The 72,089-nt window shown below is 41.0% G+C and overlaps 1 protein-coding gene across 3 annotated transcripts; it reads left to right on the forward strand.

The window, feature by feature from the left end:
* Window positions 1-1,559: 1,559 nt before the first annotated feature.
* On the forward strand, window positions 1,560-40,843 carry Katnbl1 (katanin regulatory subunit B1 like 1). 3 transcript variants are annotated; one of them, XM_045156843.1, is made up of 10 exons: window positions 1,560-1,686; window positions 29,670-29,800; window positions 30,473-30,513; window positions 32,289-32,568; window positions 33,720-33,838; window positions 34,096-34,146; window positions 34,245-34,334; window positions 35,138-35,227; window positions 38,222-38,315; window positions 40,086-40,843. In XM_045156843.1, the coding sequence occupies exons 2-10, from the start codon at window positions 29,684-29,686 to the stop codon at window positions 40,116-40,118; spliced, it is 915 nt and encodes a 304-aa protein (XP_045012778.1). In that variant the 5' UTR covers window positions 1,560-1,686; window positions 29,670-29,683; the 3' UTR covers window positions 40,119-40,843. The 3 variants fall into 3 exon arrangements, with proteins under 3 accessions (XP_045012778.1, XP_045012776.1, XP_045012777.1); XM_045156841.1 differs by having other exon boundaries at window positions 40,249-40,843; XM_045156842.1 differs by lacking the exon at window positions 1,560-1,686 and adding an exon at window positions 1,886-2,003 and having other exon boundaries at window positions 40,249-40,843.
* Window positions 40,844-72,089: the final 31,246 nt, after the last annotated feature.

Here is a 72,089-nt window from a genome sequence, read left to right on the forward strand (position 1 = left end):
CTAGCTCAGGCTGACCTGGAATTCACTATGTAGTCTCAGGATGGCCTCGAACTTATGGTGATCCTCCTCCTTGTGCCTCCTGAGTGCTGGGATTAAAGGCATGCGCCACCATGCCCAGCCTTAAAAATATTCTGAACTGAACTTAGGTAAAGCCTTTTCCTTAAATAGACTCTAATGTTTCTTTTTTTAAAAAATAGTATTTATTTATTTGTAAAGAGAGAGAATGGGATAACTATGAATGAATTGGCATGTCCTAGCCTCTTGCTGTTACAAATGAACTCCAAATGTATGTGCCACTTTATGCATCTGGTTTTATGTGGGTACTGTGGAATTGAACTTGAGCCAACGCAGGCCAACAGGCTTTGTAAGCAACCACCTTTAACTGCTAAGCCATCTCCCCAGCCAAAGCCCTAAAATTTCTAAAAGGAACATTTAAAAAGTGAGCCACTGGTTTAAGACTGACAGTGAGGAAATGTTCCATCAAATACCTTACTTGCTTGGCTTCTGCAAATGGGGAGAGGATGTCAAGAAAATTTACTCCACTTGATCTTAGCCAAAAAGCATGGGAAGTGGTGAGGCACACACTGTCACTGTGTTGTTAACCTAGACTCATGGCTTACCTAAAGGCTGGGCTATCTCTGGCTCCAGGAATATGAAGAGAATTGCCTTTAGGTAACTAAAATATAATAGAGATGAAATAAACCCTAAAATCATACTCCAGGGTTACCATCAGGAAAAGACTAAACCTGAAGACAGGGTCTGTATCATATACATAGCAGAGTGTGGTGGTGCACATCCTTAATCCCAGCATTTGGGAGACTGAAATAGGAGGATCAACTTGAATTCTAAACCTTCCTGGTTTTTAGAGTGAATTCCAGGTAATTTTGGGCTAACCTGAGTCCCAGCCTCAAACATAAAACAAATCTAGCATAGTCTGTTACATATCAGGAACTCAAACATGATAGCTAACAATTACATAATGCTTATCATGACCCAGTTGCTCTCCTGAGCATTTGACATGTTTTAATTCACTTGCTATCCACAACACTAAGAGCATATAGTGTTAGCATCCCCATTTTACAGGTGGGAAACCAAAAAACATAGTTTATGTGACTTGCCCAAAGTCACATAGTTCCAGAGTCAATATTTTTAACCACTATGCCTTGGTGCACTTATAGGTGGGAGTAAATGATTGCGTCTTTCACTGCGCTGTATTTTTTTGTCTGTTTGTTTTGCTTTTCGAGGTAGGGTCTAGCTCTAGTCCAGGCTGACCTGGAATTCACTGCGACGTCTCAGGCTGGCCTGGAGCTCAGAGCTCCTGTTACCTCTGCCTCCTAGCCCGCAGGATCATTACCCTCCCTCAGCAGTTTTCTCTGCCCCGCACAGGAGAGCGTATATGCGCAAGTATGGCCACTAGGGGGCACCGTGCTCCCACGCCCTCCTGCCTCCCCCCAGCCCCGGGCAGCCAGGGGGCGGGGCGGGGCGGGGCGGGGCGGGGCGGGGCGGGGCCGGCGTTGGGCGCAGCGGGCCGACGCCCACAGGGCAGCTATCCCGGCGGGCTGCGCGCGGCGGCGTTTGAATGGCTCTGAGTGGGGCCCGGCCGGGGAGCCGAGGGACGCTCTAGGCTGCGGGGCGCGGCTGGCCAGCGCCGTGGTTGGGCTGAGGCGCCGGTACCATGAGGCGCCGGTAAGTGACTGCCGGGCGGGTGCGGGCCGCTGTCCGCGCGAGCTGGGCTTCTCGGCGGCCGGGCCCACGCGCAGGCCCCGCGGCGGCCTCTCGGGCCCGGCGGGCGGCGGGGCGCGCGGGCCCGGGCTCCGGGGCTGCCCCGGGCTCCGGCGCACCGAGGCGTGGGCCCAGCCTGCTGTCATTCGCCGTCTCCGGGTGGAGTCGCCGTCGGCCGCGGGGAGGGAGGACCGGTTCCCGGAGCCGCCCGGGCCCGGCGTTTCCCCGCTTCCCGGACGGATCAGCTTTTGTTCCGCGGGACCAGAACTTGACACAGCTGCGTAAGGCTCGCTGACTGCAACTTAAAAAACCTTTTAGTGCTTTCTGAAAAGTTCTGTAACATTATCTAGGCTTTTACAACGCTCTAAAACGGGCTTACATGTGGAGATTAACAAAGAGTTGATTTGTTTTCTAATGGCTGGAAAGTGCTTCGAAAACCGGGTCGTCTTATGTCAGTTTCTTGCAGATTTGAAAGATGTGGAAGAAAAATTCTGTAATTTCTGTAATCTCCAATTTCATATTACCAAACATTCTGAAAAAGTAGTCCACCTGAAATTATTGTAAATAATCATTCGAGGACCCCCTTCACCCTTTTAAAAACCAGCTGCGGACTTGAATCAGCAGCTTATACATTGAGGCTCTTACTTGTCTCGTAGTTTGCCTTGTAATAATGATGACGAGTAATATTTTTGGTTTCCTGTGATGTTCATTTTGGCCTTGAGGAAACTGAGGCGCAGGGCAGCTGGGTAACTTGTGCAAAGTTGTACAACCCACACACTTGGAACTCAAGCTGTCTAGGCCAGGCATTTAACCATGGCTTTTACTAGTTTACCAAGTGTTGGCACTTGATTTACTTCAGTTTTGAAGATTTGTGATTATGCATAGAAAGTACAGAAGTACACATACAGCATTCCATAGGCCAATCACGTTCTGTCCTCACGTTGACGCCTAAACTTTTTGCCTGGGCAAAAAGTTCCTTTGAATGGTGAGTTTTCTTTTTAAAGAAACTTTTTTTATTGACAGCTTCTATAATTATAGACAATAAGCCATGTTAATTCCTTCCCCTCCTCCACTTTACCCCTTCAAGATCCACTCTCCACATCCCCTCCCTCTCTTCATTAGTCTCTTGTGTTGATTTTATCATTTTTTCCTATTATGAGGGTCTTGTGTAGGTAGTACTAAGCACTGTGAGGTCATGGATATTCAGGCCAAATTGTGCCTGGAAGAGCGCATTGTTAGCAGTCCTACACTTCCTTTGGCCTTTTTTTTTTTTTTTTTTTAAATTTGGGAGACAGAGGGAGAAAGAGGCAGAGGGATAGAGAGAATGCACCAGGGCCTGTAGCCACTGTAAGCAAACTATAGACACATGTGCCTTGTGCATCTGTCCTTACATGGGTACTGGAGAATCCAACCCAGGCACTAGACTTTGCAAGCAAGTGTCTTCAGCCATTAGGGCATCTCTCTAGCCCAAACCGTTTTTTGTTTTTTTAATTAATTAATTAATTTATTTATTTATTTATTTTGAGGTAGAGTATTGCTTTAGCTTAGGCTGACCTGGAATTCACTGTGTAGTCTCAGAGTGGTCTTAAACTCACAGTGATCCTCTTTCAGCCTCCTGAGTGCTGGGATCAAAGGCGTACACTACCACGCCTGGCTTTTATTTTATTTTTAATTAATTAATTTTTTTTTAATGAGAGAGAGAGAGAAAATATTGGCATGCCAGGGCCTCCAGCCACTGCAATGGAACGTCAGATCTTGTGTGCATGTGTGATGTATGTTTGGCTTACGTGGGATCTGGAGAATCAAACATGGGTCCTTAGGCTTTTATAGCAAGCGCCTTAACCACTAAGCCATATTTCCAGTCTTTTTAATTTTTATTTACTTTTTAAACATATTTATCTATTTGAGAGAGCAAGAGAGAAAGAGGCAGAGAGAAAGAATGGACACACCAGGGTCTCTAGCCACTGCAAACGAACTCTAAATGCATGTGTCACATTGTACATCTGGCTTGAGGAATTGAACCTGGGTTCTTAGGCTTTGCAGGCAAGTGCCTTAATTGCTAAGCCATCTCTCCAGCCCTTGGCTTTTTAAAAATATTTTATCTATTTCCAAGGAGGGAGAGAGAATAGGCACACCATGACCTCATGACACTGCAAACAAACTCCAGATGTATGTGCTGTGCATCTAGATGCTTTAAATGGGTACTGAGGAATTGAACCTGGGTCATTAGGCTTTGCAGACAAGCGCCTTAACCACTGAGCCATTTCTTCAACCCCCATTGAATGTTTTTAAGATAAATGGAATTCATGAGGTTAGTTGTGTATAAATTCACTGAGCACAAGTAGAAAATTATATTCCTTTAAAACAAATCATTATACATTGTTTTTATTTTAAAACTTACCAAGAGATTATTCTTTCCACCCAAGCTCTTCCATCCCACAAGGGAGGAATTAATATACTTAACTAATAATTCCAAGGTAGGAAATGAGCTCAAGCTAGGCTTGATGGTGCTCGCCTTTAATTCCAGCGCTCAGGAGGCAGAGGTAGGAGGATTACTGTGAGTTCAAGGCCATCCTGGAACTACAGGGGTCAGCTTGGGCGAGTAATCAAATCCTACCTCAACAAAACTTAAAGAAAAGAATTCAAAAGCAAAAAATCACTTCAGGGCTGGAGAACTGGCTTGGTGGTTAAGGTACCTGACTGTAAAATCAAAGGGCCTAGGTTTGATTCCCCAGGACCCATGTAATGCCAGATGCACAAGGTGGCAAAAGCATCTGAAACTCAATTTGCAGTGGCTAGAGGCCCTGGCATGCCCATCCCCTCTCTCTCTGTCTCTTTCTCAAACATAATTTTTTTAAAATCACTTCATAAGAAGCCAGCCTTTTATACAAATAGGAGAGCATTTTCATTTCATTCATCACTTCCCAAACTTTGGAATGCCCATACAATGTTGGATTCAGTAGGCTATGCAAAAGAAATGTGCCAGGATGGAGAGTGGAGTTGTCTGTGGGGGTCAGGAGGGAGGGAATTATCATGGTTTATTGTCTATAATTATGAAAGTTGTCAATAATAATTTTTAGCAATTTAAAAAGAAAAAGAAATGTGCCAGGCAACAAATCTTAAGGAGGTTAGTTTGGCATGAGATTACTAACAACCAAAAATGTGTATGTTACTCTTTATTACTACAATGAATGTATGATGTTCCAAGTGACTAAAGCTGTCCTAGAGCTAACAACTGAAGGATTTATGTAAGGCATCAAAAAGAAGGTTACTTGGGGAATGATAGTGAGGAAGCTGTTCAAAGACTCGAAATTGATGGTGCATGACTTAAACCCAGCACTCAGGAAGCTGAGGTAGGAGGATTGCCAAGTTTTAGACTAGCCTGGGCCTTACAGAGTGAGTTCTGGGCACCCTGTGCTACAGTGAGATCCTGCTTCAAAACAAAAACAAGCCAGGTGGTAGTGGTACATGCCTTTAATCCCAGCACTCAGGAGGCAGAGGTAGGAGGAGCGCTGAGAGTTCAGGGCCACAATGGGGCTATACATAGTGAATTCCAGGTCAGCCTTGGTTGGGGGGGGGGGGAGACTGGGGAGGGGGAGAAGACTGGGAGGGAGGGAAAAACTAGGAATTAGGAGTGAAAAATTTTTCTTGGAACAGTGAGTGTAGTCTTTTTGAAATGTTCCTGTTGAAGAATACTATGTGAGGTATGTCAGAGAAGTTTGGGTTTGACATCTGTATATAAGTAGAAAACAAGGGTTTTGCAAGTTGCAAACTTTTATGTTCATGATTCTCAACTGGGTGCATTCCCCCCTCCCCCCCGTACAGGGTACTTGGCAGTGTCACACTGGCTTGAGGCCTGGAATACTGTCCCTTCCATAGAATTAATTACCCAAATAGCAGTTGTGATGAGGTTTGAGAAACCCTGTTTTAAGTGATTGTTTAAATGGCTAGCTTCTGCTTGCATGTATTGTAGATAAGTATGAATAATGACTTTCAAGAGATGAGTACAAATGTTAATAAAGTTGGAGAGAAGCTGGCTTAGTGATCTTAAGAAGGCTATGGGAATCCTGGAGGAGAGAGGCTATAGGAGACATGAGAGCACTGAGAGTGCACAAGTTAGGGTAAAATTACTTTTATCTTTTCTAAATTTAAAAATACAGTATGTTCATTTTAGAAAGCTGATGAAAGAAAATACAAAAATCCCCTAAACCATTACTCACAAATGAATAAGTACTAATGTATTTGGTTCATTCTTCAAAAAGTGTTTTTAATAAGATATTTTTAAAGTATTTTATTTTTATTTGTTTATTTGACAGAGAGAGGGAGGGAGAGAGAGAATGGGCACGTCAGGGCCTCCAGCTGCGCAAACGAACTCGATGCACACGCCTCCTTATGCATCTGGTTTATGTGGGTCCTGGAGAATTGAACCAGAATCCTTTGGCTTTGCAGGCAAACGCCTTAACCACTAAGCCATCCCTCCAGCCCTTTAAAAATATTTTTATAGTTGGGCATGATGACGCACGCCTTTAATCTCAGCACTGGGTTGGGGTGGGCAGAGGTAGGATTGCCATGAGTTTGAGGTCAGCCTGACACTACATAATGAATTCCCGGTGAATTCAGAGTGCTAGGATTAAAGTCATGCACCATCCTGGCCCTCAAATGCTTTTATTTAAATGGATGCAGTGGCTCTTACTACAGATCCCAAAAACTGGAAGGATGAGGCAGGAGGACTGTGTGAGTTCTAGACCAGTCTGAAGTACAATGTGAGACCCTGTCTCCAAAAAAGGGGCTTGTAAGCCTAGAGAGATGGCTCAGCAGCTAAGGCACTTGCCCCTGAAGCCTTCCTGGCCTCGATTCTCCAGTACCCACATAAAGCCAGATGCAGCAGCTAGAGGCCCTGGCATACCCATTCTTCTCTTTCTTGGTTTGTCTGTGTATCTGTCTCTCTCTCTCAGCTTGCAAATGAAAAAGGGTGGGGGTGGCTTCTATGTGTAGCTCATTGAGCAGAGCAGTCACATGGCCATGCCTGACTTCAAGATGAATGAAAGCTCAGGCTTGGTGATGCATGCCTGTAATCAGCATTTGGGAGGCAGAGACAGGTCTAACATGAAGAGTTCAAGGTCATCCTTGGCTATGTAGCTATTTTGTGGCCAGCATGAGCTACAGAATACCTCAAAACAAAGATGATAAACATATTATTTATCTGAAAGAAAAACTGAAGAAGCATGGCAAGTTTAATGTTTACCAGTTAGCCATTCTCATTGTTAACATGTCTGACTACATTTAAAATTTTCCTACCATTCTTTCTTGTCTCATTACTGTTATTTTCTAGGTGTATTGTCCTTATGAGCAGTCCGTCTCCCAACAGTTCTTGACCACATGTACCTAAGAAAGGAAAATCACATTTAGGGAATAACATATGTATTTTTTAATCTGGCTTGGCATTAAACTATGGAGTTTTTGGATTTTGTTTTTAACAAATTTTCCCTACTCAGCACTGAGTTTCATGGTCTGCTTAGCCCATCATATGTTTCCAAAACTCCTGTAAATAAGTTTTATCTATTGATTAAAATGTAGTAAAACACTGAGAGGCACTGGACAAATCCTGATGAACAAGAAGCTGTTAACTATGAGATGAGTTAGACAGCAGTTTACTCTTCCAGCTCTTAGATAAGTCCTCTGGGATATCACTGTGATTAGCATAATGTATTATACATGTTTGTCTGTCCAACTATAAGCGTTGGGGTAATAGTAGAGAGACAACCAGAAAGTGAAAGCTATGAACAATAAGTAATGAGAGCAGGAAATCATTAGTTATTATAATGTAACTGTGTATAACACCAATATATTTTTCTACCTTAGAATGTTTCATTCACAGAATTTTATTTTTATAATCATGTATTCCTTTACATAGGTTGAGAATTAATTATTATAATGGAATTATAACAAATGTAGAAATTTGCTGGCACCATGAATCGTGTTTCTTACAGCCAGGACACCTTGCTTTGTCATGATGTTTATGTGTTATTGAACAACAGGTAACATAGCATAATGAGCTACATACTGGACATTGTGGCAAATGGGATTATTTCCTTTAATCACCACACTACTCGTGATAGTTAATCTCTGTTGTCAACTTGATTGGATCCAGAATCATCTAGGAGACAATCTCAGCTTGTCTTTGAGGTTAATTGAAGTAGGAAGACCCACCCTAACTGTGGGCAGCACCATTCCTTGTGCTGGGGCCCTGGACCTAATAAAAAAGGAGAAAAGGGGCTGGAGAGATGGCTCAGCGGTTTAAGATACTTGCTTGTCACTGTGTAGTCTCAGGGTGACCTTGAACTCACAGCGATCCTTCTATCTCTGCCTAGTACTAGGATTAAAGGCGTGCACCACCATGCCTGGCTGAAATCCCCTATTTTTTGAACCACCACCACTCAGTCATATCGTATGAGATTTTTTAAAAAATATTTATTTACTGGAGAGAATGGGCACACCAGGGCCTCTTGCCAGTGCAAACAAACTCCAAATGCATGCAACACCTTGTGCATCTGGCTTATGTGGACCTGGAGAATTGAACCTGGGTCCTTTTTCTTTTAACTATATATTTCAGAAGTTTAATAATACATTTTTTTCCTTTGTTTTTTTCAAGGTAGAATCTTACTCTTGCCCAGGGTGACCTAGAACTCACTCTGTAGCCCCTGGTTGGCTTCAGCTCACAGTGATCTTCCTCTATCAGTGTTGGGATTAAAGGTGTGCTCTGCCATACCTGGCAATACTGCTTTGTTTATTTTTGAGACAGGTGATTGATAGTAGAGCCAAGGCTGGCCTAAAGATTTCTGTCCCCCTACCTCCACATCCCAAATACTGGGATTACATGCATGCATGCTTGCGCTGGCATTGTTTGTAAATACTTTTTTTTTAAGTATTTTTATTTATTTGCAAGTAGAGAGAGAATGGGTGTACCAGGGCCTCTAGCTGCTGCAAATGAACTCTAGATGCACATGCCACTTTGTGTATCTGGCCTCTCATGGGTACTAGGGAATCAAACTTGGGTAGTTAGATTTTGCAAGCATATGCCTTAGTCACTGAGCCATCTCGCCAGCCCCATTGTTTTGTTTTGGTTTTGGTTTTGGCTTTGGCTTTGGCTTTTCAAAGTAGGGTCTCACTCTAGCCCAGGCTGACCTGGAATTTACTCTGTATTCTCAGGGTGGCCTCGAACTCACAGTGATCCTCCTACCTCTGCCTCCCAAGTGCTGGGATTAAAGGCATGCGCCACCACGCCCAGCAGCCCCTTTGTTTATTTATTTATTTATTTATTTATTTATTTTGGTTTTTTGAGGTAGGGTCTCACTTTGGCCCAGGCTGACCTGGAATTCACTATGTAGTCTCAGGGTGGCCTCCTCCTACCTCTGCCTCCCAAATGCTGGGATTAAAGGCGTGCACCTCCATGCCAGGCTTTTTTTTTTTTTGGCAGGGGGTTTTTGAGTTAGGGTCTCACTCTGGTCCAGGCTGACCTGGAATTAACTGTGTAGTCTCAGGGTGGCCTCGAACTCACAGAGATCCTCCTACCTCTGCCTTCTGAGTTCTGGGATTAAAGTAGGTCTTTTAAAGTTGGATGAGTCATGGTGATCCTCCTACCTCTGCCTCCCAGGTGCTGGGATTAAAGGCGTGTGCCACCACGCCTGGCTATTTTTTTAATGTTTTATCTATTTATTTGCAAGCAGAGAGATGTGGGGGGAGCATGAGCACCCTAGGGCTTCTAGCCACTGCAAATGAACTTCAGATGCATGTGTCACTTTGTGCATCTTGCTTTATGTAGGTATTAGGGAATCTAACCCAGGTAGTCTCAGGGTGGCCTTGAACTCAATGATCCTCCTACCTCTCTGCCTCCCAAGTACTGGGATTAAAAGCATGTGCCACCATGCCTGGTTTTATTTATTTATTTATTTAATTTTTTTGAATTTTTATTAGCATTTTTCATGATTATAAAAAAATCCCATGTTAATTCCCTCCCCCCCCACACTTTCCCCTTTGAAATTCCATTCTCCATCATATTACCTCCCCATCACAATCATTGTACTTACATATATACAATATCAACCTATTAAGTACCCTCCTTATTTTTAATTTATTGGTTTTTCGAGATAGGATTTCACTCTAGCCCAGGCTGACCTGGAACTCTGTGAACTCATTATGAATCCTCCTGAGTGCTGGGATTTAAAGGAGTACACCACACCCACCTACTGTTTTTATTTTTTATTTTTATTTTTTTAAGTACTTATTTGTGTGTGAGAGAAATTGAGCATGGACACGCCAGGAATTCCTACTGCTGCAAACTCCAGACACTTGCTCTACTTTGCATCTGCCTCTATGTGGGTATGGTGAATCAAACCTAGGCATTCAGTCTTTGCAAGCAAGCACCTTTAGCTACTGTGCCATCTCTCCAGCACTGGCATCAGTTTTAAATTAAGTAATATATCTATGAGATTTGTTTTTTGGGTTTTTTTTGTTTGTTTTTTGGTTTTTCGGGGTAGGGTCTCACTCCAGCCTAGGCTGACCTGGAATTCACTATGTAGTCTCAGGGTGGCCTTGAACTCTTGGCGATCCTTCTACCTCTGCCTCCCAAGTGCTAGGATTAAAGGCATGCCCAGCTATGAGATGCAAATTTTGATGTAAAGAGGGCATGAAATAAAAGGTTTCTCTGTATCCTTTGGCCCCAGTTTTATGGCTTACTTCTATGAAAGCAATCAGTGATTGATGGGAGTATTCTAAGATGGGAGCTATTTTTTTTATATGATCCATTTATTCTTCAAATAAGCACAATAGAACACTGCCTAGCAATAAAAAGAAGACCTTTGATTCATTCAGCAGCATGTTGCTTACAGTAGTTTAGAAACTCTCCCCTTCCATTTGTTTCTGTTTTGGTTTTTTGAGGTGTAGAGTTTCACTCTAGCCCAGGCTGACGTGGAGTTCACTATGTAGTTTCAGGGTGGCCTTGAACTCACAGAGATCCTCCTGCCTCTACTTCCCGAGTGCTGGTGTTAAAGGTGTGCACCATGCCTGGCTCCATTTCCTTTGATAAAGGCTTTATTATGGTCAGGATTTTTGTTTTGTTTTTTGCTATCTTCTCAGAAACTACATCCCTTGATAACTTTGTGTCATGTTCCATTATTAGTGTTCTGCCACATTTTGTCTGCTTACTACTCTGAAAACCAACTTTGACCCTCAAAATATTATCTGCATAAGCCATACATGATGACATATAACTTTAGTCACAATTACTGGAAGTGGGAGGCAACCTGTGCTACATGGTGCTAGTAATTATTTACTCCTTATTCTAGTTTCTCTCTTATTAAAAAAATGCTGTTGTGTTTTTTGCATGTTTTCTCATTCTTTCAAGTAATGTTAAATACATAAACATCTTTGTTTTTATTAATGAAGAGAACAAAGCACAACTGTTTTCAAGGTTGCATTCCTAATTAAGAGGGAAAGCTGAGAATTTTTTTTTTCTTTTTAGTCTCCCTTTAGCCCAGGCTGACCTGGAATTCACTATGTAGTCTCAGGGTGGCCTCAAACTCATGGTGATCCTCCTACCTTGGCCTCCAGAGAGTGGTGGGATTAAAGGTGTGGGCCACCATGTCTGGCCAGCAATGGAGTTAATCTCCCCCCCACCCCCAAGGTGTAGGGTCTCACTCTAGCCCAGGCTGACCTGGAATTCACTATGTATCCTTGAATTCACACTGATCCTCCTACCTCTGCCTCCCAAATGCTGGGATTAAAGGCGTGCACCTCCATACCAGGCTTTTTTTTTTTTTTTTTTTTAATTTTTATTAACATTTTCCATGATTATAATGGTAATTCCCTCCCTCCCCACCCCCACACTTTCCCGTTTGAAATTCATACCAGGCTTTTTTTTTTGGCAGGGGGTTTTTGAGTTAGGGTCTCACTCTGGTCCAGGCTGACCTGGAATTAACTGTGTAGTCTCAGGGTGGCCTCGAACTCACAGAGATCCTCCTACCTCTGCCTTCTGAGTTCTGGGATTAAAGTAGGTCTTTTAAAGTTGGATGAGTCTTAATTTGTTAGTAATTTGTGGCATATATAGCACAGTGAGCACAAAGCCCCCGGAGACCTGAGAGCAGTGAGCTACCCAGAGGCCTTGCTGATGCAGCAGCGTTTGGCCTCCTGCAGGACCCTGCATCCTGAGGGCATCGGGAGCACCTTCAGCTGGGTCTGAAAAGCTGTATGTAACCCAACCCAACCCATGCTGCTTAGTGCAGCATTCACAACCGCTAGGGCTGAATTTGGGAATGGCCAGTAAAAACAAGTGTACATTTCTAGATGTTTTGAGGATTTTTTTTGTTTTTTGAGCTAGGTTCTCATTCTAGCCCAGGCTGACCTGGAATTCACTGTGTAGTCTCAGGGTGGCCTCAAACTCATGGTGACTCTCCTTCCTCCCAAGTGCTGGCATTAAAGATGTATGCCACCATGCCTGGGAAGAAATGTTTTGAAACCTGTAGGACTGAAGGTTGAACCAGTTTCCTACTTGGAGACAATTGGATTTAAGTATAGGGGTGCCGTAATCTGTCAGTTCTACCAAGCAGGTGTTGAGTGTGCATAACTGTACCCCCAGTTTGCCTGGAATTGAACCCAAGGCTTTGCATACTGACCTATATCCTCAGGCCCTCCCCAGTTTCTCTTTTCCTCTTTCTTTCTTTCTGTCTTTTTTTTTTTTTTTTCCCGAGGTAGGGTCTCAGTGTGTCCCAGGCTGACCTGGAATTAACTGTAGTCAAGGGTGGCCTTGAACTCATAGCAATCCTTCTACCCCTGCCTCCTGAGTGCTGGTAATAATTAAAGGCACACACCACCATGCCCAGCTTCCTTCCCAGTTTCTTTAAAGTCAGATTATGGAAGCACTTCTATGAGTTTTGATATGCTTGCAGTTGCATAATCACTGCCATGATCAAGACAGAGAACATTTCTCTACTCTAGTTACTCCTTATCTCTTGTTAGCTTTTCTCTGCCCCCAGGTCTTGGAAATTATGGTTTACTATTATTTTGGTTTGTCAAGGTAGGGTCTCACTCTAACCTAGGCTGACCTGGAACTCACTATGTAGTCCCAAGCTGGCCTCAAGCTCATGGCGATCCTCCTACCTCTGCCTCCTGAGTGCTGGGATTAAAGGTGTGTGCCATTGTGCTGGGCTCTGGGCATATTGATACTTTCCTTTCCTTATATTTTTCCTATTTCTTGTCATAAAATGAAGTTATATAACAAATACTGACTTTTACATTGCCTTCTTTCATTTAGCATAATGTGTGTATTCATGCTATGTATGTATAGACTCTGTTCATTTCTTTCTTTTTTTTCTTTATTTTTTTTTGAGGGGGAGATGGTTTGAGGTAGGGTCTCTCTCTAGCCCAGGCTGACTTAGAATTCATTATGTAGTTTCAGGGTGGCCTTGAATTCACACAACAATCCACCTACCTCTACCTCCCAAGTGCTAAGATTAAAGGCATGTGCCACCACACCTGGCACTCTGTTCGTTTTTTTGTTTTTTTTTTTTTTTCTCTCTTTCTTTCCATGTTCATTAAAAAATTTATTTATTTTTATTTATTTATTTGAGAGTGAAAGACATAGAGAGAAAGAGGCGGATAGAGAGAGAATGGGCACGCCAGGTCCTCCAGCCACTGCAAACAAATTCCAGATGCGTATGCCCCCTTGTGCATCTGGCTAATGTGGGTCCTGGGTAATTGAGCCTCAAACTGGGCTCCTTAGGCTTCACAGGCAAGTGCTTAACTGCTAAGCCATCTCTCCAGCCCATCCCTGTTCATTTTTATAATTGGTTTTTCTTTTCTTTCTTTTTTTTGGGGGGGGTTTTCAAGGTAAGGTCTTGCTCTAGCCCAGGCTGATCTGGTAATCACTGGTAGTCTCAGGGTGGCCTTGAATTCATGGCAATCCTCCTACATCTGCCTACCAAGTGCTGGGATTAAAGGTGTTTGCCACCACACCCAGCTCATTTTTATAATTGAATAATTAATTTATTTTGTTTCTTTTTGTTTTTTAAATATTTATTTGTTTATTTGCAAGGGGGGGGGAGAGAGAGAGAGAGAGTGTGTGTGTGTGCGCGCGCGCACGCACGCATGCACACATTCACAGGGTCTCTAGTCACTGTCAACAAACTTCAGATGCATGTACCACTTTGTGCATCTGGCTTTACAATGTACTGGGAACTCATACTCTGCTTGTTAGGTATTGAAGGCAAGAACCTTAACTGTTGAGTCATCTCTCCAGCCCTTTTTTTTTCGAGGTAGGGTCTCACTCTAGCCCAGGCTGACCTGGAATTAACTCTAGTCTCAGGGTGGCCTTGAACTCACAGTGATCCTCCTACCTCTGCCTCCCAAGTGCTGAGATTAAAGGCATGCGCCACCACGCCCGGCCCTTTTTGTTTTTTTGAGGTAGGGTCTTGCTCTAGTGATAGAGCGAGAACCTACATTGAAATATGAAAAAAAGAAAAGATATGCTTTAGGCATGTTGACTGGGACCTCACAGTGGCAGATCAGGAAGACAGATACAAACAAGGAGAGATTGTGTCTAAAGGAGTAGCTGAAGCCGTGAGAACATGTGTCCTAAATGTGTAGAGAAAGGGAAGTTACCAGAGAATGGGAAGGGACGAGGAAAGGCAGCATAGCTGTGTCAGAAAGCTGTGGAATAAGGAAATAGCTGGTGACCAAGAGTGAGCAAGCAGCTTTTACAGTTGGCTTGGTTGGATGATAGCACCATCAGTGCTGTAAAGGCTCCCAGAAAGGTTTTTTTTTTTAAATTATTTTAATTTATTTATTAGAAAGAGAGAGCCACTGCAAGCAAACTACAGATGATGCATGTGCCCCCTTGTGCATCTGCCTTATGTGGACTTGGGGAATTGAGCCTAGATCCTTAGACTTCACAGACAAATGCATTAACCACTGAGCCATCTCTGCAGCCCAAGAAACCTTTTTAATGTCGCCATTTTTTTTTTTTTTTTCTCAAGGTAGGGTTTTACTCTAGCTCAGGCTGATCTCAAACCCATGGTGATCCTCCTACCTCTGCCTCCCAAGTGCTGGGATTAAAGGCGTGTGCCACTGCCCGGCCCTCATCTTTTTTTTTTTTTTAATTTATTTATTAGAGATACAGAGAGAGAGAGAGAGAGAGAGAGAGAGAATGAATGAATATGGGCATGCCGGGGCCTCCAGCCACTGCAAACAAACTCCAGACACATGCACCACAATGTGGATCTAGTTTATGTAGGACCTGGAAAATCGAACCTGAGACCATAGGTTTCTCAGGCAAGTGCCTTAACCACTAAGCCATCTCTCCAGTCCTAATGCCATCTTTTTTTTTTTTTTTTCCCCCAAGGTAAGGTCTCACTCTAGCCCAGGCTGACCTGGAATTCACTACGGAGCCTCAGGGTGGCCTCGAATTCATGGCAGTTCTCCTACCTCTGCCTCCTGAGTGCTGGGATTAAAGGCGTGTGCCACCACGCCCGACATAATGCCCTCTTTTTTGTTGTATATTTTTTTCAAGGCAGGATCTCACTCAACCATACCAGCCTAAAATTTATGCAATCCTGCTACCTCAGCCTCTTGAGTTCTGGGATTAAAGGTGTGCACCACCATGCCCAACTTTAAAAAATATTATTTGTTGGTCAGGCATGGTGGCACAAGCCTTTAATCTCAGGAGGCAGAGGTAGGAGGATTGCCGTGAGTTCAAGGCCAGCCTGAGACTACATAATGAATTCCAGGTCAGCCTGGGCTAGAAAGAGACCGTATCCCAGAGAGGTTTTTTGTTGTTTGTTGGTTCCCCCCCCACACCCCACCACAGAGAACTTTCCTTTCCTTTCACTTTTTTAAAATGCCATTTTCTTTTGTTTATGCAAGAGAGAGGGTTGGTGTGTTAGGGCCTCCAGCCACTGCAATTGAATTCTAGACACATGCGCTCTCTGTTCATGTGTGACCTTGCACTCCTGCACCACTGTGCGTCTGGTTTACGTGGGACCTGGAGAATCAAATACGAGTTTTTAGGCTTTGCATGCCAGCACCTTAACTGCTAAGCCATCTCTCCAACCCTGTTTGTTGATTTTGAGACAGAGTCTCACTTTGTATTCCAGACTACTTTGAAGTTGGAGTACTTCTGCCTCAACCTCCAAGTGCTAGAGCTAACCTAGCTCCCAAATAGTTTTAAGTGGCAAGTGAGATTTCAGATGAGCCAGCAGCATCAAAATAGACTAATGGGTTAAAGTAAAATTGGAAGCCAGAAAGCACTCATTGTAGAAATTTGGCAAGAAGGGAAAAGAGAAAGAGTGTAAGAGTTGATAGGGAAACCTGAGCGGCTTTGAAAGCAGATGGGGAGGAATCAGTTCAAAGAAGAAAGGGAAGACAGAGAAGTGGGAGCAAAGTTTACATTGAGGTGAGAAGGCAAGAATTGATAAAATTGCACTAATTTGTACTAGTTCTGGAAAAATTAAAATGAATTCTTTTTATGAGACATTACCTATATGTATTGAAAGTTCTACCTTTTTGCTTGTTTACTATAAGAGAGTTATACAATTAGACCACTTCACTTTTATTATTTAAATGTTATTTATTATTTGTGAGGGGGTGGGGGAGAGAGGGAGGGAGGGAATGAGAACACCAGGGCTGCTTATCACTGCAGACGAACTCCAGATACATGCACACTTTGTGTATCTGGCTTTACGTGGATACTGGAGATTTGAACCCTGGCTGCCAGCCTTTGCAATCAGATACCTTTAAATTGCTGAGCCATCTCTGTAGCCCCTAGACCACTTTTTATGAAGTAGTGACCTCACTAAGATGAAATTTACTTATTCAGATTTAATTGTACAAAATGAAAACACCATAGAGGGCATGGTAGCTCACACCTATAACCCCAGCACCAGTAGGTTGATATAGGTGATCTCTGGGCCAGAGTGAGTTCCAGGTCAGTCGGGGCTAGCTAGAGTAAGATCCTGCTTCAAAAATGAGCAGATACTGGAAATGACTGGAAAAAAAAAAATGACCACCAGCAGTAAACCATTCCAATTGCAAATTTTTATGGGGGCTAGAGAGATGGCTCAGCAGTTAAGGCACTTGCCTACAAAGCCTAAGGACCCAGCATCTGTTCTCCAGTACCATCATAAAACTAGATGCACAAAGTAGTATATGCATCTGGAGTTCATTTGCAGGTGCTAGAGGCCCTGGCATACCTATTCTTTCTCTCTGCCTTCCTTTCTCCCAAATAAATAAAATACTAAACTTAGCTCAACTGCTAAGCCATCTCTCCAGACCCAATTAAAGTTTTGATAGCGTTTTTTTCCTACTTTTTTTAATGAGAGAAAATTAGCATGCTAGGGCTTCCAGCCACTGCAGTTGAATTCAAGACACTTGGGCCACCTTGTGCACTGACGACCTTTGCACTTGTGTCACCTTGTGCATCTGCTTACATGGGTTCTTAGGCTTCACAGGCAAGTATCTTAACTGCTAAGCCATCTCTCTCTAGCCCTCTTTATTTTTCTAATTTAGTTTTTTGGCATGTGTGTGTGTGTGGGGGGGGTGTAGGTATGGACACACCAGGGCCTCTTGCTATTGCAAGTGAATGCCAGATGTTTGTGCCACTTTTGTGTCTGCCTTTATATGGGTGGCTTGGGATTTGAACCTAGTCCATCAGGCTTTGCAAGCACATACCTTTATCTGCTGGGCCATCTTCCCAGCCCCTAAATTTGCTTTTTTTTTTTTTTGTTCTTTGAGATAGGGTCTTGCTCTAGCCCAGGCTGACCTGAAATTCATTTTGTAGTCTCAGAGTAGCCTTGAACTCATAGTGTTACTCCCAACTTTGCTTCTGGAGGGATGGAATTAAAGGCATGCACTACCATGCCCAGCCTAAATTTACTCTTTAACTGATACATAACAATTGATGGGGTGCCATGTGATACACTTATCATTTCTTTAACTTTTTGTTGACAACATACATACATATAGACAATAGACTATGATCATAATCCCCTCCCACCACCCTTCCTTTTCTCTTTCTCAAATCCCCACTCCATGGCATTCCTTCTTTCCAGCTAGTCTCTTTGTATTTTTATGTTATCATTTTCCCCCTCTTATTATGCAGGTCTTGTGTAGGTAGCATTTGCCACTGTGAGTCAAGAATATCAAGGCCACTTTGTGTCTGGAAGACAGTATTGTAAGCAATCCTCCTCTTCCTTTGGCTCTTACATTCTTTCTACCACCTCTTCCACAATGGTCCCTGAGCTTTAGAGCATGTGATAGAGATGTCTCACTTAGTACTGAAGACTCTACTGTCACTTTTCAATACTTCGGTGAGTTTTGAGTCTCCCCAGTAGTCACTGACATCTGAAAAAAGAATCTTCTCTAACCAAAAGTGAGGCTAGCATTAATATATAGATATAAACAAGTATTTAGAGGGCAGTTTGGTAGGCATAATATATTTAACCAGACAGTAGTAGTAGTTTCACTCCTAGGGCTGATGACCTCCCCAACTGTAGGCTTTTGATTGGGTTTCTAGTACCAGGCAGGACTTGAATTTAGTATTCATTGATCAACCTATGCCATTCCTCCTTACCACCTACACTCCCTAGACTCTTGGTAACCACCACTCTATTTTCAACTTCTATAAGAGGAGCTGTTTTAGATGCCATATGTGCGATCACCACTTACTTGTCATTCTGTAACCTGGCCTACTTCATTTAACTTACTAATTTCTATTTCTATTTATGTTGTCACAAATCACAGGATTTCACTCTTTAATATCATATGGTTTTTCATATACTTAAGAAATTTTATTCATTTAAAATAGCTGAAGCTTTAAATGTCTTATTTATGTATTTTAATATTAAGAGTTTGTAGTTATAAAAACATCTCCACACTAAAATTCAAAGGGAAAGAGAGGGAAGGAGGAAATTACAAAGTTGAGTACAGGGTAAATAATCAGTATACTGTAGTATATTGATGTAAAAAAGAAAGCTAAGTTAATTTGAGCTAGAACTTTAAGTATTCGAGACAAAATCCCAGACTTGTTTCAATCCTGTGTGATGAGTTTCTCATTATTGTGTGAAAGTAGGGAGTATCTAAACACTTACAGCTGCTTAATTTCTTGATTTGGCAGACAATATAGTAGATTATGTGAATAGATCCCCTTTATCTTTCTGGTAGGAGATAGCTATGATGTAAAGGGATTTCACCCCTCCAGTTCCTTTTATATGTATTTCTCAACCAAAATATCCATTGCAATCACCATTACTTTAAGAAAATATTCACTATATCTAATGTTCAGAATTGTTATAAGTGAAGTTAGAGTATTGGTGCCTTCTCAATCTCCAAGTCCTTTTTTAACAAATATTTTACTTACTTATTAGAGGGAGAGAAAGAGGATGATAAAGAGAATGAGAATGGGTATGCATTCTCTCTGTCCTTTAGCCACTGCAGATGAACTCCAGATACATGCACCACCTTGTACATCTGGTTTATGTGAGTACTGGGGAATCAAATGTGAGTCCTTAGGCTTAGCAGGCAATTGTCTTAACTGCTAAGCCATCTCTCCAGGCCAATCTCCAAGTCTTATTGTTTTAAATCCTTATTTTGAGTCTCCTAAGTGTCTCTGGCTAGCTGTGACTGCAGCACTCATTTAATCTGTCACATCCTCTGCAATGTTTTGTGGGCTCTGACGATGTGATAGACACGATTCCTCCAGTGCTAGACACTTGGCTTTATTTCTAGTTATTTTGATGGGTCCTGGGTTACCCCCATATTCATTGCCATCTGTAAAAATAGGTTCTCTACCAAGAGTTAGAGTGTTATTGATAAAGGAGATAAGCATAGACATTTGGAAGCAGTTTGATGGGCGTAACTTCCTTCTCTCTTAGCAAAAGGACAGAGGAATCTTCCCTGTAAGGTCTGGGTCTTTCCAAACCATAGACTTCTGACTTGCCTTTCACTACCAGGCATGAATGATTTCTTTTACTTAGTATAGTGAGTGTGTGCACATATGTAGATGCTTTATTCCTTCTTGTTGCTAAGTAGTATTTTGTACTGTTACTCCACAGTATTTTTTTTTTTTTTTCTGGTCACTGCTTGATGAGCAATTACAATGCTTACGGATTTTCTTTTTTCTTTTTTTTTGAGCTTTAACAGTACAGCTTTATTAATGTATATTTCAGATTTCTTACAATCCACATTCTTAAAGGACACATATCATGATCTCTAGTATATGTACAATGTTCTTATGTGATCATTGATGAGACCAGAATATTTTCATCACCCTACAAAGAAACCCTGCAGTAATTCTCAGACAGGCTCCTCATTTTTCTACTTTCCAGCCATTGGCAAGTACTAATTTATTTATGCACTTACACATTTGCTTCTGGGAATTTGACATAATTGGCCTCATATAATATGTGAACTTCTGACTGACTAGTTTAATATATTTTCCTTTCTTATATTTTTTCGAGTTAGGATCTCACCCTAGCCCAGGCTTACCTGGAATTCACTATGTAATCTCAGGGTGGCCTTGAACTCACAGTGATCCTCCTATCTCTTCCTCCTGAGTGCTGGGATTAAAGGCATGAGCCACCACACCTGTCTAGTTTAGTATATTTCCATGGTTTATGCTACAGTATGTATTTGTCCTCTCAGTGTCCCAATAATATTCCATTCTATGTATGTACCACATTTTCATTTGTCTACTTAATCAATATATATTTGGGTTGTTGATATTTCATGGATCTTAGAAATAATGTGATTATTAATATTACTACAAGATTTTATATGGGCTTGTTTTTATTTCTTTATTAATTAAAAATTTTTATTGACAACTTGCATAACTATAGACAATAAATCATGGTAATTCTCTTCCCTCTTCACTTTCCTCTTCACAACTCCATTCTCCATTATACCTCTTCTCCCTCTCAATAAGTCTTTTATTTTGTTGTCATCATCTTGTCCTTCTGTTATGATGGTCTTGTGTAGGTAATCTCAGGCACTGTGAGGTCATGGATATTCAGGTCATTTTGTGTCTGGATGAGACCTACCCTTCCTTTGACTCTTACATTCTTTCCTCCACTCTTCCGCAATGGACTCTGAGCCTTGAAAGATGTGATAGAGATGTTTCAGGGATGAGCACTCCTCTGTCACTTCTTCTCAGCACCATGGTGCCTTCTGAGTCATCCCAGGGTCACTGCCATCTGAAAAGAGAAGACTCTCTAATCAAAAGTGAGAGTAGGGCTGGAGAGATGGCTTAGAGGTTAAGTGCTTGCCTGTGAAGCCTGAGGAACCTGGTTCAAGGCTCGATTCCCCAGGACCCACATTAGCCAGATGCACAAGGGGGTGCACGTGTCTGGAGTTCGTTTGCAGCGGCTGGAAGCCCTGGCCCGCACATTCTCTCTCTTTCTCTATCTGCCTCTTTCTCTGTTACTCTCAAATAAATAAATAAATAAAATAAAAGACCTCTTGATCTACCAATATTTAAAAAAAAGTGAGAGTAGCATTAATCTGTGGTTATGAACATTAAGAGAAGTGCTTAATGGGCAGTTTGGTGATTATAGTATATACATTTAGCCAGACAGCAGCGCACGTTACACCCCTAGGGTTCATGACTACCCCTTTTGTAGGTTTTCAGTGTCGGGGGATGTACTCCCTCCCATGGATCAGGCCTCCAGTTAAATTAGAGGGTGGTTGGTTTATCCCATAACAGACATGCCACTATTGCACCCATTGGCTCATTTGGCCTGGCTGGCCAAATATAAGGCTTGCAGTGTCCACTGTTGGGTTTTTTCACTGGTGATTTCTCTCTCTCCCATTGAACTGCACACTGGGTGGCTTTTTCTTGCTTTCTGACATCTGCAATACATGGAGGAGGATTTCAGCTCAGCTCCAGCAGGGCTTCTCAGTGACCTTGCAGCCCAAATATGTGGAGTCTTCAGCAATAGAGTCTTACCATATATTCCTGGTGGGAAACCAAGGGCCTCAGCAGTGGCCTCTGATGTTTTGGGGGTATCAGGGACCTCCCTGGCTAACAACTCACTAGAAGGTATCCCATCCCTGGCACTGAAAATTTTCTAGTAACAATCTATGGTTTCTGAGTGTTCATTGTCCAAAAAAGTAGGTTTCCATAGGACTTACTTATATTCTCTTTGATTTTGATTAGCCTTTCCTTTACTCAATCTCTTCCCCTGACCTCACTTAGGGCTGGCTTTTCACCCCTATTAATCTGTTCTTCTACTTACATATGTACAATACCATCCTATAAAGTCCCTTTCCACCCTCCCTCCACCCCGCCATCCCTTTCTATTCCCTATATATACTCTTTCTAGCTTACTGGCCTCTGCTACTGAGTGAGTTCCAGGTCAGCTTGGGCTAGAGTGAGAACCTGCCTCAAAACAAAGAAACAAAAAAGATGGTGTGGCCATGCCCACCTATAACACTAGTCTGTTGGAATTGGGGCTGGGTGGGGGTGGTCACAGGAGGCTGGGGGATAACCAGGCCATTTTGTGTCTGGAGGAGCATGTTGTAAGGAGTCCTATCCTTCCTTTGGCTCTTACATTCTTTCTGCCATCTCTTCCACATTAGACCCTGAGCCTTGGAAGGTGTGTGATTTATCTCATTTTTTTACACAACTTTATTTTTATTTATTTATTTGAGAGAGAGAAAGAGGCAGAGAGAGAGAATGGGTGCGCCAGGGCCTCCAGCCACTGCAAATGAACTCCAGACACATACACCCCTTGTGTATCTGGCTTACATGGGTCCTGGGGAATCAACCTTTGGCTTTGTAGGCAGACACCTTAACCACTAAGCCATCTCTCCAGCCCCGAGTTGTATCTCATTTTGATTGTATTTCCATGTTGGCTAATGATTGTATTAAACATCTTTAAAAAATTTTTTTTTACTTTTCAAATATTTTATTTGAGAGAGATATAAAGGGCAGGAGAGAGAATCAGGGTACCAGGGCTTCCTGCACCTGGAAATGAACTCCAGACATTGTACCACTTTGTTTGTTTATTTTTTATTTTTATTTATTAGAAACAGAGAGAAGGAGAGAGAATGAGAATGGGCGTGCCTGGCCATCAGGCTTTACCAGAAAGCTACTTTAACCACTGAGCCATCTCTCCTGACCTCTTTCTGTTTTTTGTTTTGTTCTGTTTTGTTTCAAAGTGGGGTCTCACTCTACTCCAGGCTGACCTGGAATTCACGATGTAGTCTCAGGCTGACCTTCATCTCACAGCAGTCCTCCTATTTCTTGAGTGTTGGGAATAAAGATGTTCGCCACCATACCCAGCTGTTTTTTTTTTTAATAAAATATTTAATTGTGTTTATGTGTAGGGGTTGAGTATGGGTGCATTAGAATTTCTTGCCATTGCAAATGAACTCCAGGTGGATCTGCTACTTGTTGCGTCTGGCTTTACATGAGTACTGAGGTATTGAACCTCAGGCTGGCCTGGCAGGGTTTGCAAAAGTAAGTGCCTTCATTCACTGAGCCCCCAGCCTCTCTCCCTTTTCTTCTTCTGCTGTAGTTTCATTTTGGGGGTAAGGGAAGCTGTACCCCAGGCTGACCGGGAATTCACAATGTAGTCTCAGGCTGGCCTCCAACTCATGGTGAGCCTCCTACCTCTGCCTCCCAAGTGCCGAGATTAATGGCATGCACCACCATGCCATGCCTTCCCAGTGCTGGAATTTAAGGCATTCACCACAGCACCCAGCTATCTCCTTTTTTTAAAAAATTATTTATTTATTTATTTGAGAGCGACAGAGACAGAGAGAAAGACAGATAGAGGGAGAGAGAGAAAATGGGCACGCCAGGGCCTCCAGCCTCTGCAAACGAACTCCAGACGCGTGCGCCCCCTTGTGCATCTGGCTAACATGGGACCCAGGGAACCGAGCCTCAAACCGGGGTACTTAGGCTTCACAGGCAAGTGCTTAACCGCTAAGCCATCTCTCCAGCCCCAGCTATCTCCTTTTATTTTTTTTTTATTTTTCATGGCTTTTTTAGGTAGTCTCAGGGTGGCCTTGAACTCATGACAGTCCTCCTACCTCTGCCTCTCTAGTGCTGGGATTAAAGGTATGTGCCACCACGTCTGGCTTTCCTTTTATTCTTTTTTTTAAATTAAAAAATTTTTTTATTGACAACTTCTTACAGACAATAAACCATGATAATTCTTTTCCCTCTCCCACACAACTTCACTCTCCATCATATCCCCTCCCTCTCTCCATTAGTCTCTCTTTTATTTTGATGTCATCATCATTTTCTCCTATTATGAGGGTCTTGTGAAGGTATTTATTGTTGATGCATATTTTCTCGACATGTAGGAATTTTTTTTCCCTCTTTTTGTTTAGCTCTTAAAAATATGACTCAGTTCCCCTATCACACATGCATATATCAGGGAATCTCTAAGTATGTTAAGGATATTTCCATATAAGCTTAAAATTCTTCCCTACATTTTTTCCAAAACCTGCAAGTTACTCCCAAAAATCTTCATATCCTGTTATTCACACGTATTGACCAGGATTGTTGTATGGATGCTTAAGTATTAATGACATGGTTTTGTGTGGGCTTAGGGTAAATGTGGACACATTGAGACCTCACCTCTGCTCAGTACAGGAAATTCAAATGTTCTAACATGACAATTAATTAGCAACTTCATGGCAGAGAAGTGGATTGAGGATTCCATATGGTAATTGCCTGACTCTATTTTCCCAAACCAGCACTAACTTCCCAAGCACAGGAATGAGCTGCCTTGAACTGCATCTTTGAAGTGATAGCAACACCTGCTGACTAAAACCATATGAATGATTCTCAGCCAAGACCTCAACCTAACAACTTCTTGGATTCTGGACTCAGGAAGTGCTGAGGCAATGACATGTGTGTGTTACTGCTATAATATATTATGTTACATCATATAATTCAGTATCTAAAATTTATAGTGTAGCATACATAAACATGGCTTCTGTATCTTGGAGTAGGTTATCATGTAATAAAAAGCAACTAATAAAATTTCCATAATGTAAATATAAAAAAAATGACTCAGTCTTCTCCATCTTCTCTTGTTAATGAACTTTTTTTTTTCTTTTTTTGAGGTAGGGTCTCTCTCTAGCCTAGGCTGACCTGGAATTCACTATGCAGTCTCAGAGTGGCCTTGAACTCATGGCAATCCTTCCACCTCTGCCTCCCGAGTGCTGAGATTAAAGGCATGTGCCACCACGCCCACTGAACATTATTTTTATCTATTTCATTTGTGTAGGTACTTTTCTCCTAAGCCTTCTAACCTAGCCCAGTATAGGCTAGGTTGACTCTTCCCATCTCTCCATTTGTCATTATCTTCACATTTATATATGACCAGGTTTGGAATTTAATGGGTTGTTTGTTTGTATATTTTAACCTTTAAAAATTGTTTTAAATTTATTTAGAGAAATAAAAAGAGGCAGAAAGAAGAGAGAGAGAGAATGGGCACGCCAGGGCCTCCAGCCACTGCAAACAAATTCCAGAGACATGTGCCACTTTATGTATTTGGCTTACGTATGTTCTGGGGAATTGAACCTGGGTCATTTGGATTTGCAGGCAAGTGTCTTAGCTGCTAAGGCATATATCTCCAGCCCCTTTATAACCTTTTTTTTGTTGTTGTTTTTGTTTTTTGAGGTAGGGTCTCACTCTAGCCTAGGCTGACCTGGAATTCAGCCTTGAACTCACGGTGATCCTCCTACCTCTGCCTCTGGAGTGCTGGGATTAAAGGTGTGCACCACCATGCCTGGCTCCTTTAGCTCCCCCTCCCCCCGAGGTAGGGTTTCACTCTAGTCCAGGCTGACCTGGAATTTACCATGGAGTCTCAGGGTGGCCTCAAACTCACAACAATCCTCTTACCTCTGCCTCCCGAGTGCTAGGATTAAAGGCATGCACCACCATGCCTGGCTTTCAAGTTTATTTTATTTGGTTATTGGTACCTTTAAGCTAACTTTCTGAATTTTTTTTAATCATTTGGCCTTAGCTTCTGAGAAATATCTTTAACTTTCTGTTTCAAGTTCTGTTGAGATTTTTTGCTGTCTCATATCCTGTTTTTATTTTATTGGCTTTTCAAGGTAGGGTCCTACTCTAGCCTAGGCTAATCTGGAATTTACTATGTAGTCTCAGTGTGGCCTCAAACTCTTGGTGATCCTCCTACCTGTGCTTCCCAAATGCTGGGATTAAAGGCATGTGCCACCTTGCCCTGATTATTTTTATTTTTAAGGAGGCAGATAGGGAGAGAATGGGCATGCCAGGGCCTCTAGCCACTGCAAACAAACTCCAGACGCATGTACCACCTTGTGCATGATACACTATATAAGCCAGGCTGACTTTAAAATGTATATATATAGTTATGTGAGTTCACAGGTAACCACCAGGATAAATAAACTACAGAAAATTTCTTGGTGGGGGGTGGCAGCTTGAGAGATGGATTAGCGGTTAAAGCTTAATAGTCTGCGTTCGATTCCTCAATACCTATATAAAGCCAACTATGCAAAGTGTAGCATGCGTCTAGAGTTCATTTGCAGTGGCATAAGGCCCTAGTGTGCCCATACTGTCTCTTTCTCTCTTACTCAAACAAATAAAATTTAAAATTTTGGGCTGGAGAGATGGCTTAGCAGTCAAGGCGCTCGCCTGCAAAGCCTAAGGACCCAGGTTCGATTCTCCAGGTCCCATGTAAGCCAGATGTTCATGGTGGCACATGTGACTGGAGTTTGTTTGCAATGGCTAGAGGCCCTGGCGCTCCCATTGTCCCTCTCTCTCTCCCTCTCTGTCTCTAATAAATAAAAAATAAAATAAAATAAACTTTAAATTGTTCTTTGTAGGCTGGAAAGATGGCTCAGCAGTTATGGTACCGGTGGTGGTTTGATTCAGGTGTTCCCTATAAACTTAGGTGGTCCGAATGCTAGGTTTCCCAGCTGATGGCAATTGGAAATTAAAGCCTCGTAGAGGCACTGTATTGTTGGGGGCAGGCTTGTGGATGTTATAGCCAGTTTCCCATGCCAGTGTTTGGTACACTCTCCTGTTGCTATTGTTCACTTTATATTGGCCAGGGGCTGATGTCCACCCTCTGCTCATGCCATCGTTTTCCCCTGCCATCGTGGCGCTTCCCCTTGAGTCTGTAAGCCAAAATAAACCTCTTTTTCCCAGAAACTTCTGTTGGTTGGGTGATTTCTACCAGCAATGCGAACCTGACTGCAACAGTACCTACTTGCAAAACCTGATGGTCCAGGTCCAGTTCCTCAGTACCCATGTAAAGCCAGAGGCACAAAGTGGCACATGTGTGGAGTTTGCAGTAGCCAGGAGGCCCTGTGTGCCCATATTCATTCTCTCACTCTGCCTCTTTCTCTCTGGCTCCCTCATAAACTAACTAATAAATAAATAAAATGAATAAAAATTTCTTTGGTTTGATCACCAAAATGTCAGTATTTTTAGAGTGTGTTGAGAGAGAGGGGAGGAAGGAATGGAGGGGAGAGAGAGACTAGGATTGAGAGATTGCATTCTTTCTGGAGTTTATGAGACTGGTTGCAAGCCTTTGTAAGCCAAGTGATAGAAGATAAAAGAGTTCAACATTTGGCATGTAAACTTTTTCTTAAAAAATAAAAACACCCTCCTGTGTTTTAGAATATGTTTCCTTCCAATCTCATTTGTGGTGTTATTTCCCATCTCAAGACCTTTGATTTACTTTTTTATTGTTTTGTTTTGTTTTGTTTTGTTTTTGTTTTCTGAGGTACGGTCTCACTCTGGCCCAGGCTGACCTGAAATTAACTATGTAGTTTCAGGATGGCCTTGAACCCACTTGATCCACCTACCTGTGCCTTCTGATGGTTTACATTTAAAAAAAATAATAATAATTTCAGTTGGGTGTGGTGGCACACACCTAAGTCCAGCACTTGGGAGGTAGTAGGATCTTCATGGGTTCAAGACCAGTTTGAGACTACCTAGTGAATTCCAAGTCAGCCTGGACTAGAGGGAGACCTACCTTGTAAAACAAAAATAAATAAATAAATGTTTGATAGAGAAGGAGGGAGAGGACATAGTTGCATCAGGGCCTCCTGCCACTGCAAATGACCTCCAGGCATATGTGTCACTTTGTGCACCTGGTTTTACATGGATGCTAGGGAATGGAACCCAGGATGTCGGCTTCTCAAGCATGTACTTTTAACTTCTGAGTTGTCTTCCCAGTCCTTGGTTTTACATTTTCCATAGAATAAAACTCTAGTTTTGGTACACACCTATAATCCTAGCAACCAGAAGCCCATGTAGGATGATCTCAAGTTCAAAGCCAGTTTAGAGCTTTTCACAAAAACAAGCAAACTGGCATGGAGAAATTGTTTAGTGGTTAAGGCACTTGCCTGCAAAGCCTAAGGACCCAGGTTTGACTCCCCAGTTCCCATGTAAGCCAGACACAGGAGGTCACCCATGTGCACAAGGTGACGCATGCGCTTAAGGTGGTGGTGTATGCGTCTGGAGTTCAGTTACAGTGGCTAAGGCCCTCTCTCTCCTACCTCACTCTCTCATTAAAATTAAAAAATAAGGCCAGGTGTGGTGACACACGCCTTTAATCCCAGCACTTGGGAGGCAGAGGTAGGAAGATCGATGTGAGTTCAGGGCCACCCTGAGACTACATAATAAATTCCAGGTCAGCCTGGGCTAAAGTGAGACTCTACCTCAAAAAACCAAAAATAAAAGAAAAAAGAAAAACAAGCAAACAGAAAATACTTCAGTCTTCCACTGGAATAGAGAAGGGGATTCTGTAGAACTAGCTGCATCTTAACTGGATATTCATCCTGTTTAATGGCTTTTCATGTTGGTTGTGTCCTAACTTTTTTTGTAAATGAAAAGACAGGCCGGGCATGGTGGTATACACCTTTAATTCCAACATTTGGGAGGCTAAGTTAGGAGGATCACCATGAGTTTGAGGTCAGCCAGGAGCTACAGAGGGAATTCCAGGTCAGCCTGGGCTGGGGTGAGACCTTGCCTTGAAAAAAACCAACCAAATTAAAAAAGAGAAGACAAACAGACTTAATCTCCTAGAATGCCCTGCCTTGTCCTTTCTCAGTGTTTAGGGTTTTATAAATATATAAAATAAGGATGGGTGGTGTGATGGCTATAACCCCAGAGTTTATAAGGCAATGGCAGGAGCAGAAGCATTGAGTTTCAGGTCTGTCTGAAAGTGAGAGTTCCCTGGCCAGCCTGGACTACATGTGTGACCCCATCTCAGAGAAACAAAACAACACAAATATATGAAAAATAAACCTATGGGCTAGAGAGATGGCTTAATGGTTAAGGCGCTTGCCTGTGAAGCCTAAGAACTCATGTTTGGATTTCCAGGTCCCATGTAAGCTAGACACACAGTAATGTAAGCACGCAGTGTTGTACGTGTCTGGAGTTTGCAGCAGCTGAAGGCTCTGCCACACCCATTCTCTCTTGCTCTGTCTCTGCCTCTCTCTCTCTCTCAAATAAAAATTAAAAATACATAATAATAAAAACTATGTTCTCTCTTTCACTCAAGCCTCTGCACACATCACAGAAATGTTGATATGTGTTTATATACATATGTTAAGTGACTGGGTTCTTTTGCTTTTTGTAGCTTGTTTAATTGAAATTTTACCAACTTGAGTCTTTTATTGGTCTAAATAAGATGATTTTAATTTAATTTAATTTTAGACAATTTCATGTGTGTATATGTGTGTTTTGATCCACACTCACCCTATCACCCTTTTATTCCACCATAGTCTTGCTGACTCCCTTCTTTCCAACTCATCCCCCACCTACTTTCATGCCCTTTTTTTTGAAGGCATATCACTAGGTTTAATTAGAATTGCTTGCATGAGCCTGGGTGGGGGTTATTTACTAGGTCTTTTTGTATTTCCATTGCTTTTATTTTGTTTTATTTGTTTAGGTATTTAAGAGATTATGGCATCTAAAACCAACAATGTTAAAAAACGGAACTCCTGTAATAACATTGAGGATCATTCCATTGATCTTCCTAGAAAGAGGATCTCTAATTTCACTAATAAGAACATGAAGGAGGTAAGGCCATGGTTTCTAGGTCATATATATGATAGTTTAAACTTTCAGGTCTGTAGAGCTGGTTAAATTACTTAAACAATGGGAAGATAATTTTCTTAGTCTCCTATGTGAAGTAGAATTAATGAAACATAGCCATGTTTCTAAAGTTCTAAGAGCTTTTTGCAGGTGTACAGTTTTAATATGCTGTGTTGGAATATTTTTGTTTACATGCAAGCTCACCATTGAATGGTTCATTAGCACTGAGATAATTTTCTTTAAACCATGTTAAACTTCCTTGGAAGTTTAAAATACAAAACATGTGAAAAAAAAAAATGGAGCTAGCAGGTGTGATGGTGCACGCCTTTAATCCCAGCACTCAGGAGGCAGAGGTAGGAGGATTGCTGTGAATTTGAGGCCAGGTTGAGATTACACAGTGAATTCCAGGTCAGCCTAGACTAAAGGGGGACTCTACCTAGTAGGTGTGGGGTGGGGAACCAGGAGATAGACATGCTCCTTTGCCAGACATCCCTATATGTAAAGTTGTACCTGATGGTTGAAATCTTAGTAGTAAGACAAGAAAATTTGACACTTAAAGAACCTACCTATTGAGTTTTATGTTTGTATCAGTCATAAGGTTTGCATAACCATATTAAAGAACTTAATATGTTACCTTTATTTACTTTCATATTCCAGGTTAAGAAATCTCCAAAACAGTTGGCTGCTTACATAAGTAGGTAAGGGCTTCTTTAAAGTGTGTGGGAAACAGCAAATATTGAAATATTTAAAGATGAATATATGAAATAAAAAGTATTTTGTAATAAAAATAGTTATTGTCAAACAACTCTTCTGTACTAAGCTTTGCAATAATAAACATCATACCAATATTATCTGTCCCTTATAATGTCTCGGTAGCTGTCATTACCCCTAAAAGTTGATGAGAATCTAATGATGAAAGGAAATAAGAGAGTTGTTCTTGGTCATACAACCTGAAAGTGATAAAAATAGCATTCATTCTAAACCCTGCATCTCTCTAAAAGCCATGACAAACTCACTCATATTCAAGTTAGAATCTGGGGCCTAGTGTTCCAGACCATTTCAGAGAGCATGTGAGGTCAAAACTAGTTTCAAGGCCAGGCATGGTGGCATATCCCTTTAATCCCAGCACTAGGGAGGCAGAGGTAGGAGGATCACCATGAATTTGAGACCACCATGAGACTACATAGTGAATCCAGGTCAGCCTGGGCTAAAGCTCCCCTTCCTCCCAAAATGAAACTATTTTCATAGCAGTACTAAGGCATTGCTGACTGTTTTGTTGTTGTTGTTTTGTTTTGCTCTTTGTTTTTGTTTTTCGAGGTATGGTCTCACTCCAGGCTGACCTGGAATTCACCATGTAGGCTTAGTTTGGCCTCGAGCTCACCGCGGTCCACTTACATCTGTGATTTCTTTCTTTTTTTTTTTTTCCCTTTGGTACTCAGTGCATTAATTTTACTCTTTTGCAATTATACAATAGAGTTTCCCAGAGGTGACATGACATTTAATAACATAAGAGGCTGGAAGGATGAGCTAGAGAGAGAGCTTAGTGGTTAAAGGCACTTGCTTACAAAACCTGACAGTCCAGATGTGATTCCCCAGTACCCACATAAAGCCAGATGCCAAAGTAGCATGTCTGTCTGGAATTTGCAGAGGAAGGAGGCCTTGGCATACCCGTATTCATTCTTTCACTCACTCATTTTCTCTCTCTGTCTCTCTTTCTTTATATTTCTCTCTCTTCTAATTTTGTTGTTCTTGTTCTTGTTTTTTGAGGTAGAGTTTTACTCTAGTCCAGGCTGACCTGGATTTCACTGTGTAGTCTCATGGTGGCCTCAAACTCATGGTGATCCTCCTACCTTTGCCTCCCTCCCGAGTGCTAGGATTAAAGGTGTGCGCCACCACGTCACCTTATAATAATTAAAAAAAAAAAAAAAAAAAAAAAAAGACTGAAGGGCTGGAGAGACAAGGCACTTGCCAGCAGTGCCTAACAACCCAGGTTCAATTCCCCAGAACCCACATACATAAAGCCAGATGCACAAGGTGGCACATGTGTCTGAAGTTCATTTGCAGTGGCTAGAGGCTCTGGTGCTCCCATTCTCACTCTTCTTTATTTGCTTCTTTCTCTCTGTCTCTCAAATAAATAAATAAAATATTAAAAAAATTAAAAATTCTCTTATTTATTAGAAAAGGCATAGATGTCTCAATGATTCCCATTTCCTTATGCCCAGAACGGCCTTTACGAGTAAAAACAATGGTTACATCTATCTTCATTTTCTTTTAGTTTCAAGTGACACATCCTTTTCATTACCTTCCATTCCTTCAATTTTAATTTTTTCAATGAGCTTAGTATAACTTTTTAAAAATTATTTTCTTCTGGTTTTAGTGGATTTCAGTCACAAAATATGGCCTATTAAATATCATTTTCTAGGCTTTTTATAGATTGTTATGTTTCATTTAAGAGAATAAATTTCATTTACAGAACAGTTGGACAAGTCGTGAAAAGCCCAGATAAAGTACGCAAGGTGATCTGTCGCAGAAAGAAAGGTCATCACCCATTTCTAAATCCCTGTTACCGAAACAAACAGTCCCCTAAAAGTGGGGACTGTGACATGGCAAATAAAGAAAATGAACTGGCTTGTGCAGGCCACCTGCCTGAAAAATTACGCCATGATAGTCGAACATTTTTGGTCAACTCTAGTGATTCCGGTTCTTCACAAACAGAAAGCCCATCATCAAAATACAGTGGCTTTTTTTCTGAGGTAAGTCATTTTTACTTAACTGTGTGATGATACTGGTTATTCTGTTAATTGAATACCACCTATAGAGTACAGATTTACATGAATGATAGTAACTTCTGTGTTTGAATCAGTAATTTATTCCTCTAAGTTCACAATATCTAAGATGGGATGAAATGTTTGACAGGCTGCCGTAAGTATCCAGAATGATACTTGGTCAGTAGAAATTTAAATGGAGGGAAAATGAGAACTTAGGCTGTGGTTACCCAGTGACAGTCCCTTTTCAGGGCCCTCAGTTGCTTAGGAGAAGCTTCATTCAGTCATACTTGCTAGCTGTTCTATTGTAAAATTAATCCTAAAAGTATTTGTAGAATTGCATATTTACATATATCCAGGTGTTCACAGAGTTTTAGTACATTAAAAGCTGGAGACAGGACCAGGAGTGGTGGCACACGCCTTTAATCCCAGTACTTGGAAGGTGGAGGTAGGGGGATTGCTATGAGTTCGAGGCCACCTGAGACTACGTAGTGAATTCCAGGTCAGCCTGGGCTAGAGCAGGATCCTACCTTGAAAAACAGAAGAGAAAAAGAAAAAAGAAGAAAAAAATGTAGAGCCTACTGGCTCCAGGTTCAATTCCCCAGTACCATATAAAGCCAGATGTAAAAAGTAGTATATTTGTCTGGTGTTCATGTTCATTTGCAGTGGCAAGAGGCCCTGGTGCTGCAATACATTCTAATAAATAAATAGTAAAAGTGCCACATATGGTGGCACATATGTTTAATCTCAGCACTCAGAAGGTTGAGGTAGGGGGTTCACCGTCAGTGCAGGTCTCAATCTGAGGCTAGAGAGTGAGTTCCAGGTCAGTGTGAGCTAAAGTAAGACCCTGTCTCAAAAAAAATACATGCATGCATACATATAAATAAATGGTACTGTAATATTTGTCCCAGAACAGAACTCAGTTTTGTACTTTTAAATTATTGGGGTTTAAACAAATGGTAGCAAGGAGGGAGAGTCCCATATTTGTTCAAATCTCTTGTTTTATTATGTTCAACTACAATATTTTGGGGGTTGCCAGTCACCTTTGAGTTATTTACAACTATGCCTACCAGACAAGAAAAATAGTCTCATATAATATTTCACTGCGCTTTCTAACAAATTAGGTTATTGCCTTTCAGGTTTCTCAGGACCATGAAACAATGGCCCAAGTTTTATTCAGCAGGAATTTGAGATTAAATGTAGCTTTAACTTTCTGGAGAAAGAGAAGTATAACTGAACTTGTTGCCTATTTGGTGAGGTAAGTAATTTTCTTTTTGCTCTTTGTCTAACATGTATAATCTTCATTGTGGTATAAGAAGTGATTATTTAAATTTTATTTATTTATTTGGTTTTTCAAGGTAAGGTTTTGCTTTAGCCCAGGCTGACCTGGAATTCACTATGTAGTAAGGAAAAAAAATCAATTCTATAAGCAATATATATGTGTGTGTGTGTATATATGTGTGTGTGTATATATATGTATATATATATATATCTTTTTTCTTTTTGCATTCACAGGATAGAAGATCTTGGAGTTGTGGTAGATTGCCTTCCTGTTCTAACTAATAGGTAAAAACAATATTTTTCAGAAAAATATGTAAGTTTAAAGAAGGACAAATTATAGCCATTAGCCTATTCATCATTTTATAACTTAGAATGTCTTTTAGTTTACAGGAAGAAAAGCAATATATCTCACTTGGCTGCTGTGTAGACTTGTTGCCTTTAGTAAAGTCATTACTTAAAAGCAAATTTGAAGAGTAAGTGCTAATGTAAATCTCATTTCTTTTTTGGGGGTGGTGGGCGGGAATTGAGATAGGGCCTCACTCTGGCTCAGGCTGACCTGGAATTCACTCTGTAGTCTCAGGGTGGCCTCAAACTCATAGTGATCCTCCTACCTCTGCCTCCCAAGTGCTGGGATTAAAGGCGTGCGCCACCATGCTTTCATTGTATTTTTTTTCTTTCAACATCCTTAACATGCTTTTTGAACACAAGGGTACACTGGGGGCTGGAGAGATGGCACAGTGGCTAAAAGGGCTTACTTGCAAAGTCTATCAGCCTGGGTTCAATTCCCCAAGTCCCCACATAAAACAAAATGCCAAAAGTGGCACATGTATCTGCAGTTCATTTGCAGCAGCAAGAGGCCCTAGTGTCTCCATACTCATTGTCTCTCTACCCCTCTCTTCCTCCATCTCTCCCTCCCCTCTTTCTTCTACTTGCAAATAAACTTTTTTGTTTAAGTTATACCTCTGTTTTTAAAAAAGTAGTAGATTGGACTCTGAGCTGTATATTGTTTGTTTACAAGGACTTTACAGTACTATTAGTAAAGGAACATGAAATGATAAAAGGACAATCACAAAACATCTATAAACAGTCACATAGGTGATAAAAAATATAGTTTTTGTGAAATAGATCATGAAAGTCGTGAGATAGTTTTTGTTTGTTTGTTCATTTGTTTTTGGAGTGGTCCAGGTATATATATGAGATTTGGAGGGGGATATCATCTTTTACAAAGGCTTCTTAGATTAAAACACTTGAATTTTGTCATAAAATTTCATTTCAGATATGTTATAGTTGGTTTAAATTGGCTTCAAGCAGTAATAAAAAGGTGGTGGTCAGAACTATCATCCAAAACGGAAATTATAAATGATGGGTAAGTATAACTTTAAAGATAATTCATGCTGATTTTTTTCTCAAAAGTAGTTTAATTAAATGAAGTAGTAATTGTATCTTATGGTTATCATTGTATAATGTTTATTCTCTTCATTTTCAGAGAAATATTAAACTGAGATACTATTTATTAGTGAAAGAGCACAAAGAGCCCAAGAACTCCCTGTATCTCTTCTTTTGGTTGATTTCTGCTTGTATTTGTGTGTGCATGCACATGTGAGTGTGTTTTGTGATGGGTTTTACTGTGTAACCAAGGCTGACTTTAAACTTGGAATCTTTCAGCCTGAACTTCCTGAGGTGTGAGACTTGTTTCTTTAGAAGGATAATAGTGGCTTATCCTTCATGTATATTGTTTGAGTAAGGGAGGAGACTAGAGTTAACCTCAATTAAAGGATTGGAGGCATCTTGTGTAATCCTTTGGCTATCTAGGCATGAACCTGAAAAGTATGCCCCTGATTACAATTCTGAAACTCACAATCATCATAATTTGGATATTGCTTTGCATGAAAATGTTTGACTATCCTACCAAATGAGCCAGTCTGTGGCCAGGTGTGGTATGGTAGCACATACCTTAATCATAACAACTGAGAAGGCTGAGGCAGGAGACCCTGTATCCGCACTCCCCCCCCCTCAAAAAAAAAGTCAGATTGTCAGCTCAGATGGTAGTACATGCATTTAGTCTCAGCACTCAGGAGGCTGAGGTAAGGAGGCGTGCCATACCTTCATGACCAGCTTTGGGCTTCAGACTGTCAGCCTGGGCTAGAGACACTGCTTCACATACATTTAAAAAAATGTCTTTAACTGTGTACTTAAAGTCTATCATTTTTTTCTAGGCTGTCAAAATTTTCTGCTTTATAGCCAAGAGCAGGTTTTCTTCCTTTCTTCCTTCCTCCCCCCACCCCCCCAGGTAGGGTTTCACTCTAGCTCAGGCTGACCTGGAATTTACTATGTAGTCTCAGGGTGGCCTGGCTTTTCCTTCCTTCCTTCCTTTATTTTTTTTTTTTTTTTATTTTTGTTTTTTATTTATTTATTTGAGAGCGACAGACACAGAGAGAAAGACAGATAGAGGGAGAGAGAGAGAGAATGGGCACACCAGGGCCTCCAGCCTCTGCAAACGAACTCCAGACACATGCGCCCCCTTGTGCATCTGGCTAACGTGGGACCTGGGGAACTGAGCCTCAAACCGGGGTCCTTAGGCTTCACAGGCAAGCACTTAACCGCTAAGCCATCTCTCCAGCCCCCTTCCTTTATTTTTATTAACAACTTCCATGATTGTAAACAATATCCCATGGTAATGTCCCCCACTTTCCCTTTTGAAACTCCATTGTCCAACATATCGCCTCCCCCTCTCAGTCAATCTCTTTTATTTTGATGTCGTGATCTTTTCCTCCTATTAAGGTGGTCTTATGTAGGTAGTGTCAGGCACTGTGAGGCCATTTTGCGTCTGGGGTGAGCATGTTGTAAGGAGTTTTACCCTTCCTTTGGCTCTTCCATTCTTTTTTTTTTTTTTTTTTTTGGTTTTTCAAGGTAGGGTCTCACTCTGATCCAGGCTGACCTGGAATTAACTCTGTAGTCTCAGGGTGGCCTTGAGCTCATGGCGATCCTCCTACCTCTGCCTCCAGAGTGCTGGGATTAAAGGCATGCGCCACCACGCCCGGCATGGCTCTTCCATTCTTTCTGCCACCTCTTCCACAATGGAACCCAGGAACAGGTTTTTCACATGCTACAAATGCCTACTTCTTTTCTCATCTGCCTTGACAATGAAATACCTTGAGAATCTGTGATTGTCATAATTTTCAGTAGTTGATTGATTTTAGTGTGCAGTTTTCCTCCTGATTAAAAAATGAAAAATTGGGCTGTAGAGATGGTTTAGCACTTAAGGTGTTTGCCTGCAAAGCCAAAGGATCCCGGTTCAATTCTCCAGGACCCACGTAAGTCAGATGAACATAGTGGTGCATGCATTTGGAGTTCATTTGCAGTGGCTAGAGGCCCTGCTGGGCCCTTTCACTCTCTTGCTGTCTCTATCTCCCTCTCTGTCTCTAGTAAATAAATAAAAAATAAAATCTTTAAAAAAAATGAAAATTTAAAACTGGATGTGGTAGTGCCCGCCTTTAATCACAGTACATGGGAGGCTGAGGTAGGAGGATTGTCATGAGTTTGAAGCCAGCCTGGGCTACATAGTGAGTTTAGATCAGCTTGGGCTAGAGTGAAACCATGCCTCAAGAAATCAAAACCAAAGAGAAAGGAAGGGAGGAGGGTACTTAATAGGTTGATATTGTATATATGTAAGTACAATGATTGTTATGGGGAGGTAATATGATGGAGAATGGAATTTCAAAGGAGAAAGTGGGGGGGGGAATTAACACGGGATTTTTTTTATAATCATGGAAAATGCTAATAAAAATTAAAAAAAGAAAAAAAAAAGAAAGCCTAAAACCTTACTGAAAGTAAAGGTCTAAGATGAAGTACTGATGTTTAAATTTAGCACTGTTTACATAGTCATGAATTGGCCTGAACAAAATTGATTTAAGGTGCTAAAACTTCTAATTTACAAGTCTAATCAAGACTGTCTCATTTGTTTTATGTGCTGTGTGCATGGTGACATATCAACACAGTTTAAATAATTGTACTTGATAGGATTGCCAAGTAAATAAATTCAAGTGAACCATTCAGGTTGATTTGGGGAATGGCTGATTTTTTAAATTGTCTGTTGGGGAGACAGTAGTTTACAGTCAGTCAGGTTATAGAAATATACAGGGACTGAAAATAATGTAGACATTCAGAAATTAAATGTTCTAGCAGCACCTAAACAACCTAATGCACTGCCAAAATAAAATGACTTTTTACTGAAAAAAAAAAAAGAAATCAAAACCAAATGAAAAAAGGAAAGAAAGAAAAATTTTAAAGCATTGCTATTATGTTTATAAGATCATATCATACTATTTCCTTTCTCTTTTTTTTATTTTTTTCTTCTTAGAAATATTAAGATTTTGAAGCAACAATTAAGTGGATTATGGGAACAAGAAAACCATCTTACTTTGGTTCCAGGATATACTGGTAATATAGCTAAGGTAATCCAGATTTAAATTTAAAAGTTAGACATGAATTTAACATTGATCTGAATTGACATGCTTACTAGTTAGGATTTTAATCTTTTCACTACTAGAAGACATTGGTATGTTAAAATTATGGAAAAATCATCATTAAATATTTCCACCCTTTTATTGGGTATATTGCTGTCATGAATGAGAATTGTCCAGGGATATAAAAGCATTCTTTGGATTACAAAAATATGTATGTTGTTGAATATTTTTTCTTGAATACCTTAAAAAAAGAAGAAACCAAATGAAGTCTGGCGTGGTGGCACACACCTTTAATCATAGGGCTCAGGATGCCAAGGTAGGAGGATCTGTGAATTTGAGGCCAGTCTGAAATTACATAGTGAATTCCAGTTCAGCCTGGGCTAGAGCAAGACTGTACCTTGAAAGCCCCCACGCCTCTCCCCCCAAAAAAGACATCAAGTGTAAAATCATTGTCACTATACGTGATTGTAATTTACATAATTCTTTGATTAATTATTTTTGCTGTAATTATTATTATTTTTTTTTTTGTGATAGGGTCTCACTCTAGCCCAGGCTGACCTGGAATTCACTATGTATTCTCTAGCTGGCCTTGAACTCATAGTGATCCTCCTTAACTCTGCCTCCCGAGTGCTGGGATTAAGATGTGTGCCACCACGCCTGGCTTGTAATTCTTACTATTACTAATTGGACAAAGTGGTGAGATTTTTTTTTAATATCTGTGTATATAATCATACTTGTTATAACTCTCATTCTAATGTTCTTTAGAATCCTTAATGATGAAAATCTTACCAACAAAAATCAAGTTCCTTTGAAGTTTTGTTGTTTCAGGTTTTAGAGTGATTATCTTCCTATATAAAAAAAAAGCCTTTTATTCTAGGTTGAATTGAAAATTTATTATTTCCATAACAATTTGGTGTTCTTGTATTTTGTATATGCTTACCAAGACACAAGTACCATCTCTTGCCTCAGCCTTCTGAGTGCTAGGATTAGAACAGTAGGCCCCCATGATAGCCAGGTTTTTTACTTTTCACATGTGTAGCATGGATAAATATTTGTATGTATGTGAATACATGTGGGAGTGTAAGGCCAAAGGTTGTGTGGAATGTTCTTCCTTATCACACCATTTTATTTCCTAAGACAGAGTCTCAATGGAACCCAAAGCTCCAGAGCTTGCCAGTTCAGCCAGTCTAGCTGGCCAGCTTGTCCCTAGGATCTCATCTTGACCTCACGAGCACTGGGGTTACAGGCAGACCATCAATTAGATCCAAACTCCAGGCCTTATGCTTGGGCCGCAGGGGCTTTATCCATGGATCCATCTTCCTAGCTTTGCTGGAGAACCTTTGTTACAAATGTGGGCTTCACATGGCACTGAGCTCATGCTTGTTATTGAAGACTAGAGGGTAATTATCTCTATTATAAAATTAAGCATCCATTTGCCAATTTTTTTCTGATGTGTAATCAAAGAGGCTATCATCAAACCAGGTTTGAGTTTTCATAGCTGGGATGAAATTTATGCATATGTTAACTACAAAAGGAGAGTGTTAGGACATGAAACAAACATTCACTTATCACTTAACCAACACTTATTGAAGATGTGCCAGACCCTATGCTGAACAAAATGGTGAAAAAAAATAACGTTTTCTTCTTTATGAAGATTATAAAGGGAATCTATAAGCAAGTCTAGCAACAAAAATACAAACTGTATATTTGTATTTTTACTATATTGGCTAATAAAATGTTTTTGTTTTATCTTTTAAGGATGTAGATGCTTATTTATTACAGTTGCATTGAGAAATTTCATCTACTACAGAGCTTTTGGTTATTGAAAACATCACCAGATTAAATGATTTCCAAAAGTAAGTCTCTTCTAAGAACTGTGGACTATGGAAGAAATCAAATCATTTTTTTTTTCTTTTAAAAGCCACATGATGAAACTACTAATGAAACCCTAACAATCTACTTCACATTGAAGTGGAAAGATAGCCAAAAGGAGCAGCTTCGGCGTCCCTGAGCTGACTGCACACCAGGAGGCTGTTCGCTGTTGCTGCATCAGTTTCTATGGCTGTCTGCAGCATGGCGTGAGAACTGATGGGTCTTCATGCGGTCCTGCGTGAGACTACAATTTATACTATGCGAGAAAATAAGACAGGACTTACTACTAGGAACTACAAAAACCAATCATTAATTTTACTGTGTTTTATAACATAAAAAAAGACACTTCAATGTCTGCAGCTACTTCTGTTGAAAAGACTGAAAGTTTAAAGCATCAAAGTAAATAATCAGTATAAAATTGTTTTAGCCCACACTGATACTGTGTATACAAAATGCCTTAATTATTAATAAGCCAATGTATTATTATACCAGTATCTCTTTTAAAAAAATTAGAAGACCCAATGCTTCTGGCATAATAAAATCATGGAATTAAATCAAGGGTTTAACATTCATAAAGGATGTTGTATTGAAATATATCCCACACCAGTTTTTAAACTTGAGAATATTTTTAGTGGCTCTTTTTTTTTGCCAGAATCTTCATATTATATTTGTATGTTTATTTTATCCTTATATAAAGGTAAAAGGTTATTATGTATTTGTATGAATGTTTAACTGGAAATGTCCATGGATTTGGCTAATTTATATTCACTTTTTATTATATATAGATTTCTAATATTTTTCATTTCTGTAACATTCAAACTTCTTTCATTTGAGTAAATTTACTAATTAGTTCTATTTTTTGCTTTTTTAATTGATTTTATATAAATTCCAATGCTTTTTCACTACATGGGTTTTTAAAGGTTACCTACAATGTTTTAGAGTTGTTTACAGTATGCTGATGTATTTGAAGTTCTGACACATTAAATTACTACCTCCTCTAATGGTTAGTATCAAATTCCAGCAAACTGTATGTATTTTTTGTTTTGTTTTTAATTCCACTTGTAGTGTCAGTGAAACCAGTTTGAGAATGCTTTAACAGTTCTGGATTGTACCTGTCTTGAACATGATTGGGATTTAATACCACTGTTGGTTCATCCATCCTCTTTCTTGAATAGCCTTAATAGATATCTGAGCAGAGATAATCAAATTACTCTTCATACCACAGTGAACTTTAACACTTACCTAGTTAGTGACTACTGAGAAAAATCCTCAGCATCTTTCCTGTTTTAAAACATTGTAAAATGTTTACAATGTTCTCCTTTACTGAGCTCTATTTTTGTATAGCTGTGTACTCCTCATGGTGAACATCATTGGTTGTAACTGCTTATAAATCTTGAGAATAATTCCAGATTACTACACTTTTGTGATTTGAGAAGTATTTAAGAAGTCATCAAGATGTGATGATTTGAGCCCTAAACCTATGATATCTCTGTGAATCTTAAGGTGATGAAATACAAACTTTTTTTTTCTCCTTTAGTTATTGCTGTCTTATTTGATGGTTGAACGGGTTTACTTGGTTGGAATATGGTGCTAATGAGCTAAGCGCCAGAGTCTGATCTTTTTATAAGCTCATTAACTTTACACATGCACAAAATTAGGTCTTCCCTCAGATATTCATCTCATAAACTCAGCTCTTGGTCACAAGGAAGGTGGTATGTAGTTTTTCGTGAACAGAAAAGATACATAAAATATTGGTGTGTGAAACTTCTAATATTGAAGATCTATGTACTTAAATATCTAAGATGCCTCGTAATTTTTAGTTGCACAGTATCAAATAATAAGGGTTATTACATTGACTAAGCAGTATCCTTAAAATTAAGTTTCACAGATCAAGTATCAATAAGAATTAAATACAAATAAAAACAAAATGTAAACTGGGCATGGTGGCACACGCCTTTAATCCCAGTACTCAGGATGCAGAGGTAGGAGGAGCACCATGAATTTGAGGCCACCCTGAGACTACACAGTGAAGTCCAGGTCAGCCTGAGCTAGAGTGAGACTCTACCTCAAAAAAAAAAAAAAAAAAAAAAAAAGCACTAAGAAAAATTATTGTTTTAACAGAGTTCATGTGCCTAAATGTAGGTTTGTTGAAATAGAGTAAGATGATATTCCATTTTACCCACTCTAGCAAGTTTCCTTTTTTGTTGTTGTTGTTTGTTTTTTTAGTTTTTTGAGGTAGGATCTCACTCTAACCCATTTTGACCTGGAATTCACTAGTCTCAGGCTGACCTCAAATTTACAGCAATCCTCCTACCTCTGCCTCCTGGGTGCTGGGATTAAAGGCTTGTGCCACCAAGCTGGGCTGTACTCTGTTTTGTTTTGTTTTTTTTCTTTAAACTTCCTTGGATTGCTTAATTACCTTTTTATCTAGAGTCAATTTCATACTTGATTCTGTTTTTTATCATTGTTTTTCTAATTGTTTTTAATTATTTGCAAGCAAAGTGAGAAAGGAGAGAGAAAATGGGTTTGCCAGTATCTCCAGCCACTGCAAACCAACTCCAGATGCATGTACCACTTTGTGCATCTGGCTTTATGTGGGTACTGGGGAATCGAACCAGGGTTGTTAGGCATTGCTAGAAGTGCTTTAGCTACTGAGCAATCTCAGTTTTTACTGAACGATTCTGTAATGAAGTTCCACTAGGTAATCAGAAGTTGAATTAACTGTATTTGTAAAGAATAAAAGTTCTCGAAATGACAAAAGAATAAAAGAGGTGATGATACTCCATTTTTATATACTTGGGGTGGCTAAGGCAGAAATTATTCAATAGCACACACTTCTAAATGCTTTTCTTGACTTGTGTAGTTTATCTTTGTACCTACTTCTTTGTTGCTGGGTTATGATTACTATTAGGTAAGTTTAATATGCCTAGATAGTAGCTGTGTTGAATAAGTGTTGTTAAAAACCTCTGTTACCATTAAGCTCTTCTCATGTTACAGTATATGTATTATGTATGTATGTGTGTGTGTGTGTGTGTATGTATATATATATATATTTTTTTTTTTTTTGAGTTAAGGTTTCACTGTAGCCCCAATGACCTGAAATTCACTATGTAGTCTCAGACTTACCTCAAATTCACAATCATTCTCCCACCTCTGCCTTCCAAGTGCTTGGATTAAAGGCGTGCACCACCATGCCTGGCTTAATGGTATAACATTTTAATTAGTAGTGTTTTCTATGAAAGAGCCAAAGATGGTATTGGGGCAGTTGTATTATCGTAGTTTAATTAGGACAATTGAAGTGTGTAGCTGTTCTGTGCTGCTAGATAGAATACAGAACTGAGGAGTTACCCAAGGTCTGTCTTTTTTAGCTTTTCTGTAGTTGCTTTGTGTGTTTCACAAGTATAGCAACAGACAGATGATCAAGGATTATTAATCTGGTAATTTGTGTCTACTAGGAATAAAGAAGTGGATGAATTTTACAATGATCAAGATCAGAATAAGGGTCAAAAATTAATTTTTAAAATTTTGATGTTAGTTTCAAAAACCACTGGCATCTGCTGTTTACACATAAATGCTGAAATTTTAGAATTTGATTATAAGAATCAAACCCTTCAGGGAGTCCTAGTATTAGCACTAAACTCTAAGGACTACAAAGGAATTAAATGCTAATGACTAAACTGGTTACATGTCATGTCCTAATCTTAAACTCGCTTATGTGAGTTCAGTGCTATATTTCTATCCTTTAAAACAGTTTTGGCAGGGCATGGTGACACACACCTTTAATCTCAGCACTCAGGAGACAGAGGTAGGATTGCTGTGAGTTTGAGGACAGCCCAAGACTACATAGTGAATTACAGACCAACCTGGGCTAGAGTGAGACCCTCAAAAAACCAAATAAAAATTAAGAATTAAACCCACTGTATACATACACAACACACACATTTCTGAAGTCCAGATGTGGTGGCTCATAGCTGAAATCACAGCACTCAAGAGACTGAGGCAGGAGGATCACAAGTTTGAAGTGAACTTTGGCTACATGGGGAATTTGAGATTAGCCTAGACTACATGAAACTCTGTCTGAATAAACTAAATGAAATTCACTTGTTAAAAGTAAATGACTAACGCCGGGCATGATGGTGCACGCCTTTAATCCCAGCCCTTGGGAGGCAGAGTTACTGAGGATCGCTGTGAGTTAAAGGCCACCCACTACATAGTGAGTTCCAGGTCAGCCTGGGCTCATGTGAAACCATACCTTGAAAAGCTAAAAAAATAAAAATAAATGACTAGGGCTAGAGGGATGGCTTAGCATTTAAGACACTTGCCTGCAAAGCCTAAGGACCCAGGTTCAATTCCCCAGTCCCCACATAAGCCAGATGTTGCAGTCAGGTTCACATTGCTGGTAGAAGTCACCCAACCAAGAGAAGCTGCAGAGAGAAAAAGTTTATTTTGGTTTACAGGCTCGACGGGAAGCTCCATGATGGCAGGGAAAACGATAGCATGTGCAGAGGGTGGACACCACTCCCTGGCCAACATAAGGTGGACAATAGCAATAGGAGAGTGTGCCAAACAATGGCATGTGGAAACTGGCTATAACACCCCACTCAGAAGCCCACCCCCAGTGATAAACTGCCTCCAGGAGGCTTTAATTTCCAATTGCCATCAGCTGGAGAACCTAGCATCCAGAAAACCTAAGTTTATAGGGAACACCTGAATCAAACCACCACACCAGATGTACATGGTGGCTCATGCATCTGTAGTTTGCCGTGACTAGAAGCCCTGGCATGCCCATTCTCTGTCTGTCCTTTCTCTCATAAATAAAAATAAGTGACTAGCTGAACATGGTGGCTCACACTTTTAATCCCAGCACTGGGAAGGCTGAAGTAGGATTACCCTAAATTCAAGGCCAGTGTGGGCTCTAAAGTGAGTTCCAGGTTAGCCTGAATTTGAGTGAGACCTTGCTTCAAAAAAAAACTTTTAAGTGGTTAACTGCATATAAGTACAATAATTAAAATGAACCTGTTAAACTTTAAGAATATATGATTGTGATGAAGCAAACTTTTACTGGCTTAGTCCAATGCTTATTTCTGCATTAAACTCTATATAGTTAATCAGTGCAACTATTTTTTACTTTATATTTTATTGACAGTTTCCATAATTATAGACAATTACCCATGATAATTCCCTCCCCCTTCAATTTCCCCTTCACAACTCCACTCTTCATTATATCCCTTCCCTCTCTGTCTCTTTTATTTTGATGCCATCATCTTTTCCTCCTATTATGAGGGTCTTGAATAGGTAGTGCCAGGCACTGCAAGGTCATGGATATCCATCCAGACCATTTATGCCTGGAATATTGCATTGTAAGCAGTCCTACATGTCCTTTGGCTCTTACATTATTTCTGCCACCTCTTCCACAATGGGCCCTGAGTCTTGGAAGGTGTGATGAAGAAGTTTCAGTGCTGTGCCCTCCCCTGTCATTTCTCAGATTTTGATTTTGAGTCATCCCAGAGGTTACCACCATCTGAAAAGAGAAGCTTCTCTAACCAAAAGTGAAAGTATCAAAGGAGATGGGGGGGGGGGGAATTAACACGGGATTTTTTTATAATCATGGAAAATACTAATAAAAAATTTTTTTAAAAAGTGAAAATAGCATTAATATATGGGTATGAACATTAAGAGAAGTGCTTTCTGGGTAGTTTGGTGAGCATAATGTATGCAGATACCAGCAGCCGTTACACCCCTAGGGCTCATGACTACCCCTGATGAAGGTTTTCAGTCATTTGTTCCCTCCCATGATCTGGGTCTCCAGTCCAATTAGAAAGTGGTTGGTGGGCTGGAGAGATGGCTTAGCAGCTAAGTGCTTGCCTGTGAAGCCTAAGGACCCTGGATCAAGGCTCAATTCCCCAGGACCCACGTTAGCCAGATGTGCAAGGGGGCGCACGTGTTTGGAGCTTGTTTGCAGTGGCTGGAGGCCCTGGAGCGCCTATTCTCTCTATATTTGCCTCTTTGTCTCTCTGTTGCTCTCACATAAATAAATAAGTAAACAAACAAAAATATATATTTATATTTAGAAAGTGGTTGTTTTTCCCCATAACAGACATGCCACGATTGCATCCCTTGACTCATTTGGCCTAGCTAAGGCTTGCAGAATCCACTGTTGTTTATAAAGCTTTGAAATATGGAACAGTGGACTAGGGGAATGGCTCAACAGTTAAAGTACTTGCTGGCAAAGCTTGCCAGTCTGGGTTTAATTTCTGGTACCTACTTAGAGCCAGATGCACAACATGGTGCATATGTCTGAAGTTTGTTTGCAGTTGGTAAGAGGCCTTGGCATGCCCTTACACTGTCAAAAATAAATATGAAATATCAAGTTTGCCTTCAAAGTTTCTGATAGGGCTGGGAAGATTGCTCAGTGGCTTGAGTGACTGCTTGCAAAGCCTACCAGCCCAAAATAGTTTTTCAAGGTAGAGTCTCGCTCTAGCCCAGGCTGACCTGGAATTCACTATGTAGTCCCAGGTGGTCTTGAACTCACAGCGATCCTCCTACCTCTGCCTCCCAATTGCTGGGATTAAAGGCGTGTGCCACCATGCCTGGTCTTTCTGATAACTTTTAAAAGATAATTAGAAATTATATTTTGGTAAAATCACAGTTATTTTTTAAGTTAAAATGTTTTTATTATATATTTGAACAAATACCTAAAAAGATAACTCTCAAATTTAAACTTTCTAAATATATATTTTCCATCAATAAATCCATGGTATGTTAAAATAAGAGAATTAGTTTGGGAACTTTTTACAGATTTATTTATTTGAGAGAGACAGTGGACATGTCAGGACCTCCAGCCACTGCAAATGAACTCCAGATGCATGTGTCACCGTATATCTGGCTTACATAGGTCCTGGGAAGTCAAACCTGGGTCCTTTGGCTTTGCAGGCAAGTGCCTTAACTGCTAAGCCATCTCCGCAGCCCTAGTTTTGGAACTTCTTTATTAAACTATCTGAATCTCCACCCACTTTAATCTGCCTGTACATCCACATTCAAATGCTAGCTTTTAATGAGTAGAAAAATCTTTGTCATCCCATTGTATCTTCATTTGGTCTATCTTTATTTCAGCCAATCTCCTCCCACCTGCTTTAACCACAAGTGGCTAACAGGACAGAAGGCTTACCTCCCTATCATAACTGTGCCTCACTCGCCTCTTTCTCTCAAAGCTAATCTCTACAGCCTGTTAGCCCAGCTGTTGATCCTGTGATGATTTTTTCTAACTCAAAATTAGATGAAGCAACTTTAAAAACTCATGAGGCAGTGCCTCATTAACCTAGGATTCTGAGGGCCTCACTTGATGGACAGTTTGAAAACCTATGCAGATATTAAGGAAAAGTTCTATACCAATAGAATTGACTGATTCACAGGAACAAAGCTGGCCTCTCATTCTGGAGCTGAATGGAGCTTGGTTGCAGTATTTGACAGTAAGTAGCTCTGAAACACACACTTCTCTTTCTTTGAAGATGGTACTGCATAAATGCCACTCTGCCTCCTTACTGATAATCCTGTGTGGTAAAATGCTCCTAAAGCTGATCTAATATTTTTTTATTATTATTTATTTGAGAGCAACAGACAGAGAGAAAGACAGATAGAGGGAGAGAGAGAGAATGGGCGCGCCAGGGCTTCCAGACGCGTGCGCCCCCTTGTGCATCTGGCTAACGTGGGACCTGGGGAACCGAGCCTCAAACCGGGGTCCTTAGGCTTCACAGGCAAGCACTTAACCGCTAAGCCCTCTCTCCAGCCCATGATCTAATATTTTTTGAACCGATTATGCCTTTGAATTTGGGTATGCTATCTTTACAGATTAGAAATGGGGTATATTTTTGCCAGAACATAAAGGGAAGAAGTAGGGATAGAGGACCAGCACTGATTGGTTTCTGTGTTCTTTAAAAAGCAAAATTTCGGGCTGGAGAGATGGCTTAGCGGTTAAGCGCTTGCCTGTGAAGCCTAAGGACCCCGGTTCGAGGCTCGGTTCCCCAGGTCCCACGTCAGCCAGATGCACAAGGGGGCGCATGCGTCTGGAGTTTGTTTGCAGAGGCTGGAAGCCCTGGCGTGCCCATTCTCTCTCTCCCCCTCTATCTGTCTTTCTCTCTGTGTCTGTCTCTCTCAAATAAATAAATAAATAAAAATTTAAAAAAAAAAAAGCAAAATTTCAATTTCAAATTTTTAAAATTTCACAATGCTCAGTACTGCAATATCTTTATCACACCTTCCAAGGCTCAGGGTCTAATGCAGAAGAGGTGGCGGAAAGACTGTAAGAGCCAAAGGAAGGGCAGGACTCCATACAACATGCTCCCTCCAGACACAAAATGGCCTGGATATCCATGGCCTCACAGTGCCTGACACGACCTGCATAAGACCATCATAAGAAGAAGAAAAGATCATGACATCAACAGTAAAAGAGAGACTGATTGAGATGGGGAGGGGGTATGATGGAAAATGGAGTTTCAAAGGGGAAAGTGGGGGGAGGGAGGGTATTACTTTGGGATATTATTTATAATCTTGGAAGTTGTTTTAAAAAATGAAATAAAAATAAAGATAAAAAAAAGTTTTAGGGCTGGAGAGATGGCTTAGCGGTTAAGCACTTGCCTGTGAAGCCTAAGGACCCCGGTTCGAGGCTCGGTTCCCCAGGTCCCACGTTAGCCAGATGCACAAGGGGGCGCACGCATCTGGAGTTCGTTTGCAGAGGCTGGAAGCCCTGGCGCACCCATTCTCTCTCTCTCCCTCTATCTACCTTTCTCTCTGTGTCTGTCGCTCTCAAATAAATAAAAAAATAAAATAAATAAAAAAAATAAAGGCGTGTGCCACCACGCCCAGGAAAAAAAAAAAAAGTTTTAAAGCAAAATTTCAGTTCTGGGGAGATGGCTCACTAGTTAAAGGTGTGTGTTTGGCCAGACTTTATTCTCCAGCACATATGTAAAGCAGGACACAAAGTAGTGCATATATATATGATCCCAGCACACTTACTGCAGTGGGAGGTGGAGCCAGGAAAATCTGGAAGCTCACAGGCCAGCTAGACTGACACATGAAACAGGAGACCTTGCCTCAAGCAAAAGTAGCAAGAGAGTCGGACCCTAAGGTTGTCCTCAGGCCACCACATGTGCAGTGAATCATGTGCATGCCCAGCATGCATGCGTGCACACACACATATGCACACTAATTTCCCCTGACTTTACATGTGAACATCAGTGTCATAAAAGTAATTGGTTTAAGAAATCAGAATGGAGGCAGGCATGGTGGTGCACACCTTTAATCCCAGCACTTGGGAGCAGAGGTAGGAGGATCACTAAGTTCAAGACCACCCTGAGACTCCATAGTGAATTTCAGGCCAGTCTGGGCTAGAGTGAGACCCTACCTCAAAAAAACAACAAAAAAAAAGAAATACTCAGCACCAAAACACAATAATGAGATTCAACATCACAGTTATATATGACTCAAGTAAAATTTTATGGATTCCCCTCTTTGAGAACCTGGATCATAAGCCGAAATATGTCATGTCCATACTAGAAGCATCATTACAGTTTGTTCATAGCCAAATAAAGCAGAGAATTGTCAGATAAATAAATATTTAAAAATGTGCTGGCAATGAAACTGCAATAGAGCAATATATGTGAACTTTACAATATGTTTGCCACGAAACCCAGTTATAAGCATCCACATTTACTGTTGCTCCCCAAAGCCTAACCAACTGCAGAAAAATAAAAGTCATCTTTTGTGACTATAAAATCATGAATAATTTGTATCCCATGCCTCTGTCTCATTGATTTGCAGGGCTAAGTCACCTGAACAAGCCAAGCCTCATGAGTTAAGAAGCAAGCAGTGTTAGGCAGCTTCCCTGACTTACAGTTCTGGAATTTCATTCATCCTCAGAACATCTTCATAGAGCAGATAGTTTTGCAGGCTTCTGGGAACGGGCAGCTGGCAGACACAACTGTGAGACTATAGGTGCTCTACTTTTAGACTTGCCTGAATTTTCAAATGACAAAGATGAGGTGAACATGGAACAGAGGCAAGATGATATAGATAGCAAGAAGAGTTTCAGGCATGAGCAGAGAGCATCTTTTCAGCAGGTGATGTAAGTCTCTTCCAATTAGTAAACTCCAAAGTGAAGATAGGGCATCGTCACTGACTGAGTTAATCGTGATGAGATAAGTACTAAGCAGCCACAAACAGAGGCATGATCCAGCAGTCATCCTGGCACTCTTTCTGGATGCCTTTTTTTTTTTTTTTAAGTTCTTAGAAATACTTAAGAAAGATCTTTATTTATTTTTTTTAATTTAGTTTATTAGTTTTCTTTTCAGTAAATACAGGCAGTGGTACCATTATTTAGGCTCATCTGTAATCTACCCCCTCCCATTAGACCCTCCTTGTTAATGAAAATGGGTCGTGCATTGTGGAGTTAGCCCCCAGTTATTAGTATGATAAATGTCTCTGCAAATCATGACCCAACATGTAACTCTGACATTCTTTCCGCCCCCTCTTCCGCAAGATTTCCCTGAGCCATTTTTTAAGAAGCAATTTTATCTCAGAATTTTCTGGAAAGAAGCCTGATGCAAGGGATTCCATCCACACATAGAATGAGACTCATTAATTAACACTTGTTCAATGTCAAAGCAAAAGCCTTAACACATTTATCTGTCCCTTTTTAACAGCTAGAAACAATGGTGTGGTTTCCTCTAAAGTCCTTTTATTCGGATCTGCCCCAGCTTTGAAAAAAATGTATGTTATCTTCCAGTGTCCTTGTCTTGAAACAAAATGCAGTGCACAGAAACACTCAAATGTCTTTGTCGTAATGTAGTTTTCAGATGGATCTCTTCCCAAGGCCTGCTCCAAGGCTGAATCCTCAGAGTGGGTCCCAGAGGCCCAGATCTCCTTAACAGTTAGCTTCTATACATTTCATGAGTTTAATATTGCCAAATTTGAAAATAAAAGAGATACTGATTATAATTGTACACACTGGAGTCTTTTAAGCGTATATTTGTGTCACCCATTCAGATTTGGCTAGACAAAATATGCTTTTGTATACTTTAGTATACTTTCATAATTGGAATTAAATAAAAATAATGTGATTTTTTTCTGTATTTTTATTAGATAATGTTTTGAAAATATAAGTTGATATGGGAGTTACAAGTTTTGTGTTTGACAAATGTTCTGTATTCAGAATGTCAATGCAGCTGTTGATTAGTGTGATATTTGAGAAACTACAACATATCTTTGAAATCAAATACCTTAATTAAAAGATATTTATAAAGTATACAGTTTCCATGCGCTCCTTGCAGCAGCTGGCACCCTCCATTTGTCATATCACAAGTGACATGAATGTCCAGTCTGCTACTTTTATATCTTAATTTTCTAATCCATCTTTTAAGAGAAAACAGCTGACACATAGTAAGAAAAGCTTCCCAAGTACATTTCAGTAGTGTTCATCAGCAGGGATCTAGGAAGCTTATTACTGATAGTTTAGAAATAAGTCAATACAACCATTACAGGGAATATGCTTAAGATACAACAGAAACATGTGCTCTTTTTTTTTTTTTTTAAAGAATGACTGCCATTCTTTTTTTTTTTAATTACTTTTATTTATTTGAGAGCGACAGAGAGAGAAAGAGGCAGACAGAAAGATAGAATGGGCATGCCAGGGCCTCCAGCCACTACAAATGAACTCCAGACATGTGTGCCCCCTTGTGCATCTGGCTAACGTGGGTTCTGGGGAGTCGAGCCTCAAACCGGGGTCCTCAGGCTTCACAGGCAAGTGCTTAACTGCTAAGCCATCTCTCTAGCCTGTCATGTGCCCTTTTTTCTTCAAGTTAAACTGATAAAAATTTTTGGTCATTCTGATTAAGGCATATTTCAGCTTTCCACAAAGTTAATATTAAGATGGTGCAAGCTGGGCGTGGTGGTGCACACCTTTAGTCCCAGCACTTGGGAAGCAGAGGTAGGAGGATCGCTGAGTTCAAGGCCACCCTAAGACTACATAGTGAACTTCAGGTCAGCCTGGGCTAGAGTGAGACCCTACCTCTAACCCCCCCCCCAATAAAAGGTGGTGCAAATGGGCTGGAGAGATGGCTCAGTGCTTAAGGTGTTTGCCTATAAAGGTTAATGACCCAAATTTGATTGTCCAGTTCCCATGTAAAGCCAGATGCACAAAGTGGCACATAGGTCTAGAGTTTGCAGCAGCTGGAGACCTTGCACACCCATTCTCTCTGCTTGAAAACATTTTTTTAAAGATGGTGCAAATTGGAAGGGTATGTTGATGTTCTCTTTTGCATGTTGTTGCTACCAATGCTGAGCACAGGCACTGAACTGTCAGATCCCCAGTGGGTAACCAGATATTCCCTGAAGAAGGTAGTGAGGCTGTCCACAGGCTGCATTCCTGGATGTTTGTTGGTGTTAGATAGACACAAATGATAGGTGGTGTCTGCCGTCAGACACTTGTTCCTAAATACTAAATATCCTGTAGTTCTAGATCCATACTATTGAAGAATATGGTAGTGTATTATGTTAAAGCTAGGAGGGAGGGCTGGAGAGATGGCTTAGTGGTTAAAGGTGTGTTGTTTGCAAAACCTGACAGTCTGGGTTCATCCCCAATACCCACTGGGGATGCACAAAGTGGTGCATGCATCTGAAGTTTGTTTGCAATGGCAAGAGACCCTAATGTACCCATATTCTCTCTCTCCAGCCCCCTCTGTCTGCTTGCAAATAAAAAAAAAAAAAACTAAGAGGGCCTTGGGGGTTGTTTGGGGGGTATGTAGACAGAATCTTGCATTGTAGTTCAGGTTAGCTTGAACTTGTGATCCTCCTGCCTCTTAGTTGCTAGGATTGCAGTTATACACCTCACCTTCAGCTCAGTTTTTTCTTCACGTGGTGCATTTTGATTTTTAGTAGGTAAGGAACTGAAGAAGAGGGGTACTATTTGCCCTAGTGTCGATAGGTGTCTTGTAGTCAGCTTCAAGTTGCTGGCACAAAACACCTGACCAAGAGCAGCTTACAGACTCAAGGGCAAGCTCCATGATGGCAGGGAAAATAATGGCATGCATAGTGACTGGACATCACCACTTGGCCAACATCAGGTAAACAACAGCAACAGGAGAGTGTGCCACACACTGGCAAGGGAAAACTGGCTATAATACCCATAAGCCTGCCCCAAACAACACACCTCCTCTGGAGACTCTGGTTCCCAAATTGTCAATAGCTGGGGACCTAGCATTCAGAACACACAAGTTTATGGGGGACACCTAATTAAACTGCCCATGATCATGATCATGGTATATTGTCTGTATTTATGGAAGTTGTCAAAAAGTTTTAAAAGGGCTGGAGAGATGGCTTAGCGATTAAGCGCTTGCCTGTGAAGCCTAAGGACCCTGGTTTGAAGCTCGATTCTCCAGGACCCACGTTAGCCAGATGCACAACGGGGTGCACATGTCTAGAGTTTGTTTGCAGTGGCTGGAGGTTCCTGGTGCACCTATTCTCTCCCTCCCTCCCTCTTTCTCTGTCAAATAAATATTTTTTTAAAGTTAAAAAGAGAGAGAGAACTTAGCCAGGTATAGTAGCACACACGTTTGATCCCAGCACTGTACAGGCTGAGGTAGGAGGATCACTGTGAGTTCAAGGCCAGCATCAAACAGTTGGTTTCACCCATAATAGACATGCCACATTGTACCAGTTGGCACATTTGGCTGGCCAGTTGTAAAGCATGCAGCATCCACTGCTGGTTAAGACCATTGATGACTTTTCTCCTTCAGTAGGTTGCATAGGTCTTTCTAGCATCCTGACAGCTAGGGAGGCTTCCAGCTCAACTTCTGCTTGACTTCTCAGTGTTCTTCAGCCCAAGCATGTAGTGCCTTACTATTTGGTTATGGTGGGCAACCAAGAACTGTTTCAGGGCATCCAGGACCTCCCTGGCCAATACCTCACTGGAAGGTATTGAACATTTCTTATAACAGTCTATGGATCCAAGCATAGCATTACCCACCTCCACAGAGTTTGCCAAAACTCACTCTTATTAATAGATAAAATGTTTTAACTAGGAAAGAAGTAGGTTTCAATATGGCTTATTCATAAATCTTAAATTGTGATTAACCTTCCTCTCCCTTGATCCCATTCCCCCTCCCCATAAAATCTAGCTACCTCTAGCTAGTATCAGCAGGCTGAACTGGAATTCACTGTGTAGTCTTAGGCTGGCCTCAAACTCACACTCACCCTCCTACTTCTGCCTCCCAAGTGCTGGGATTAAAAGCATGTGCCACCACACCTCGCTTTTTTTTTTTTTTTTCCTCGAAGTAGGGACTCACACTAACCCAGGCTAACCTGGAGCTCACTCTGTAGTCTCAGGGTGGACTAGAACTCATGGTGATCCTCCCACCTCTGCCTCCCGAGTGCTGGGAGTAAAGGCGTGTGCCACCACTCCTGCCCCACTTTTTGTTTTGTATTTTTATTTGAGATATGCACAGAGAAAGACAAAGGGAGAGAGAGAATTGGCAGGCCAGGGCCTCTTGCCTCTGCACACAAACTCCAGCCCCATTTTTTTTTCTTTTTGAGGCTAACTTGGAACTTATTTTGTAGGGTAGGCTGGCCTTGAACTTAGAGATTCTTAGACCTCAGCCTCCTGAGTTCTGGGATTAAAGGCATGCACTACCATACCTGGCTCTTAATCCAAACTTCTGATTACATAATTTCCAGATCATGTTTTCTTATTTGGGCCGGTTGTGGTGGCGCATACCTGTAGGAAATTGCTGAAGAGGCAGAGGCAGGAGGATCAGGAGTTTGAGGCCAGCCTGGGCTACACACTTACCACAAAAAAAAAAAAAAATCAACTTGCCGGGTGTGGTGGTGTACGCCTTTAATCCCAGCACTCGGGAGGCAGAGGTAAGAGGATTGCCGTAAATTCAAGGCCACCCTGAGACTACAGAGTGAATTCCAGGTCAGCCTGGGCTACAGTGAGATCCTGCCTTGAAAAACCATAAAAAAAAAATCTTATTTGGGCTAAAAATTTTAAAACTTATTAAATACCCTAGTGTACTTTGATGCCACACCATTATCAGTTATACTGAAATGATGACTGCCTTATTTACCACTGATAACTTTAAAACAGAGATAAGGAGCTGGAGAGATTGTTAGGCACTTGCCTACAAACCCTAATGACCTTGGTTCAATTCCCCAGTGCCTATGTAAAACCAGATACACAAGGTGGCACATTTGTCTGGAGTTCATTTGTAAGGCTGGAGGCCCTAGTGTGCCCATTCTCTTTCTTTCTCTCTCCTTGCAAATTTTTTTGTTTTGTTTGTTTTTCTAGGTAGGGTCTCACTGTAGCCCAGGCTGACCTGGAATTCACTATGGAGTCTCAGGGTGGCCTCGAACTCACGGTGATCCTCCTCCTACCTCTGCCTCCCGAGTGCTGGGATTAAAGGTGTGTGCCACCACACCTGGCACAAATAGTTTTTTTTTTTTTTTTAAAGAGATAAAATATCCAAATTTATGCCAAGAATAAGGTTGCTTTTTAAAATTTATTTGAGAGAGAGAAGGAAGCAGAGAGAGAGAAAGGCTGGCAGGTAGAGAATAGTCATGCCAGGGCCTACAGCCACTGCAAATGAACTCTAGACACATGTGCCACCTTGTGCATCTGGCTTACATGGGTCCTAGTGAATCAAACCTAGGTCTTTTGGCTTTGCAGGCAAATGCCTTAACCCCTAAACTATCTCTCCAGCTCTGAAGTTGCTTTTTTTGTTTGTTTATTTTTCAAGGGAGGGTCTTGCTCTAGCCCAAGCTGGCCTGAATTCACTAGCCTCAGGGTAGCCTCAAATTCAGGACAATCCCTCTATCTCTGCCTCCCAAATCCTGAGATTAAAGGTGTGCGCCACCATGCCCGGCTAAAGTTTTTTTTTTTTTTAATCTTCCATGATACTTGCTTTTTAATTTTCTTTCACATAGTATATAAAACCCTTTTACTAATAAATATACATTGCAAGTCTGCTAGACCACACACCCTTCAGAGCATGTTTCTTGAGTCCCATTGAGTAAATGACTGGTTGGTAAATTGATTTTTCACCTTTATCAAATTGTGGCAGCAATAATCTCCTGATTGCTATATGGACTCTCCTATGAACATTTATATTTTAATTACAAATTATATGCAAAAATAAAGCTGTGGAACTTTGTATTTTTGTTTTTATTTATTTTTGTTTGATTTGAGAGAGAGAGAATGGGTGTACTAGGGCCTCCACCCACTGCAAATGTACTCCAGATACATGTGCCACCTTAAGCATCAGGCTTACATGGGTCCTGGAGAATTGAACCTGGGTCCTTTGTAACTGATAAGCCATCCCTTAAGCTGTGAACTTTGTGTTTTTGATGCCATCTTTATAGAAAACAGTTATATCTAAATGATATTAAATGATAGTCTTTAAATGTACCTGTCCCACTTGTTCCTGGTGCTCTGGTACCATTTTAACAAAAATATTAATACTTAATGAAATTGACATTGTGCTTGGGTTATGCAATGAATGACTGTAGTTTGTTTTCCTAACACACAAAGCCATATGCCAAAAGTACTCCCTTTTGGTGGGTATGCATAGCCTAGGAGAAATGAATTCCATCAACTATCTCAAATTATTGAACTTTTACCTCTAGACATTTTTTTTTGTCCTAAATAATATTGCTTTCTCTTTTTCTCTCCCCCCTCTCCCCCCCCCTCCCTCCCTCCCTCCCTCCCTCCCTCTCTGTTTGTGTTTGGTGCTGGTAGTTTAACCTAAGGTCTCACACATGCTCATTACACATTCCTAGATAAACGACACCCCAGCCAGAGGGGTTTTTGTTTGTTTGTTTGTTTGTTTGTTTTGGTTTTGGTTTTCTGAGGTAGGGTCTCTCTCTAGCTCTTTCAAGCTGATCTGGAATTCACTATGTAGTCTCAGACTGGCCTCAAACTTACAGAGATCCAGCGATCTTTCTACCTCTGCCTCCCAAGTGCTAAGATTAACAACATGTACCACCACATCTGGCACTATATTTTACTTTTTAGTTAGCATACTGAGGAGACTTAACTTAAAATCAATACCCAAGCTGGGCATGGTGGCACACACATTTTAATCACTTTTGAGGCTAGAATGACCTCTTAGTCAGTCTAGACTCAAGTGAAACTGTGCCTCAACTCCCCACCCCCCCAAAAAAAAACTGAAGCTCAGAGATATTTTCAGATAAAGTAGGTTTTACTTACACAGATTATGAAATATGAGTCTAACTTTACTTCAACATCCCAAGATAACAATTAGCTGTGATCAGTGATACAAAGTGCTCAGAATACTGGACAGCTTTGATACAAGGTAATCTTGATAAGCCTATGCCAAGTGTGGCTTATCATATCTGGGGAACATTTTATATCAGCTGAAAATTACATTACTGAAGACTGGGCCAGAAGCTGAAGTAAATCCTTAATCTTTAATAAGCTTTAAAACTTCTTGGCTTTGGCCTGACTGTCCTCTTGTATACTCAAGATCATGAGTGTGGTGGTTTGATTCAGGTGCCCCCCATAAACTTAGGTGTTCTGAATTCTAGGTTCACAGCTGATGGAGATTTAGGAATTAATGCCTCCTGGAGATAGTGTATTGTTGGGGACAAGCTTATGGATATTATAGCCAGTTTCCTCTTGACAGTGTTTGGCACACTCTCCTGTTAGTATTGTCCACCTTATGTTGGCCAGGGGGTGATGTCCAGCCTCTACTTATGCCATCGTTTTACCCTGCCATCATGGAGCTTTCCCTTGAGCCTGTAAGTCAAAATAAACCCCTTTTTTTCCCACAAGCTGCCCTTGGTTGGGTAATTTCTACCAGCAATGAGAACCTGACTGCAACCATGATAAATATATACTAGTGGATTATTTACTTTGACTTTCTGTATTTATAGACATTATACTTTATTTGGATGAGCATTTATGGTAAATGCATTCTCCTCTAACAGAATTTGCTGAGTCACGCATGTAATTTGTGATATAGTCTGCACTTTCAGAACACTTAAACATGGTTTATTTGTGTGACACCCCAGCAAAGCAGTATTTGGTTCCCATTAGCACATTTTTGACTCCTACATTCAAATTTGCATTTTCACTCATATGCTCCTCCGTTTTTTTAACTTTATTGACAACTTCATGGATATAGACAATATACCACATCCTTCAACGTTTGTTTTGTTTTGTTTTTGAGGTAGGGTCTTACTCTTGCCCAGGCTGACCTGGGATTTATTTTCTTTTTTAAATATTTTATTTATTTATTCATTTGAGAGAGAGAGGGAAAAAAAAAAAGAGGCAGATAAAAAGAAAGAGAATGGGCACACCAGGGCCTCCAGCTACTGCAAACAAACTTCAGACGCATGCACCTCCTTGTGCATCTGGCTTACATGGGTCCTGGGGAATCAAACCTTGGTCCTTAAGCTTCGCAGGCCTTAACCGCTAAGTCATTTCCCCAGCTAACATTTTCTTTTTAAAGACAACTTGCCTGAGTCAGCTTTGTAATATGTGACTCCCCCCCCCTTATATTTCTCCCCAAGAGTTTTTTAAAATATATTTTTAAATTTTGTTTACTTGAGAGATAATGGGCATGCCAGGGCCTTTAGCTGCTGCAAACAAACTCCAGACACATGCCACCTTGTGCATCTGGCTTATGTAGGTTCTGAGGAATCAAAGTGGGGTCCTTGGGCCTCACAGGCAGATGCCTTAACCACCAAGCCCTCTCCAGCTCTCCCCTAGAGTTTTCAGTGATGTAATTTACATTAATAAACTTTTTTTGTTTAATTTTATTTATTTGAGAACGACAGACAGAGAGAAAGAGGCAGAGAAAGAGGGAGAATGGGCGTGCCAGGGCCTCCAGCCACTGCAAACGAACTCCAGACGCGTGCACCCTCTTGTGCATCTGTCTAACATGGGTCCTGGGGAATCAAGCCTCAAACTGGGGTCCTTAGGCTTCACAGGCAAGCGCTTAACCGCTAAGCCATCTCTCCAGCCCCATTAATAAACATTTTTATGATTGTTTGTTTCATGACAGCAAGGGTCTTGCTGTGTCCACAATTTTCATAGCATTCCTCCAGATCCTCTGGCTGTTCCCTTCTTTCTGTCCCATCTTCTTTGATGTTCCCTAATCTTTATAGTAGGAGATATAGATGTCACATTAAGGACTGAGCACTCAACAGTCACTTATTCTCAGCATTTTGACGAGTTATGAGTCTCTGCAGTAACCACCATCTTCTGCAAAAAGATGCTTCTCAGGCTGAAGAGATGGCTTAGCAGGTAAGGCACATGCCTACAAAGCCTAAGGACCCAGGCCAGGTTCAATTCTCCAGGTCCCACATAAGCCAGATGCAAAGCATGGTGGTGCATGTGTCTGGAGTTCATTTGTAGTGGCTATTGGCCCTGGCGCATTCTGTCTCTCTCTCTCTCATTGCCTCTCTCTTCCTTTCTTTCTGTCTCTAATGAGTAAATAAATATAAATCTAAAAAGTTAAAAAAATACTTCTCTGATCCAGGCTGATAGTAACTCTAGCTGTGAACATAAGTATTAGACAGTTGATGGGCACAAGTCTATTTAGTAAAATAATTATACTCTCTTACACTCTAAGACCACTAACCTCCCCAGTCATGAGGTTTTCCCCAGGTTTATAATACCAAGCATGAGTTCCTTCTTGTAGAGTGGGACTGAAAGTGGTTGGCTATACCATAATGGTCAGACCACATTGCACCAGAGGATACAACCTGACTGGCAGGTCAGTAGTGTAGCAAGTCTGACTTACTTCAGTTAACAGTGATTTCCAGTTATAATCTATTTTCCTGCAGATTTCATAATTTTAATTTTCTTTATGGCTTCATAAAGTTCCAAGCAGGAAGCACTCTTAACCACTGAGCCATCTTCCCAGCTTATTTTAATTTTTTGAAGCTATTGTGAATGAGCATTTTTCCCCTGACTTCTTTCTTTTCAAGTGGGTTATTGGTATATACAAAAGCCACTGACTTTGTATGTTAATTTTGTATTCTGTTGTTTTGCTGAAAGCATTTATGAGGTCTAAGAGTTTTCTGATAGAATCTTTAGGGTCTTAAGTATAGGATTGTATTTGTTAGGGTTCTCTAAAAGAACAGGACTAATAGAATGAATTGTATTAAAAGGGAATTTAAGCCGGGCGTGGTGGCGCACGCCTTTAATCCCAGCACTCGGGAGGCAGAGGTAGGAGGATCGCTGAGAGTTCGAGGCCACCCTGAGACTACATAGTGAATTCCAGGTCAGCCTGAGCCAGAGTGAGACCCTACCTCGAAAAACCAAAAAAAAAAAAGGGAATTTATTGGATTAGACTCTAGCAGTCCAGCAATAACAGTTTGAAGGCCTAGAGGCTTCCTGGAGAGCTGCTGGTCTTCAGTCCACACTGGGAGGCAGCACTGCAGCCAGGTGGGAGCTTCCTTAGATAAAGCCCCCCTCGGAGAGGGGCCACCCACTCTGGAGGAATGGTTCACCCTGAGGGGAAAGACTTCCTCCTTCAGTTAATCCTTCCTGGAAGCAGCCCAGAGACCCACTCAAGAGGAATGTCTATGGATTCCTAAACAGATGAAATTGACAACAAAACTTAACCATCACAAGAATAGATGACATTGTCTATTTGTAGGCCTTTTATTTATTTTTTTGTTGTCATATTGTCCAGCTTTACTAATCCATTTGTGATAGATAGCATCAAGAAGAAATAAATTTGCCAGGATTGCTGTGAGTTTGAGGCCAGTTTGGGACTACAGAGTGATTCCCAGGTCAGCCTGGGCTAGAGTGAGACCCTACCTTGAAAAAAACCAAAAAAAGAATTTAACAAGACAAGTGCAGAACTTATATTTTGAAAGCTATAATATATTGTTGAAAGAAATTAAAGGAAACCTACATATAGATAAGCTATTCCATGTTAAATAACTTGGAATACTTAAGATGGTAGTACTTCTAAAATTGATCTGTGGTTTCAATGTGATCCCTATCAGAACCCCAGGTGACTGTGGAAATTGGACAAGCTATTCCCAAAATGTACATGCACTATAATTTGGATAGAACCTGTTTCTCAAATCCATACATTAAAGGGTCGGCCCCTAGGGCAATGGTATTGAGAAGTACTAGAATCTAGTGGGAGGGTCTGGGGTCATAGAGGGAATGCCCTTGAGAGGGACTGTGGGTATCAGCTCTTTTCCTGTTTCTTGTTTTCCCCGATTGTGATGACGTAAGCTGTGTACTGCTGCCATGATGTGCTGCTTCAGTACAGATACAAAGTAACTGGGCCAGTAAGTCAGGGACTGACCTGCAAAACTGTGAGCTAAAATAAACCTGTTCATCCAGGCATTGGGCCTCTCCACTGGAACTCCATAAGCAAATAAATAGTAAACATATAAACCATTTCTCTTCATAAATCAATTATCCTCAGGCATCACTGCAAGAGAAAAGTAATACAATAAAGTTGGAGAAAGCAGAGAAGCAGAAACAGTCTTTAGGGGAAAAAAGAACAAAGACTTACACTTCCTGATTTCAACACTTACTATCAAAGAAGACAGTGTAGTTGTGGTGTCAAGGCAAATGGGAAAAGAATAGAATGTTTGATTGTTTATTTGTTTGGAAGTAGTGACTGCCCTAGCCATGCACAAGGTGACCCTTGCATCTGGATTTCATTTGTGGTGGCTAGATGTCCTGGTGCAGCCATTCTTTCTCTCTACTGCCTCTTTCTCTCAAATAAGTGAATAAATATTTGATTTTTTAAAAAAGGATAGCTGGGCATGGTGGTGCATGCCTTTAATCCCAGCACTCGAGAGGGAGAGGTAGGAGGGTCACTGAGTTCGAGGTCACCCTGTGACTACAAAGTGAATTCCAGGTCAGCCTGAGCTAGAGTGAGAGCATACCTCGAAAAACAAACAAACAAAAAAAAAGTATAGACTTTTAGAATTTTTTTTCCGGAGCCATCAGATGCAGAGGACTCAACCTATAGCCCAAATTAAAATAAATAAAATAATTTTATTTTTGTCTATTAAAAAAAATTGGTTTAGTGGTTATGGCATTTGCCTGCAAAGCTAAAGTAAAGGACCTAGGTTCAATTACCCAGGACCCACATTAGCCAGATGCACAAGGAGGCGCATGTGTCTGGAGTTTATTTGCAGTGGCTGGAGGCCCTGGCGCGCCCATTCGCACTCTCTCTCTCTTTCCCTCTGTTAAATAAATTAATTAATTAAAATTAAAAAAAAAAAAAAACTTTGACTATTCTCATGGCTGAATCTTAGATTCTTTCTGCAGCCTCTAACACATCGTTCCCTGAGCAGCCATGGAGAGAATGGTAGAGACATATCATTTATTACTGAACCAGCGATCTAAAGTTTTTAAAAAATATTTTTTAAATTTATAATCAGAGAGAGAAAACGAGGAATAATAGATGCACCAGGGCCTCTTGCCACTGCAAACAAACTCCAGATGCATATGCTACTTTGTACATCTGGCTTTTTGTGGGTACTGGCAAATCAAACTAGGACCAGCAAACTTTGCAAGCAAGTGCCTTTAACTGCTAAGCCATCTCTCCATCTCCAATATCTAAATTTAAAAGCAAAAATTATATCTTTGTGACCTTAGGTTAGCCAATAGTTTCTTAACACAAGCAACAAAGAAATTAGATAAATTAGACTTCTTCAGAATTTAAGACTTTGGTGCTTCCAAGTCTGTCCTGCCAGAACAGTGGGGAATTTTGTAAGTTATATATCTAACATTGATCTGGAGTATATGAAGAGCTATCATGATTCCATAAAGAAAAGACAACCCAAGAAGAAGTGACAGAGGAGTGCTTAGCACTGAAATATCTCTATCACACCTTCCAATTCTCAGGGTCCATTGCAGAAGAGGTGACAGAAAGAATGTAAGGGCCAAAGAAAGGGTAGGACTCCAACATGCTCCTCCAGACACAAAATAGCCTTGATATCCATGACCTCACAGTGCCTGACATTACCTACATAAGACCATGATAATAGAAGGAAAAGATGATGACATCAAAATAAAGTAGAGACTGGTTGAGAGAGGGAGGGGATATGATGGACTGTGGAGTTTCAAAGGGGAAAGTGGGGGCAGGGAGGGAATTATGTGATATTGTTTACAATGATGGAAGTTGTAGAAAAAAAAAAAAGAAAAGAAAAAGAAAAAGAAAAACAGAAAAGATAACTCAACTGACATTATAGCAAAGGAGCCAGACATGGTGATGAATGTCTGTGACCTCAGAACTTGGGGCCTGGGGAGACCATTCAATAGTTAAAGGCACCTGCTTAGAAAGCCTGAAAGCCCAGGTTCAATTCCCCAGTACCCACATAAAGCATGAAGTGGCTGCTATAAATGAATGTCAGTTGCTGGTGTGCCCATACACACACTCTAAAAAAAACTTAAAACGGGCTGGAGAGATGGCTTAGTGGTTAAGGCATGTGCCTGTAAAGCCGAAAGACCCAGGTTTGACTCCCCAGGACCCACGTAAGCCAGATGCACAACAGGGCACATGCATCTGGAGTTCATTTGCAGTGGCTGAAGGTCCTGGAACACCCATTCTCTCTCTTTACCTGCTTATTTCTGAATATCTCTATCAAATAAATAAATTTTTTTTAAATTTTAAATCTTGGGAATCAGAGGCAGGATGATTATGAATTTGAGGCCAGCTCTGTGCTACACAGTGATACCTTGCCTCAAAAATATGTGGATGGCCGGGTGTGGTGGAACACGCCTTTAATCCCAGCACTCAGGAGGCAGAGGTAGGAGGATTTCCATGAGTTCAAGGCCACCCTAAGAGTACATAGTTAATTCCAGGTCAGCCTGGGCCAGAATGAGACCCTACCTCAAAAAAAAAAAAAAAAATAATAAAAAAAAAAAAAGACAGATTAAAGCAGGGCATGGTGGCACATGCCTTTAATCCTAGCACTTGGGAGGCAGAGGTAGGAGAACTGCCTTGCGTTTGAGGTCATCCTGAGACTACATAGTGAATTCCAGGTCAGCCTGAGGTAGATTGAGACCCTACTTAAACAAACAAACAGGGCTGGAGATGGCTTACTGGTCAAGGTGCTTGCCTGCAAAGCCAAAGGACCCGGGTTCAATTTCCATGGCCCACATAAGCCAGATGCACAAGGTGGGGCATGCATCTGGAGTTTGCAGTGGCTACAGACTGGTGCACCCATTCTCACTCTCTCTCCCCCCTTCTTTCTCAAATAAACAAAAAGAACAGGGATGGGCCTTTGAAACATTATGTTAGAAGAAAGAAGCAAATAATGGTCACATTTTATGATTCCATTTATATGAGATGCTTAGAATAGGCAAATACAAAAAGACAAAAATAGTCTAAGTGGCCTAGAACTCACAGCGAGCTCCTAATTCTGCCTCCTGAGTTCTGGGATTAAAGGCGTGTGCCACTATGCCCAGCAACATTTACATATACATATTTTTTTTATTTATCTATTTACTTGAGAGAGAGACAGAAAAAGTCAGATAAAGAGAGGGTTGGTGTGCCAGACCCCTTTGTACTGGCAAAAGAAGGAGTGGGGGGGGGGGAGGAAGAGAAGGAGAAGGAAGAATACAAAAATGTCAAATAAATAAGCAGTTGAGCAAGCAGCTAGCAGGTGTTTACATTATGCCAAAGTGTTCAGATAAGAACCAGGTACCTGCTCCTGTCAGTAGTCCATTCTTCTTGGCTACAGCTGTCAACTAGCACCTGTTTTTCTACCAAGAGAAGATTCACTAGGATAACGAACCTCTTCTGTAACAGGATCCTACTGTGCTGTTGAGGGGACATCTGCAAGCCCTGTGCTGCCCTTGAGGTTCTCTGCCTTGCACATGGATCATGAATTGTAAGGCTACGTATGTTGTTTCAGAATTAAGGTAAGATAGCTGCTTGCTGTGGTGCCCATTGCTCAGTAGATGTGTGCTGATAATTATGATAGTACCCAGGGGACCTCCTGCAGCTCATCAGGATCTGCCTCAGTAGAGCTGGCATGAAGATCATTGCCCCCACCATATTGATTGTGGCTCTGACCAGCTTCCAGACAAGAACAAGAATAGAGAGCTCAGCAACTCAATCCTCAGCACTGTTGGCCTGTGTTCATGGGCTTCATTGTCACTTTGGACATTTCTGTCCCACTTTTTCCCTCCATGCCCTCTTGAAATCATAAAGTGGGAAATGGATCTATTCGTTCGGGACCTTTGTAAACCACAGCTGAGTAAGTTTGGGATAGAGAAGTTGAATTTCTCTTTTGGAAGTACAGTTGCTGGAGATTCTTTACCTGAAAAAAAGTTCATATTTAAACATATTGGGTTCTAGCTCTAAGAACTGATTAATGTTGTCTACTGATCTCTGTTTTTAATTTTTTTGGTGGGGGGGATTCAAGGTAGGGATTTCTCTAGTCCAGGCTGACCTGGAATTCACTATGTAGTCTCAGGGTAGCCTTGAACTTCTGGCAATCCTACCTCTGTCTCCTGTGTGTTGGATTAAAGGTGTATGCCACCACACCCGACTGTTACTATTTTTTTTTTGTTTGTTTGTTTGTTTGTTTTTTGGTTTTTCAAGGTAGGGGACTCACTGTAGCTCAGACTGACCTGGCATTCACTATGTAGTCTCAGGGTGGCCTCGAACTCAAGGCAGTTCTACTACCTCTGCCTCCCCAGTGCTAGGCTTAAAGGCATGTGCCAACATACCTGACTTAGTTTTTATATATAATATTAAGACATAAGCTTTCACGTCTTTGAAATTAATTATTATTTTAGAAAAGAATTCTGGTCTTGAGGGGGAAATTTAGCTTGGGAAATAAAGTCAGTCCCCTACACTTTGCATTTCCTCATTTCATGACTGCTATGTGGTCTAAAATATGACATGGGTGTCCATTTCAGGAGTGTGTGTGTGTGTGTGTGTGTGTGTGTGTGTGTGTGTGTAATTTTCGAGACAGGGACTCATGTGGCCCAGGCTGGACTCTAACTCACTATGTAGCCAAAGAGGGTGACTATGATTTCTTGATCCTCCTGCCTCTACTTTCCAAGGTCTGGGAATTCAGACATGTACCAGCGTGCCTGGTTAGGAAGCTATTATTTCATAAAATAAGCCTACTATATGATCATAGGGGATTTATTTCCGAATCATATTAACAAATGAAGAATGGAAGAGACTAGATTAATTCACTTACTTTAAAATAGATTGAAAGAGGGCTGGAGAGATGGCTTTGTGGTTAAGGGCTTACCTCTGAAGCCTGAGGACCCCGGTTCGAGGCTCGATTTCCCAGGACCCATGTTTGGCAGATGCACAAGGGGTTGCACATGTCTGGAGTTCATTTGCAGTGGCTGGAAGCCCTGCTGCACCCATTCTCTCCCTCTATCTCCCTTTTTCTCTCTCTGTTGCTCTCAAATAAAAATAAAAATTAATTAATTAATTAAAAAAACCCAAAAACCAAAAACAAAACAAAAAAAAAAAAAAACAAGGAAAAAGAGACTGTTTATACACGTTCAAAAACACCCTTAAAAAATAGATTGAAAGAATTGATAGTAGAGTGTATAATGGAAACATTTGTATATTGTATCCACCTGTGGAATGAATATATGGACACATGAAGTTCATTATATTGATCCTATTTACAATACCATGTTAATCACAAGGTCATGCTGAAGTAATCTAGTGACTAGTTACCATCACAGTAATAATACTTCCATTGATTGTTTTCTGCATGTTGGTTCCTATTCCGCCTACCTCACTTATATTACCTCATTTAAGACTAAAAGAGCCCTGTGGCATAAATAATCACTGTAATTCTTTATCCACACAAGAAAACTCAGGCTTAGCAAGGTGAAGCCACTCAGCCAAGATCCCACTGTTGGTAATTGGCACAGCCAGGGTCTGAAGTCCCAGATGACCCCAAAGCCTGTGAGTGTATTCAAATTTAAATGCATTGATATTGAGTCACAGCAAGGCATAGCTTTGCTCCTATCTTCATACATACACATCACCTTGCTTCTGAAGCTTTGCTAGTGACTCACACCTCACAAGGAACACTGTGCTTCACCATAAAGCTCACCATGCTGACGTGATTTGCTCCTTATGCAATGCAAATACCATTCTCCTGAGATAGCTCAAGACTCTCCAACATCAGAGTCACCAGAGGAGCTGCAGACAGGGTCAAGGCCCATCCGTGGCCCAGAGTCAGCATCTCTGTGGGTGTGGACCAGCATGTGTTTAGTAATCTCTCAGACGATTTGGATGCACACACAGTAGTTTGGACAATACTGAGATTTGTCTTTGAATAGTGTGGTTTCTTTTTAGGAATGATAATTCTCAAGTTTATACATTTACTTAGGGCTTCACAGGAAGTTTGAGGATGGCTATTATAATTCTGAATCATCATGCTATCTAAATTATCAACTGGCAAATCTATGACGTGCATCTATTATTACTGATTGTCATCTAATTTTCAAGTTTTTTTTTCTGTAAAAAGATTGTGTATTAGTAGTAGCCCATGAGACTGAGGAGATGGCTCAGCAGTTAAAGGTACTTGCTTGCTAAGCCTGCTGGCCCAGGTTCAATTCCTCAGTCCCCACATAAAGACAGATATATAAAGTGACACAAGTGTCTAGGTTTTCACAAGGGCAGGAGACCCTGGTGTGCCCATACTCTGTTTCTTGCAAATAAATAAATGTTTTAAGTAGTAACATATTTTTTTTTGTTTGTGTTTAGTGTTTTTTGTTTGGCATGTGAGAAATGATGTTCTATTCAGAAAGACCAAAACTTCATGTCCTCTCTCCTTTAAAGATCCTACCTTTTGGGCTGAAGAGATGGCTTAGCAGTTAAGCAGTTGCTTGTGCAGCCTAAGGACTCCGGTTTGAGGCTTGATTCCCTAATATGCATGTAAGCCAGATGTACAAGGTGGCACATGCTTCTGGAGTTCATTTTCAGTGGCTGGAGGCCCTGGTACAACCATTCTCTCTCTCTCTCTCTCTGTCTGTCTGTTGCTCTCAAATAAATAAAAATAAATTTAAAAAATTTAAAACAAGATCCTAGCTTTTAATATCTGTTTGTATGTGTATAAAGGGGGACAAATGTATATAAAAGCTATAAAGCTAGACTGGTAACTAAGAGCAGGTATAAAAAGATGACAAGGAAGGGGAAAGTGAAAGAACACAGGTGATGTGGAAACAGTGGGGGTGGAATATAGGAGAAGGGGATGGGAAAAGGAGTGGGAGAATAATCAACTAAAACATATTGTATTTGAAAATGCCAGAATGTTACCTAAACCTCTGTATGGTAACGAAAATTTAAAAAATAATGTTTATTTTTCCTGTAACCTCTGTTAATAAAAGCACAAGAAGGCCAGGCATAGTGGTGCACACTTTTAATGCCAGCACTTGGAAGGCAGAGGTAGGAGGATCACTGTGAGTTTGAGGCCACCCTGAGACTATGTAGTGAATTCCAGGTCAGCCTGGGGTAGAATGAGACTCTACCTAAAAAAAAAAAAAAAAAAGCTGGGAGTGGCCATATAGAATCCCAACACTCGGGAGGCAGAGGTAGGAGGTTTGCTGTGAGTTTGAGGCGACCCTGAGAATATATAGTGAATGCTGAGTCAGCCTGAGCTAGAGCGAGACTGTACTTCAGAAAAAAAAAAAACAAAAAAAAACAAAAGGGGTGGGGATGGAGAGGTGGCTTAATGGTTAAGGCATGTGCCACCTAAGCCAAAGTACCCAGATTCAGTTCCCCAATATCCACATAAAGCCAGATGTACAAGATGGCACATGTGTCTAGAGTTTGTTTGCTGTGGCTAGAGGCCCTTGCATGCCCATTCTCTCTCTTTCTCTCAAATAAATAAATAAATAAAATATTTTTTAAAAATCTTAAGTAGTTGAAAACAACCACTGTTTAGAGTCCAAATAAAGACTCACAAAATCTCAAGATTAAAGTCTTCATGTCCAACTATATGTTACTTGAATTGTCTTTTACAGCGCTCCACCAAGTGGCTAAGTGTCCTCTGTTAGATAGTTGGTCACTCTTAGGGACAGTTTATTCTGGCCAGCTTTAGAAATTCTTCAGGGCTGGAAGGATTGCTTAGTGGTTAAGGTGCTTTCCTACAAAGCCAAGGACATAGGTTTGATTCCCCAGGACCCATGTGAGCCAGATGCACAAGGTGGCACATGCATTTGGACTTTGTTTGCAGTGGCTGAAGGCCCCGACATGCCCATTCTCCATCTCTATCTGCCTCTTTCTCTCTTTCAAATAAATAAATTAATTAAAAAAAGAAAGAAATTCTGGCCTGGAGAGATAGCTTAGCAGTTAAGGCACATGCCTGCAGAGCCTAAGGACCCTGGTTCGATTGTCCAGGTCCCACATAAGCCAGATGCACATGGTGGCACATGCAACTGGAGTTTGTTTGCAGTGGCTAGAGGCCCTGGCATGCGCGCGCACGCTTACACTCTCTCTCTCTCTCTCTCCCTCCCTCCCTCCCTCCCTCCCTCCCTCCCTCCCTCTCTTCCTCTTTCTTTCTGTCTCAAATAAATAAATAATCATTTTTTTAAAAAAAGAAATTCTTCCTTATAGTAAGGTGACATCTGGAAGTTTCACACATTAGTCCTTTTTCAAACCTCATTATCCAAAATTATCACTCAGATTAGCCAAAACCTTTGCTCATGAAAATAAGTCTGATTGCTTTTTCTTGGAACTTGACAAGACACTATTTGACATAAGCTAGGCTTATTCCATGGCCATATAGAATACGTTATTTTCTGCACAGTTGTACATATAATTGTAGGACCTAAACTAATTTATGATTCATATACTTTCTTTACAAATAATAATTCTATATAAAGAAATTTACTGTGGGACATTTAAATAGTGCAAAATGACAGAAAAAGATTTGACCATAATCCTGTCAAAGGGTTAAAAGTAAGTGTTCCCTTATATTAACATCATTACTATGTAGAATGTTAGGGTTAACAACCAGATTGAAGGTTCAATAAGTTGTGTACCTTCTCTGTGAGTAGATCAGAACCTTCCAAACCCCCAGGAGAGGTTAATAGTTCTCTTGTAAAAGAGAAACACAGCCAGGTGTGATGGCACAAGCCTTTAATCCCAGCACTTGGGAGGCAGAGATAGTAGGATTGCCATGAGTTCAGGACCACCCTGAGACTACATAGTATAATCCAGATCCGCCTGGGCTAGAGTGAGATCCTACCTAAATAGTAAAATAAAATAAAAATAAATAAAAGGGAAACACATTACACATCGGGTCCCAGAGATGAAATTTGCTCCTTTGACTTAAAAAGAAAAAGAACGTGAGTTCTCACTACCTTTGAACTTCTGCTTCTAGCACTCCTCTCTAGAGGCATATGCTTCCTCTCAACCCCCTTCCTGCAGTGAACTTTGCCTGGAGACCAAGATAATGGCTAACATATCACTAGTAAGCAGTCCAATGGATTTCAGCCTTCAAAGCTCTATATTCAATTAGAGTCAAATGTAGACAGCAAGAAAATTAGTAAGTCAGGTTAGTATTAAGAAGAGACATTTTTCCTGGTAAACTGTACTTGCTGTAGGTGCCTTTAGGTGGTAAACTGAAATATTAGAGAAATACTCAAACTAATACTATTTTTATTATGATCAAATAGACCAGCCAAGGTGATATATATAATATACTAATTGCAATGGAAACAATATTATATACTGTCATAAAAATCTGATGTTCCAGGGCTGGAGAGATGGCTTAGTGGTTAAGTGCATGCCTGTGAAGCCTAAGGACCCCGGTTCGAGGCTCGGTTCCCCAGGTCCCATGTTAGCCAGATGAACAAGGGGGCACATGCGTCTGGAGTTCGTTTGCAGAGGCTGGAAGCCCTGGCACACCCATTCTCTCTCTCTCCCTCTATCTGTCTTTCTCTCTGTGTCTGTCGCTCTCAAATAAATAAATAAATTTAAAAAAAAAAATCTGATGTTCCAGCAATTGGGAGGAAGAGGTAGGAGGATTGTTGTGAGTTCGAGGCCACTCTGAGAAGTCCAGATCAGTCTGGGCTACATCAAGACCCTACCTCAAAAACAAACAAGGGCTACAGAGATGGCTTAGCAGTTAAGACACTTGCCTGAGAAGCCTAAGAACTCATGTTTGAATCTCCGGGTCCCACGTAGCTAGATGCACAGTGATGCAAGCACGCATCATCACACAACCACACATGCGCACAAGGAGGGCATGCATCTTGAGTTTGTTCACAGTGACTGAAAGCCCTGGCACACCCATCGTCTCTCCCCTTCCCCCTGTCTCTCTCTCTCTCTCTCTCTCTCTCTCTCTCTCTCTCTCTCAATAAGTAATAATAATAAAAATCTAGGGGCTGGAGAGATTGCTTAACGGTTAAGGCGCTTGCCAACAAAGCCAAAGGACTCAGGTTCACTTCCCTAGTTCCCATGTGCATCCAAATGCACAAGGTGGCATATGCATCTGGAGTTTGTTTGCAGTGGCTAGAGGCCCTGGCATGTCATTCTCTCTCTCTTCTATCTGCCTTTCTTTCTCATAAAAACAAGTAATATTGGGCTGGAGAGATGGCGTAGTGGTTAAGCGCTTGCCTGTGAAGCCTAAGGACCCCGGTTCGAGGCTCGGTTCCCCAGGTCCCACGTTAGCCAGATGCACAAGGGGGCGCACGTGTCTGGAGTTCGTTTGCAGAGGCTGGAAGCCCTGGTGCGCCCATTCTCTCTCTCTCTCCCTCTGTCTTTCTCTCTGTGTCTGTTGCTCTCAAATAAATAAATAAAAATTAAAAAAAAAACAAGTAAGGGCTGGAGAGATGGCTTAGTGGTTAAGCGCTTGCCTGTGAAGCCTAAGGACCCCGGTTTGAGGCTCGGTTCC

Source organism: Jaculus jaculus, chromosome 8, assembly GCF_020740685.1.
Source record: "Jaculus jaculus isolate mJacJac1 chromosome 8, mJacJac1.mat.Y.cur, whole genome shotgun sequence".
Taxonomy (NCBI): Eukaryota; Metazoa; Chordata; class Mammalia; order Rodentia; family Dipodidae; genus Jaculus; species Jaculus jaculus.

What these genes read in the sequence shown, in the direction of transcription:
- Katnbl1 (XM_045156841.1), top strand. Translation starts at nt 29,684, where the DNA reads ATGGCATCTAAAACCAACAATGTTAAAAAACGGAACTCCTGTAATAAC. An exon ending in ACAGTGGCTTTTTTTCTGAG is followed by an intron (nt 32,569 to 33,719) that starts GTAAGTCATTTT and finishes ATTGCCTTTCAG; the next exon opens with GTTTCTCAGGACCATGAAAC. An exon ending in ACGGAAATTATAAATGATGG is followed by an intron (nt 35,228 to 38,221) that starts GTAAGTATAACT and finishes TTTTCTTCTTAG; the next exon opens with AAATATTAAGATTTTGAAGC.